The sequence below is a fragment of the Hesperophylax consimilis genome, chromosome 26, assembly GCF_061612785.1.
Source record: "Hesperophylax consimilis isolate HC1 chromosome 26, BYU_Hcon_1.0, whole genome shotgun sequence".
NCBI lineage: Eukaryota > Metazoa > Arthropoda > Insecta > Trichoptera > Limnephilidae > Hesperophylax > Hesperophylax consimilis.
This window is the reverse complement of record NC_142861.1, coordinates 8,344,203-8,416,291: the sequence shown is the minus strand read 5'-3', so window position 1 is coordinate 8,416,291 and position 72,089 is coordinate 8,344,203. Positions and strand designations below refer to the sequence as shown.

The 72,089-nt window shown below is 36.0% G+C and overlaps 2 pseudogenes; both read left to right on the top strand.

Annotated features, from left to right (window-relative positions):
• The first annotated feature begins 31,693 nt into the window (after nucleotides 1-31,693).
• On the top strand, nucleotides 31,694-48,741 carry LOC149411058 (uncharacterized; annotated as a pseudogene).
• Nucleotides 48,742-51,371: 2,630 nt separating this feature from the next.
• On the top strand, nucleotides 51,372-52,977 carry LOC149411057 (uncharacterized; annotated as a pseudogene).
• Nucleotides 52,978-72,089: the final 19,112 nt, after the last annotated feature.

Sequence of the window (72,089 nt, the reverse complement as noted above, 5' to 3'; positions counted from 1 at the left end):
TTTTCGAAAATTTTTTTTTCACAAATCAAGGACTTTGAAAATTTTTTCGGAAATTTTTTCAAAACACACAATCTCAGGGACTTTTTCACTAAAATCCCAGGGTAATCCATGGCCATTTTTTTCACAAATCAAGGACTTAGAAATTTTTTCGGAAATTTTTCAAAACACACAATCTCAGGGACTCTTTCACTAAAATCCCAGGGTAATCCCTGGCAATTTTTTTTCACAAATCAAGGACTTTGAAAATTTTTTCAAAACACACAATGTCAGGGACTCTTTCACTAAAATCCCAGGGTAATCCCTGGCCATTTTTTTCACAAATCAAGGACTTTAAAAATTTTTTCGGAAATTTTTAAAAACACAATCTCAGGGACTTTTTCACTAAAATCCCAGGGTAACCCCTCGCCGTTTTTTTCACAAACCAAGGACTCAGAAATTTTTCGGAATTTTTTTTTTCAAAAACACACATCTCAGGAGCTTTTCCATCAAAAACACAAGGAAACCGCTGGCCATTTTTTTTTTTCCATATTGGGACTTTGAAAAATTTCACAAAATTCTTCACCCATCATCACAAGCAAACCCCTGTTGTTTTTATTGAAAAATAACCAGCCACACACTCTGACAATTCCTTTTTCTTCTCACAAAGTCTAACTCGACTACCACAAAATGAATCCTCAAAACAACACCTTAGGCATAATAGCCAACATCTGCTCTCAAAGTACGCAAAGTTTAGAAAAGGAATTAAAAGACAGGAATATATCTCCTTTCAACAAAACCAAAAACGTCCTGATTAAGTACGCAGCATTTTACAACAGGAAATACATAAAAGGGCTGCAATTTCAACCCGGCAGTATAATTGCTGACACAAACAGACACAATTTACGGAGGAAACATGTTACCTTTAAGGAAAACGACACAGTTTGGAGACGCAACAACACACTCTCACAAGGTGCTTTGTACTTCTCTGCAAAACTAGCTCCTCGCTTTGTTAAAGCAAAAGTGCTGAGAAAAATCTCAGATGTAGTATACACCCTATCGGACGCCTCTGGTAAACACATCGGTAACTACCACGTGAAAGATATTGTCAAACTAGGAAGTGTGGACACAATGGACACCACCTTCACTAGGTCACCACACACATAGCTAACAAACTTTTGGCTCTACCTTTGTCCCACGAGATTTGGCCCTCGTGCAGACAAACGGCATGTCTTATCGCGAAAGTTTCATATAAAAACTCGCATTTCGACCTCTGCAAGGTAACCTTCTCATTTTTCTAAAAACACAGAAGTGTCAACTGTGGTCTTAAATCATTTCTCACCCATACATGTACAACTATGCTCTTTTGTATAAACCTTTTGTTATTTTTGTTTCTTTGTCACACCTCACCGTGTAATGTATATAAAGTGTACTCATATTTTGTACGTATTCTTCTCTGGAATTGATATCATTCCAGTCAAGAGACTTTTACGCCTCCCGAACGATTGATGCTCCCGGAGTCATGACCCTGGACATTAATTGTTAGTCGTCACCATTCTGACACTTACGACACTAAATACATAACTATTTTTTGTCATAACTACCACAAAAGTCACGTACAACATTGTATGTAAATATTTTTTTAATTCTCTCATGTTCTTTGTTCTTCACATTGTTTTTTCACATTGTTCTTTCACATTTGTTCGTCACATTTGTTCCAATGGGTTACATCGTACATAAAACAATGACCCTTTGCAACATACACCCAATTGAGGTGAATATTCTACCCCTGTAACTTGCAATCATAATGCGTGTGTAAATTCCAGTTTGGTATCGTCATTTGATTCAAGTTTACATAGGTGTAACAAATAAAAGTTACAATTACCTTTGTTTAAAGTTTTTTCAGTTTTGTCTAAAAAATTGAATGGCGCTCAACATTCCCATTTGCTCTAATTATTGTTTTTTCAGAATTTGATATTGACACGTCAATTCTGAAAAAGGTTGTTGTAAAGGAGAACAAACGCCGATTTGTCCTCCTCATCAATAACAATGTATCATACATAACACCTTTTGGTCACATTGAGTATGTAAAATCTTAAGATCTCAACTTCCTGACCCCAATTTGTTATATTATGTACTATATTTTAACTTAAATAGCATTAATTTGCCTTGTCAAATACACCAAGCCAGGTCACTCATATTAAGTCATCCTGTGTCTCTAGGTGCCTTTTGTATTAAATTTGTATCATAAAGTTCACAACACTCGTGTTCGTGGCAATTTTGGCAACACCAAGTGTGTTTCCCGTTTTTTGTTTGGTCATTTTAAGTAAGTAAAACCCTATCAGGTCTTAAATAAACCACTACAAACCTTTTTTGTAAGCAAAGAGTTAGTAAAACCAACAGGTCTCTTCTGCTATACTGTGTGTCTTGTAAGACATCCATAGGCATATGTCTTGTATTATTGCCAACTTAACGCATAAACCCAACCAAAGGTTATGCCATCGTTTTTTGATAATACCAATAGCCACTACTTCATTGTTTTTGACATTGTGTATGTATCTTTTTTCCGGTATTGAAATGGTACTTTTTTTATTATTGAACGTTGATATGTTATTTTCATGATACATGAGAATGTTACAATATCCGCCATGAGACGAGGGATCGTTATAAAATCTAACATTATACATGAGAATGTTATAATATCTACCATGATACGAGAAGTTCGTTATAATTACTTTTTTACTGGCTTACATACACTGTGGCCAAAGAGATAATTTGTTCCATAAATGGTTATAAATATCTATGTTGTACCGTCCTTTCAATACTAGGGTTCTTTCGTAATTCGTTCAATTTCTACATGAGACGTGGAGACGTTATAATACTTACCATGATTCGTGCGAACGATACAATACCTTGTTGTTGTTTTCTTTAAATAAGTTGACACTATGTACTTGTTCTACCAGACGTAGACCATTTTTCCCTGACTTGTCGCCCTTAATTGGGACCCTTTTGTATAACTCATGACACTGAGGGAAATGTCCTTCACTGTAGTGAGAATTTTTGTTCTATTCAAACAAACATGAAGCTGTGCATTCAGCAATTTTTTCGCTAACTGATACCTGTGGACTTCTTGTCAGCGGACCCAAGAACCATCCACTATCCATTGACCATGGACTAGCCATCAGCTTCACTGTTGGTTATGAGGTATCGTGTCGTGGGAGTTAATCGAGACAGTGACACAAAACCACCTAAATCGTTGTCTGGGAGACGAATAAGAAAAACTCTCAGGTTTGTGAAGCTTGAGCAAGGGTCTGTCATGTTCTCACAAACTGTAGAAGATTAAAAACGACCCCTAATCTTTCACCAAATACACGTGAAAGATTAGATTGTTATTACTGTGTATTCTCCTTCACCTTTTCATCAAATTCATGTATATGTGTAAAGAGTTAGGAAATTTGCTGGTTGATATATTTCGTCCTCACATGGAGATCGAATTGAGAATCAGCTCAGTCACTATCAATTTTCGCTACTCAACCCTCCATCCTTCACCCTTCCATCAAACTCATGTACATTTGTAAGAAGCTAGGAAACCTGCTGGTTGACCACATTTCGTTCTCTGAAAGAGATCGAACGGAGAATCAGCTCCATCACCAGCAGACCTTCTCGCTCAACGCCATTTTTTTTTCCTCATCCCTCATTATCTTTGAGGTTAATTTCATGAATCTGGAAGGTGTACCCTACGCACATAGCGTATCGTCTGTCTATAAGACAATCTTTATCCATGAAATTTGCTTCAAAAATCTCCTTTTTCACCCCATTCCTAGGTAATCAACACATTTCTTGTAATTTTGAAAGTCGTAAGTTGTTATCGCTCAAGCGCTAACACCGGCCATGGAAGGCCAACTTCTTTCAGAAACTTGGTGTTACTACTGTACAACCACCTACCTATACCTTGTATATTAAATAGGTAACCTCACGCCAGTCGTGATAGTTTTTGTCTCCCCAATCTCGGGATACTCTTGGTATAGTCAGCACATTAGATCTCTCTACTCTCTCCTCTCTAACCAACAACGTTTTTTTTTTCTTTTTGTCTTTTCTCTTGAACACAATTTGTTTCTCTCCAAACGTTTTTGCATCATTGGTCTACCAGGCAGGTAAACTTCAAGAATTTTGGCTCTAATAATAACCAGTCCCCGGATTAAAAAGAAGACTAGCAGCCCTCCTCATCACCTGTAAGCTGAGCTTCACTTCTTTGCCGCCTTCACTTCCATCACTCACTTCTCTCCAATCTCTGCGTACCAAAAACACCCGACCGCACCCAAATTAGGTGTGAGTCGTGCGTGCAGTAGCAAATCAAGTTGCCTCATCATTCAAACCACATTCAAAAGAACCAACCTCAGAGCATGCCAGCTCAAGGTTAGTTATGTTCCTGCAATCAACTATCTGCCGTTTGTACAATCAACCATTTGCCATTGTGCAATCAACTATTTGCCGTTTGTGCAATCAACCACTGGCCATTTGTACAAATCAACTACTTGCCGTCGTGCAATCAACCACTGGCCATTTGTACAAATCAACTATTTACCGTTTGTGCAATCAACCACTGGCCATTTGTACAAATCAACTACTTGCCGTCGTGCAATCAACCACTGGCCATTTGTACAAATCAACTATTTACCGTTTGTGCAATCAACCACTGGCCATTTGTACAAATCAACTACTTGCCGTCGTACAATCAACCACTTGCCATTGTGCAATCAACTACCTGCCGTTTGTGCAATCAACTACTTGCCATTGTACAATCAACCACTTGCCGTTGGGCAAACCAACTACTTGCCGATGCGCAAACTCAACATAATAGCCATTACACGCATCAATCATCAATCAACTCACTGGTATTACTCCATGTTATTACCAACTTCATTTCACCTTGACAACCACTGCTCCACCACATCAGCACAATGGAATTCACGCTGGTACAACAACAACAGAACCCGGATACTTCTGGCCCTCAGCATCACCATCTCTCAACCACAACCAAGAAGCACAGTTCAATTTCTATGACCCTAGTGATACTTGAGTGCAATCTCAAATGGGTCAAGTTACAGTGAAAGTGTAACTTTAATAACTTCATTGAAATTACGTCTACTTGGTACTCAACGAAACACTACGCTCTTCAAACTTAGCTTACAGACCAATGAAATTTTAGAGTCAGGTTGTTGTCTTTTCATCACTGCATAAACTTGTATGTTGTTCTTTTCATCATTACATAACCTTGTATGTTTGTCTTTTCATCATTACATAACCTTGTATGTTTGTCTTTTCATCACTGCATAACCTTGTATGTTTGTCTTTTCATCATTACATAACCTTGTATGTTTGTCTTTTCATAACTGCATAACCTTGTATGTTGTCTTTTCACCATTGCATAACCTTGTATTTTTTTTCTTTCTTCTTTGTTTTCTGTAAATCAACACCTTTTTTTCTCTCTCTACTTCCCTCGCGACAAGGTGAAGAGGATTTTTAGCGCCTAAAGCTTCATTACCACGTCGCCTTTTACTGGCGGAGGGGGAATGTGTTACGTAATACAGTCTCCCTATTAAATTAAAAGAATGGTTACCCCAGCTTACTCGCAGCTGGCCGGCGTGTTCGGCACACGCGACCAGATGGTCAAAGCACGTGATAGACCACACGCAGCGTCTTCAGCTAAACACTGCTCGCTACCGCCGCGCTCCGGGCAGTCTAGAACCGACTTTGGTCGTAGCTACTGTGTCGCTCGCGGAGGCAAACTACATGCCAACATGACTTGCATAATTACGCGATAGCAGACGCGATCTCGTTCCAGTTTTCTAACTAGATGCATTTCGCCACCAATTTCCAATCATGTTTATTATCTCAGCTAGAACTAAACTCAGTGGAGTCTCATTTCCGGGTAAATTCCGAGACCACCTCATCACCTCAACAGTACCGCCGCCCTTGGGGGCGCGGGCCATTACCAGCTCGATACGTCCTGCCGACACCCATCATCAAAACTTGGAAACCCGTAAGCTTTCTCGGCATACCCTTTCTTGTGTTCAATAGTTAACTTCATGTAAAATCCACGCTTCATCCTGTCGTCAACCTAGAGAGAGAGAGTGGAGATCTATGTCAACCCTGTAATTTCTCGAGATGATTAATATACCTTGTGCCTTTCTACCCATGTATTATTATTGTGTGTTGACCTTTCCAACCTCCTAACCGATGGACGAGCCGATGATCAAAGAAGCTGCTCACCCCTGATAGTACACGAGTCTCATCTGCTTACCTTTTTACTGAGCTAGTCAATACATAACCTGGTTCGATCCCTGGTTTTAACCAACACCTAGCAATCTTTACGAAAAAAACAAGGGAGACATTTACTTACAAAATCAGGAGCACCTGATATCCATTATGGCGAATTGTGATGGCGAATGGATATGGAACATGATGCATATGAATGTGCTAAGGCAGAATTCTTAAAGCTACTCGACATTTCAAAAAGTGAAAAGAAGGCAGTTGAAAGACGAACTGTCTTGCAGTCTGATAGCGGGGAGTGGCTGCAACGCAGAAGAAACATGTTAACAGCTTCTTTATTTGGTAATATCTGTAAACGAAGTCAAACCATCAGTTGTGCTAATTTAGTTAAAACAATATTATACGGCCGCTCTCTAGATAATATAAAATCTGTGCAATATGGTAGAGACCATGAGCAAGTTGCAAAAAGGCAACTTTGCATTCAAGAAAATATTGTGGTCGATGACTGTGGCTTATTTATTGATGAAATTTTCCCATTCTTAGGAGCCACTCCAGATGGTTTGGTAAATGATAGTACAATATTAGAAATTAAATGTCCGATTTCTGCTAGTGGGATGCTATTTGAAGAAGCAATAGCAAAAAAAAATTACGTTCTGGAAGGAAGATAAAAACAAAAAAAAAATTTTTACAAATTCAAATCACAACTGGTATTATCAAGTACAGGGTCAACTTCACATTTCCAATAAGTCTGTATGTATTTTTGCCGTCTGGTTGGGTGAAGCAATTCCATTAAAGATAGAAATAATAAAACGAGATGACAAATTTTGGGGAGAAAAGATGGAAAGCAGATTAAGTACTTTCTTTATGGATTGTTTATTACCAGAAATCATAGATCCTAGATTTAAAAGATCAATGCCCATTCGTGACCCACAGTATATTATATCCGCGTTGGAGAAAAAACGAAAAGCAGCGACACAAATTCGAACAGAAAAACTTAAAAAATGCAAGAAAAATCTGTTACGTGTTATTGAAACTAATGTAAATATTGTTCAAATTTTAGATTCTGATACGATTTTAGATAACTTCCTGAAGAGCTCATCTATCAGCGGGCACAGTGGAATTATTTCTAACTTAACCCTTCCTTGAAGTTCCTTTTATTTAATGTATTAAACATATACACGGGGTGTTGAGGGACGTACTTGAGTTACTTTAACCAGTAAATCCTGATATTATTTGCAGTAAAAACTGTAAATGAATTTACGGTCACTGGTGACATTTTCGATGTTCGATGTGACATTTCCGGTGAAATTTTGAAAGTCACAGGAGAACAAAATTTTATTTACATTTTTTCTCTAAATAATGTCAGGAATCACTGGTTAAAGTAAGTCAAGTACGTCCCTTAACATCCTGTGTATATTAAAATAAACCTTTGTTCCACCGCAGGGGAAGCTTATGGCGCAGACTACGCCAGTCGAAGAATACCATCATCACTGCCATGGTTGCCTGGATGGAGTCCCCCCTGATGGCCTTCAAACGAAACAGGAGCCTGTCAAATATCCCCCATGAACATTTATTATCATATACTATATTTTTTGTTTCTTTTCTGTTCCATTCTATGTATGAATGCATTGTTATTTTGTCAATATTTGTACTATTTTTGTACATTCTGGAATAAACTCTCATTATTATATTTGTTTTATCAAAATAAAGAGTGAGTGTCGCTGCAGTTTTGTCATGGTTTTCTGCGGCCTTGCACGACAGCTACTGCCATGGTTAAAAAATATTGTTGTTTAGTTGTACTAAATAACACAGAAAAATTAAAAAATTAAAAATATAAAAAAAAACTTTATTTTATTTCTCGAGGTCAATATATAAGAAGAATAATACAAGATTGCCATTACGGAGAATCAAGCAAAGCAACACTTTAACATTACAAATACAGTAACAATAAAATGTATAACATGATAACATTAAATAACATGTAAAATTTATTGATAATAATTTAATGGATTACTTGAACCATGAGATCCCAAACACCGTTTATAATGGAATAGCGCTCACTCCTACCTACCTACACTTCAGTCCCTAACGAAACGCGACCACGAAAGGAACCAAGCAACCGCTAACGGTGCAAAACGCCGCTTACGGTTGCTTTCCTCCTTTCACATAATATCGCGAACTTAAAAACCTATTGTCAGCTTTTCAAACCTAATATGATTTACAATAACAAGAAAATGATGAAACATTTGTAAAAAAGATCATACTAAATACTCTACCAAAATAGTAAGTTCCATAAACAAGCCACATTTTGTTATTGGTTTGTTTTTTTACTTGAATATCTATATGTCTCTTCATAACTTTAAATTTTTATTTTTATTTTGAATATCTATTTATGTGAGACTTCTTATCATTTTTACTAATGTATCTTATTTTATTATATGCTTTTGTTGTAACATTTAATATTTTTTCTTTTTTGTTGTATTATGTTTCCTTTATTGTTTTAATTTTGTAGAATCTATAATAACTGTGATACTCTACTATTAAACTTTGTGGTGTGTAAAAGCCCATTAGGGCGTGTAATAATAATAATAAATAAATAATAAATAAATAACTCACGTATAATGTTGAATATTGTACATCGGTGAAGGCACCCTTACTGCCACCTAGCGATGTAATAATAAACATATTTTGGTAGTTTCGGAAATCTGCCTTGCCTATTATATGCCTTTAAGGAACATTTAATAAAAATACATAGTGACAAAGAAGATAAGGATTTAATGTTTTTTTCAACAATCAAAGAAAAATATTTGAAAACACCGACATTGCAAGAAGTCATAGAGAGATGATGATGGACTGCATGCTTCTTATAAAAAAAATGTCAACTGAAAATCCGATATCACACGAAGAGAACTCACAATAATCTGTGGCTTTCGTCAGTATTTGTAATGGAGACCGATTGGCAGGCAAATGTTGAATTTCTTTGTAAAATACCATGTCCTAATTTGTCTGTGATTTAAATCAGGAATTGTAATGTAATGTTGTTTTGTTGTTACAGAAATTATTGTTGAAAAGATCGAGGATACAATGAATTCCACAACGGACGAATATACTGTTAATCAATCATTGTACACATGATTCAGTACGAAATAAGCATATGGAGTAAATAATAAGGAATGAGTCGAAGGACGCAAGAGGAGGTCAGCAATTTTAAAGAGGGCAGACCGGGTCATTCCTGGATCAGAAATTGATGAATTAATAATATGGGCCTATATACACGGTGTCCGGAAACTCGTAGTACAAGCGGGAAACTGGAGAATCTACACCACATGGGGAACCCAAAAAAACATAAAGTTTTTTGATTTGAGCATTTTCAAAAAAAAAAAAAAAAAACCAAAAAAAAATATTTTTCGGCTATTTTAGGGTTAAAGTTTTTTCTGGTGTTTAGGGTTGAATAACAGATGTTTTAACCCTGCAGAGCAGAAATATTTTATGATTACACCGGGTTAAATGAAGGGTGATTTCAAAATAATGCTTCAAATCCGAGTTTCTTCATTTGTTTTACTTTCAAATAGTTTTAATTAGTTGGGTACTTTGATCTTCAGTAATAATTTATAAGAATTTGATTAAAAAAAAAATAAAAAAAAATCAACTTCAAACTCGATTTACTCGATAACGAAAGCTCAAATAAAAAAAAAATACTACAAAATCGACTTCAAATGTGATGTAGATTCACCAGTTTCCCGCTTGTACTACGAGTTTCCGGACACCCTGTATACTGTGTATAAAACAAAAATTTGGCCATAGTTATTTTTGTTTTGTTTATAACTACTACATAAATATTATGTACCCACAAATTAAGACTACAAATCAAAAATATCTATTGAAAGGCGACACTCACACGGAGGCAATCACATACCACAATCCAGAAGAAAAGGAAATTGAATACTTCTGTCATATTAACACCACGGTACTGGCGGCAGTTAGTTCACCAATAGGAACTCCGATAAATACACGTAAATTTTAAGAGAGTAAATCTTTGTATATACGTGAGAAGCAGAGTTCATTTTCCCAATGAATTTTTACAGAAAGTCATACTTGAGGTTACCCTCAAAGTGATGATCCTGATGACAAATTTTTTAATTAAAAAATTGTAATAGATATCTGCTTTTTTTAAATCTTAAAAATTAGATTTTTATTCACGATAAGTGTAACTTGCATGTTGCTATTTCACAACCCTAAATTTCACATGCAATAAATGAAGTTGTAAATGCACTAAACCAGAAAAGAACAAAGTATGTTTTTATTAGGGGCAATAAATACAAACTGTTAATCGGCGAATATGAGACGCGCCAATTCTTGTAAAATGTAAAAGTTCCAATGTACCATAAACGCAACATTCGAAACAGTGCTGAAATCAATATAGCCACAATCGTTTTGGAAATACTACCCGGCACCAGTGCAGCTGAAGTGAAGAAAAAATCTAATATTTGCTGTCTGCTTACACAACAGAGAACGCAAAGAAAACCATGTCCACGTCAGACGTAAGTGAAAATATTCAATATTTTAATTTTGAGTGTAATATTCACTAATTATATTTGCACGATGAAATAGAATGCAAACAAAATGGTAAGGGTCAAAGAAGACATACCAATAAACATATATTCTGATGTTTGACTGTGTGAAACATATTATTATGTTGGAAGTATATTCTAAACACATATGGGAGACCCAGGCAAAGCGAATGTACCAGGTAAAGCGGATGAATTGAATATTTCCGAAAATTACCAGTAGAATGCACTAATAGTCTCACAATCGGTGTACCGCATCAAGACGCCATGACAGTGAATATTTGTCGTTTGGCAAGAACACACGCTCCTTTTGAAAAAAAATCGTTTTTTTAGAATTACGATATACGGAGGTAAGGTATTTGTGATTATTATTATTTGGTTATATTTCATGAAGATTAGTTTATTTCATCCAATAATTATGTATTTTAATAATAAAAATTTCTAATTCGTTAACAAAAAATGTACCTAATGAAATTCTTCCTGTATTTTATGCAAATAACAAACTTAAAAATTACATAGTAAATAATAAAGATAGAGATTCAAAAATGAAAAAATCTGGAATATATAAATTGAAGTGTAATGATTGCGGTTTCTTTTATATAGGTTAAACTTCGAGAAAATTTGAAATAAGGATTAAAGACCATATGAAATCTTTAAACAATAACAGTTTCTCGGAGTTTGCCAACCATTTGTTGGAAACTAGTCATACCTTTAACTTCAATAGTGGAATAGAATTAATACATTGTAATGTCAATGGCATTCTGTTGGATAAACTAGAAATTTTAGAGATTAGAAAGAGTGTGAATGCAAAATTGAATATTATTAACAATCAAAAATTATTTTTAAATGACCCAATATTAAACCTATTCCCTTTGTAAATTGTTCCATATTGCCTCTCTTTCCCCTATCCATTCTCATCTTTTCATTGTTGCCATTGTCTATGTCTATTATTTCTCTATTGACACCATTGTCTATGTCTATTATTTATAATTAGTATTATTAAAACCCTGAAGAAGTGAGCGTTGCTCATGAAACATGTTGGTATTTATAAACAATAAAAGTGGTAAAAACGGTATTTTATTAATTTCAATCAAAACGTTATTTGATTAAACATTTTTTTTATTTGCCTTGGGCAAATCGAATAGGGTAAAGCGGATGGACCATTCGCTTTACCCGAGTGAATGAATATTTATGTGCAATTGCGTATTACATATTTACAATGTTTATATTTTTATAGATGGTGTATACATATGTACGAAAAACAAACCAGGCAAGTTGAACTGAGTCAACGAGGGCGAAATCTATGAAAAATGTGAATTCTTCTTCGTCTTTCGTATGGTATTTTAAAAAAGAGAGGTTTCCTCAATATTCAGGTACAATATTTTTAATTGTTCCCCGATATTTATCGATTCCCCTTGGCCGGGAGACCTATCGGTCTTCGGCCCCTTAAATAGCGACATAGTTTGTTGGAGGCCCATTTAATTTGGTATCCGCTTCACTCACGCTACCTACACGCACGGTAACAATAACGTGCCGGTGGCATCGCGAACAGCACGGCGGACACAACCGTTGCATGCGGCAGTTGGCACACTACTTAAAAAGGAATCCATCACAGGCGTAGCTAAAAAAATATGAAATTCCTTATGCAACACTCTATCGCCACTTCAAATCTGGAGTCACAAAGAAGAAGTTGGGTCGTTTTTCTACATTTTTTTTCCTCTGAACAGGAAAACGAACTCTGCAATTACTTGCTGAAAATGGAGAGCGTTTTCTACGGGTTAATGCACTGTGATTTTCTTTCATTGGTGTATAATTATGCTAATGAAAACAAAATTCCACATCCCTTTAAAAATGGAAAAGCTGGAGAAGATGAGCTCTGGCCTTACAATCGAAATGCATTTAGTGACATTGATTATGCTCCTGCTACAGTGACAGATCGTCCTTTTGAACCAGAAAACTCTGAAGGCCGCACAACTTCAAAGAATTAACCACCGCATTCTGTGCCTGTTATCGATAAAGCTTCCTTGCCTCCTGCTGAAATCATCACAGAAATCATCAACGAAATTCAAAAAACACCGGTCAAATCTACGCACTCATTATCAACGAAGGTTAAGTCACTATTTGTGATATTATACCAATACCCATATTTTATTTAATATCTCCCTTAACACATCCGCTTTGCCTGGGTCTCCCCTACTTAATTTTCAGATATAACGGTATTGTGAACATAAATTAGGTTATGCTTGATTTTGATTGAAAGCACATCATTTTAAAACTGTTTCATAAATCTTTTGAATGTATATTTTAAGAGGCAGTGGTACCACAGTACTGTTATACTGCAAACATCTATAATAGTGAGCTATGCTATAGATATCTTAGTATTCAGTCATATTAAGTGTAATAAATGTACCTACCCTCATCCATTAACTGAAATGCGAAAATATTTTTTCTTTTTGTTAAGAATAATCGCTTTACGTACCATCCATTTGGTACTTCGAAAAGTTGGCATTTCTGAGGGACCACATTAAAGTTACGGCGACGATCTCCAATATAGAGATGGCAAATCAGGCAAATTCGCAGAGCCAGATGGATGGATTCCGTCAAAAACTAGAATCTGCGGCACAATTAGAAAATATCGTGGCTTACCGCCAACACTAAAAAATATACGCCTTAAAGTCCAAGAAACCACATATCTACGAAAAGGGGATGTACTTCTTCAAATGTGGAAAACCAACAAGAAGAGAGATGTAAGGATGATCTCTACGATACACAAGGCGGATATAGTGGATATGGGAAAAATTGATAGAACAACAGGGTTGCCCATCAAAAAACCAAAATGCATTGTAGATTACAATCATTTTATGAATGGTGTTGATCTTGTAGACCAACAATCCAATATACAGAAAATTTTTAAAGTGGACCAAAAAGGCCTTCTTATACCTTATTCATTGTAGAATTTTCAATGCTTTCCAAATTTTTAAAAAACTTAACGTACCTAATAAACTTTGCTTCCGCGACTTTTTGTTACAAGATAGACTGTCTGGCATTTTGAAATACCACAATTTGGTAAAAATAACGAGTGAGAAAACTAAAAACTTAGTAAGACGCAATTGTTTGTGCGAAGCTCAAAATACGGAAACCAAGTGCGTTCATGTGTAAACAATGCAAAATTCCGCTTCATGTTGGTAAATAAACGTGTATTGTTGGACCCTCTGGTTGCCGCAAAAGTAACCTTGTACAACCTTGTGCGTGACCCAAATGTGAAAGCTAGGTACCGGGGTTGTCGTGGAGGACAAAACAGGAAAAAATATCTATGCAAGAAGGAACAAGACTTTAAAACTAACAATAACTCTAATAATAACGCGTGATTTTTTTGAGGTTAGGATTTTCATGCATTAGTATTTGACAGATCACGTGGGATTTCAGACATGGTGTCAAAGAGAAAGATGCTCAGTATGCTTTGACATTTCATCATGAATAGACTTACTAACGAGCAACGCTTGCAAATCATTGAATTTTATTACCAAAATCAGTGTTCGGTTCGAAATGTGTTTCGCGCTTTACGTCCGATTTATGGTCTACATAATCGACCAAGTGAGCAAACAATTAATGCGATTGTGACCAAGTTTCGCACTCAGTTTACTTTATTGGACATTAAACCAACCACACGAATGCGTACAGTGCGTACAGAAGAGAATATTGCGTCTGTTTCTGAGAGTGTTGCTGAAGACCGTGAAATGTCGATTCGTCGCCGTTCGCAGCAATTGGGTTTGTGTTATTCGACCACATGGAAGATTTTACGCAAAGATCTTGGTGTAAAACCGTATAAAATACAGCTCGTGCAAGAACTGAAGCCGAACGATCTGCCACAACGTCGAATTTTCAGTGAATGGGCCCTAGAAAAGTTGGCAGAAAATCCGCTTTTTTATCGACAAATTTTGTTCAGCGATGAGGCTCATTTCTGGTTGAATGGCTACGTAAATAAGCAAAATTGCCGCATTTGGAGTGAAGAGCAACCAGAAGCCGTTCAAGAACTGCCCATGCATCCCGAAAAATGCACTGTTTGGTGTGGTTTGTACGCTGGTGGAATCATTGGACCGTATTTTTTCAAAGATGCTGTTGGACGCAACGTTACGGTGAATGGCGATCGCTATCGTTCGATGCTAACAAACTTTTTGTTGCCAAAAATGGAAGAACTGAACTTGGTTGACATGTGGTTTCAACAAAATGGCGCTACATGCCACACAGCTCGCGATTCTATGGCCATTTTGAGGGAAAACTTCGGAGAACAATTCATCTCAAGAAATGGACCGGTAAGTTGGCCACCAAGATCATGCGATTTGACGCCTTTAGACTATTTTTTGTGGGGCTACGTCAAGTCTAAAGTCTACAGAAATAAGCCAGCAACTATTCCAGCTTTGGAAGACAACATTTCCGAAGAAATTCGGGCTATTCCGGCCGAAATGCTCGAAAAAGTTGCCCAAAATTGGACTTTCCGAATGGACCACCTAAGACGCAGCCGCGGTCAACATTTAAATGAAATTATCTTCAAAAAGTAAATGTCATGGACCAATCTAACGTTTCAAATAAAGAACCGATGAGATTTTGCAAATTTTATGCGTTTTTTTTTTTAAAAAAGTTATCAAGCTCTTAAAAAATCACCCTTTATTAACTCTCTATTAGAACAGGGTATTCAAGTGGTCATACCAACTGACAAACGGAGCGTCCTAGCTTCTGAAGCCCTACGCGATTCTGATAAATGTGACAATCTGAACTTGAATAAAATTCGATCAGAACGACATGCGAATTTTAGAAGCAGACGGCTTGCGGTGGGTTCCTGGAATGCACGTTCTCTGAACAACAAGTTAGAGGAGGTGGATGATGTTTTTAAAGATCAAAAACTCCACATACTCACCATCACAGAAAGCTGGCATGAAAACAGTGAATCTTATTCAATCAAAAGACTTCAAGCTCTTGGGTATGTCGTTCTGGAGCAGGCTCGACCCAGAGCTACGGAACACTCTAATAGTATATCACACGTAAATCATGGGGGTGTCGTGATAATAGCCCGACAAGGACTGCGGCTTACCAGGGTCGAAAATGGCACATTCAGTACATTTGAGTACATTGGCTGCCGTGTTTCTTCTGCGGGATCGTCATTTATACTATTAACGCTGTACCGACCCGGTTCGAAAACGATCTGTGTAGAATTTTTTAAGGAGTTTTTGCGTTTTTTGGAATGGGCAGTGGGTCTTTCCGAAACTCTCATCATCACGGGTGATATAAATATTCACCTCGAGCGCGAGACATCACCCAACGCTATCAAATTCATTGACCTACTGGATAGTTTTGGACTCCGGCAATGGGTCAACGAACCAACTCATGATGCTGGTGGAATTATAGACATTTTTGTATCCATGTGTAGTAGCCCACCACTGACCGCTAAAGTCTGTGATATAGGCTTATCAGATCATCGACTTGTCCGCACCGAAATTCATTTCAACCCGCCAAAAGTGTCCTATAAAACAATAGAATCGAGGGAATGGCGTAAATTTAATTTCGAAAATTTCCTTGAAGATCTCAAAAATTCTTCTCTATGCATAGAAAGCAACTGGGAAATTAAGACGACGACAGATCTAATCGAGGAGTATAACACCACTCTTTCAAACTTATTAATAAAATATGCTCCAACCACCTCGAAAACGCGGAAAGTTCGAAAGTCTGACGGCTGGTTCGACGAAGAGTGCCGAAGCCAGAAAAGGCGAATGAGGAAACTAGAGAGGTCATATAGAAGAAACCCAGATGTTACTACACGAGATCAGTGGATAAATGCTCAAAATGAGTACAGAAGCAAAATAAGTGCCAAAAGATCCGATTATTGGATCAATAAAATTGACTCTGAGCGGAAAAATCCACGACGTCTCTGGAACTCGGTCAAAACTATCATCGCTGGTAATACTGTTCCAACTGCTACAGAAATTACACCGCAGGCCTTTTCTAAGTTTTTCTGTGAAAAAATAGAAACCATACGCGCCTCCACATCTTCTGCCCCTCCGCCAAGATTTACAGCCAATAAGGAAGTTGAGTCCATTTTTTTTATTTTTTTTTATCAATGTTCACATTCAAACTTAAATACTGGTATTTTTTTTTTTTTTTTTAAGTTTGTTTTCATAGTTAAATTAATTCTCAAAGTTTAAATTTTATTAAGCCCGCCAAAACGAGCGGAATCCGAGCGGTAACAGGCGGGGTGTAGTGTGACGTCATTAGAACTGTGAAAACCACGTCGCTTAAGCATTATGTATGGAAAAAATTTTAATTCTTCAACAAGGAATTCCAGTAATTTTTTTACCAATGTTAACCGTCTATTATAATTGATGTTATTAAAAAAAAAGAAAATTGATTAAGATTTCATAGTTAAATTAATATTTTAAGTTAGAATATTTGCTTTTCACGCCCGGTACGGTATTGCCGTCGCTACTTGTTGACGTTCCCCGCGCGAATTCAGGACCACCGCGCAGAAAAGTAGAGACCAAAAGTAAAATAACGGTTTACAGCCCAGTTCACTGTGAGACTTTTCTGAGCGGCCGGCGGCCTGAAGTGTATCACATGCTATGTGACATGTATAATAATAAAAACATCTAAGTTATGCAATAAACAACATATTATTATAAAGCACTATACGAATATGTATCTTTAGAAATCCATTTCATATAATAATAATAACAAATACGTACATATATTTGACAAACCCAAATAAACCTTTGGCCTATACACCTCTCTCATCTAAACCGACCATCTCTCATGTAATAGAAAGAGATGCACCATAGGTGTTCCGTTGTACGTACAAGTCACGACACATGTGACGACAGAATTCTTTCGACCAATCGTGGAGCGTATACAGTCTATTGCTATTGAATGCTTTTTCAAGAACGTTTAACTAATTCTAAGAATAATAATATAGAAATATATTTATATATTTAGAATCGATATTTTTTGATCTAAATGAACATATTTTTTATAAGTCAAAATATTTTTCACTCAACTTCCTTATTCCACAAGGATACTGTCATCTTTTGAACCTACAACGCTGGAAGAAGTAGGAAAGTTGATCCTTAGTTCGCCAAACAAACAATGTACTCTTGACCCTATCCCAACGTGGCTTCTCAAGAAATGTTGCAACGTGTTATCCCCTTTCCTGGTTCACGTGTTTAATAAGTCCCTAAGCACAGGTGACTTCCCGGAGCCACTTAAGTCTGCTGTAGTTACCCCAATTATTAAAAAACCACAGCTTGATGCCGACAACCTGGGTAATTATCGACCTGTATCAAATCTGCCTTTCGTAGCTAAACTACTAGAAAAAATTGTGGCTTCTCAAATAATCTCCCACTTAAATCTTAATAAATTAATCACAAATCATCAATCTGCATATAGGAGGTTCCACTCAACAGAAACCGGATTACTTCGTGTCCTGTCAGATATAACCCTTGCCATAGAGTCAGGTAAGTTAGCACTTATTTCACTTTTGGATATGAGCGCTGCATTTGATACCATTGACCACGACTTTCTCATTAAGAGACTAGAAGTAACGTTTGGCTTACATTCTAACATCAAATATTGGCTAGAATCCTATCTATCCAATCGCTCGCAAGCAGTAAAGGTTGGAAATAAACAGTCCAACTTCTCAAAACTCTCTTCAGGGGTACCCCAGGGATCCGTTTTGGGTCCACTTCTCTTCATTCTTTTTACAAATGACGTCGCAAAAATTATCGAGTCATTTGGCCTTTTATCTCACTGTTATGCTGACGATCAGCAAATATACTTTTACTGCTCACCAAATGAGATCGACGGCCTAAAAATTCGCACAGCTGAGTGTCTAGAAGCAATCAATCTCTGGATGTCCTCAAATAAACTTAAGCTAAATCCTTCAAAAACGGAGTTTCTCTGGGCAGCCACACATAGACGCCAACATTTAATAGAAAACTCACCAATCGCTATTTCCGGCAACGACGTAACTGCTAAAACAACCGTCAAACTTCTGGGAGTTTATCTGGATTCAGACCTTTCTTTAAAAAGTCAGGTAAATAAGACCGTTAGCACGGGGTTCTTCTACCTTAGACAACTTAAGTCAGTTCGTAGAAACCTTTCAACAGAGGCAACTAAATTACTTGTGAACTCATATATAGTATCATGTCTTGACTATTGCAACGGCATTTATGCAAATCTTCCTAAATGCGAAACTGATAAACTACAATCAGTGTTCAACGCCGCAGCAAGGCTTATCACCGGGGTACCCAAGTTTTCGCACATTTCGGAACACCTCCGAAATCTTCACTGGCTGAAGTGTCCTGAAAGGATCCAGTACAAGCTATGCTGGATGGTGTTTAAAGCTATCAACGAAATGGCGCCACCGTATATTACTGAGCTATGCATTCCGGAAAATACTGGTCTAAGGCAGTCAACTCTTAGATCAGCGACATCATCTGCAATTGGAAGGTTGAAAGAGCCTAAGCGAAATCCGAACACTAAGTTTGGTGATCGTGCATTCGGAGTATCCGGCCCCAAGGCTTGGAATAAACTTCCTATGGAATTGAGATGTATAACCAGCCCAACAGAATTTAGATCCAAACTAAAAACTCACTTTTTCAGACACTCATTTCCATAAATCCGTCATTCTATCCAAATATTTCTTTTTTTTCATTTTTTTATACCGTAATTGTTACATTATCTAGCGATTCCGTTCATTCAATTTTGCTATTGACTTGCCTACCAGTGGACAATGGACAATATCAGCGGGAACATAACAAGTTAATCGGTTTAATTGTTGGCAGATGAATCATCTAAATGCGTTTAAGATTGGCGATTGATTGATTTTATTCATTAATTTAATTCATTTAACATATAATATATCCAGCTAACAATAAATCCACCCTAATATAATAGAACTTCCTTCTTCTTCTGGCGTTAGTAAGATTAAATTGTTAATTTTAATTTTAGTTGTAAGTTGCCAAATATGTAAATACTCGTGTATTTGTCGTTAAGATAGTAGTTATAGGCCTTAGTCGTAAGTCACTAGATATAAGTCTTAGAGATAAGTCAGTAGTTCTAGTATTAAATATTTAAGAAATATATTTGTACAGCGCCCTTGAGGTGATTTCTCACGAAAACGGCGCTATATAAATTAGCCAAATATTATTATTATTATTATTATTATTAAATGTTTCCAAACATACCACACCAAGAAAAAATATGTTTAAATTTAATTAGTTTTAGAACATGTTCTATTTTTTCCTATCATATTTTATCCTATTATATTATTGTAATAAGTAAACTTATTATTACCCCCGAGTCATTATTAAATATTAAATATTTTTTTACTACTAATTTTTGTTTTATTGACATAAGCTCCACAGTTTGAAGTTTGCCGACATACATCCGGTAGTGGGATTGCGATCTAATTTCGCCTGCCGCAAGTGGCATTTTTTTAACAAACATCTCCGTAGCTAGTGTGTTAATAAGACAAAAATGAAAACATACATTTTTTGGGTGCGAGGACTTCTATTCACAGAACTACTAGGGTTAGGTTAGGTTACGTCAGGTTAACCAAACCATTTCCATTTACCGTGAATGTAACCCTGACTATCTACCGGTTTTAAAGAACCGATTAATTAATTAATAATCTGCCATTTGGAGTGTGTTCACCTTATCACTTTATTTGTTCTTAGTATTGGCGCTACGGCTTCCTGCTGACTGTACCCAACAGCCCAGGGTGGCCTGCACACAGCTGCTGGTGGGGTTGGAATCCTGGCTTAGCTATTCACTCTGCATGTAAACCAATACGAGGATACCAACCTTCGTCCCCTGGATCACTTTATTTGTTCTTAGTATTGGCGCTACGGCTTCCCGCTGACTGTATCCAACAGCCCCAGGGTGGCCTGCACACAGCTGTTGGTGGGGTTGGAATCCTGGCTTAGCTATTCACTCTGTACATACACCAATACGAGGATATCAACCTTCGTCCCCTGGATCACTTTATTTGTTCTTAGTATTGGCGCTACGGCTTCCTGCTGACTGTACCCAACAGCCCCAGGGTGTCCTGCACACAGCTGCTGGTGGGGTTGGAATCCTGGGTTAGCTATTCACTCTGCATGTTCACCAATACGAGGATATCAACCTTTGTCCCCTGGATAGGGGGTATCGTGTGGTCTGTAAGCGGTGTTGTTGTTTAGAACTGTGTTTGGACAGTCTACACTCAATTCTAAAACCTTTTCTTTCTAGCCAACAATACCGCATTAGGTAGATACTGCGTGGAAATGCTTCAGGAATATGTTTGAGTTTGGTGAACATAATATGCTGAGGTGTTCACATGTCTTAGTTATGTGAATTATTTTTTGATTATAAAATATTATGTAATATAATGCAATGTAAATGCGTTAGGTTTGTTTGGTGTTATATATATATTATGTAACATAATATATACAATAAGTTATATATATTATAGCATAATATGCTAAAGTGTTCACATATCTTACCTATACCGTTAGAGTCGCGGCCGCTCTTTATTATTACTTAAGGGTTTTTATTACTCTAAGGGTTTTGCTGGTTGCCTCGAATGTTTTGCTTCTTTAAATTTAGTTGTTTTCAATCGTTTACCAAGTGTTGACTTGTGTGCGAAGAGTGTATTTTGAGTGTACTTCTACAATAAAGTGTTTATTACTGCCGACACAATGAAGCGGAGCAAAAGAATTGAAAAAATAATGGAACTCGTTCAAAAAAGAAGTAAGTACCTGATGTGCAGTGACGTTACTGAAAGACCATCTTTGCAAAACCGCCAAAAAAGCAACTGTTAAATTATTTGAAATTGAATATGATGTTATGGCGTCTATAGATTTGTTGGAAACAATATATTGTCGAGTTCTGCTGTTAAACCGACGTCGTCCAGGAGAACTGGAACGTCTGCTCTTGGATACTTATATGAGTGCCGAAAGTTGTCAGAATAAATAGGAAGAGTTTGACAGAGTTACTTCTGTAACTAAGAAAATTCTGATCAAAACCTTCAAAGGCGTTGTGGTCCGTGGGAAAAGAGGAAGAGGAGTTCCTGTTTTATTTTCGTCTGATGTTCAAAATGACATTATTATTTTGAATGAACTAAGATATAAATATGATGAGGAAAATAATCTGTTTCTATTTGCCAAACCGAATTGTAATACTACGATTTGTGGTTACAAAGTAATAGAGAAACATGCCAAACTCTGTGGGGCTAAGAACCCAAAGGCAATTTCCTCAATCAGGCTGAGAAAACATCTGGCAACTTTAACGCAAATTTTCAATATGAGCGATAATGACATTGAACAGCTCGCTAACTTTATGGGCCATACTAGTGGAATCCACGGGAAGTCTTACCGATTGCCCGATGACATTTTTCAGACAGCTAAGATCTCAAAATTGCTCATCCTGATGGAAGATAGCAAGGCAGATGCCTACAAGGGTAAAAGTCTTGATGAAAACGATCTTAATTTAGATGACGAGGTTGTCGGCGAAAATGTAGATATTGAAGAAGTTATTGAATAGGAAGCTGATGGCGAACCAGAACCGACCATATCAAATGCATCACAACCACATAAAATTTTGTTAAATCCTAATCAGACAGTCGCGAGAAAACATATAAAAAAACGTAATTTAGTGCCGTGGACCCTTGAACAAAAGAAAATTGTTTTGCAATTTTTTAGAACACACATCCAATAACGTATACCACCAAAAAAAGACGAGTGTGAAACCTTGAAGGAGCAGTATCCAGACCTATTGTCTAATAAAGAATGGTTAAAGATAAAAGTGGAGAGTGCCGTGACTGGTTGTCCGCAGGAGTGCGTTTTTTTGCCAGGTAACCTAAAAAATATTATTTCGTAAATTTTGATTTCAAGATCACACTGTCAAATTGAAAAGTATTTCTAATAAATTTTGTTAAGCATTTATTAAGCCATCGTTTTATGGTACTTTCAAATAACCAAATCCAATAATTTTTTTTTATAAATAAAAATTTCAGTAATTTCGGTTTGGGGCTAGTTGTAGCAAAATTTAAGGGGAAAGTAGTAACCTGTTACAACTTGCCCCAAGCCTGCACATTAATGTTTTTTTCGCATTTGCTATTATTTTATTGGTTTATATGTTATTTATCACGTTTATTGTTGTAGGTATATCAGGATGCGGAATTATAAAAGGAAGTCAGAACGAGCGTCAAATTCTCAAGAGACCTATGAACAAGCTGCAAAGGAAGTATTAGACAATGGCAAAAAAATCGTTTAGATACATAAAAAATAAGAAGAACAATTTGACTCTTGCTGTTGGTTATACCAAACCAAGGCAAGTGTTCTCACCAGAGCAAGAAGAGAAAATTACCGCTTACCTCTTGAAATGTGCAGACATCTTCTTTGGATTACTTCCATCCGAAGTAAACAAATTAGCTCACCAGTATGCAGTTGTTTACGACGTTAAAAACATTCCTGCGTCATTGCACAAGCATAGAAGGGCTGGAGCTGATAGGTTTACCAAATTTATGGAAAGAAATCCAAGACTATCACTCAAAAAATCAGAAGCTACGTCACTTAGCAGAGCCACTTCCTTCAATCAGACTAACGTGAGTGACTTTTTCCAAAAATACGAGTCGATTCTCCAAAAGCATAATATGAATGCTTCTCGCATTTGGAATATAGATGAAACAGGAGTGACCACCGTTCAGAAGCCAAGGAAAATTGTAGCCGCACGAGGTCAAAAACAAGTTGGAGCCATGACGTCTGCTGAAAGAGGAACGCTTGTGACTCTTGTTTGCGCTGTGAACGCAGCAGGCAATAGTGTTCCTCCCATGTTCGTGTTCCCGCAGATTCGTTACACGGATTTGTTCATCCAGAGTGGCCCACTCGATTGTATTGGAGCTGGCAACAGTTCAGGCTGGATGACTGAAAATGAATTTGTAAAATTCATTGAACACTTCATTCAGCACGTAAAACCAAAAGAAAAGGAACCAGTTCTTCTTTTACTGGATAATCACATTTCCCATGTCAACATTGAAGTGATAAGAAAGGCCAAAGAACACCACATTATTATGCTGTCATTCCCGCCGCATTGCTCGCACAAATTGCAGCCTTTGGACGTGGGTGTGTACGGTCCGTTCAAAAACTATGTTAATAGAACACAAACTTCTTGGATGCCGAGCAACGCAGGGAAAACTATGACCATTTATGACATTCCCGCAATAGTCAGGGACAGTTTGCCACTGGCTCTAAATCCGGGCAACGTCATAAGCGGTTTTAGAGCAACTGGACTTTGGCCGTTGAATCCAAACGTCTTTCAAAAATCTGATTTTGGTGGTTCTTTTGTTACTGATCGTCCAAACCCTACTCAAGAAAGGGTAGCAGAACAGGCTAGCTTATTACCAAGTGATGTTGACTTGACATTAGGCCTCGAAGACGACGAACTTTTTGAATCTGTGCCGCAGTTGGATATAAGCGTTACTAAAGTGATTAACCAATTGACTGGTGAAATACCCGCTGAACCCATCCCAGGCCCTTCAGGTGTCCAAAATATGTCTACCGGTTTTTCACCTTCAAAGATCAGACCTCTACCTAAAGAACCACCAAGAAAAAAGGCAAACAGGGCTGTACGGAAGCGAAAGTCAGCTGTTTTGACTGACACTCCAGAGAAGGAAGCTCTGGAGAAAGAATTTGAAGAAAAAATGAAAAAAAAAACAGAAACAAGAAGCTAAAGCAAAAAATAAAGAAACGGGAAAGGGCAAAGGTAAAGCAAAGGCGAATAGACCTGAAAAGACCAAGATTGATAAAGTGAAGAAAAAAGTTTTCAATGAAGACTCAGATTCTGAAGAAGAAGAGTGGTTATGTTTGATTTGCGGAGAAGAATATAGCAAATCAGACAAAGAAGATTGGGTCGAGTGTATGATCTGTAAACTGTGGTCACACGTTAAATGTGTAAGAGGTGATCCTGTTTCGTACATTTGTATAAACTGTGAATCTGATGAAGACGAAGCATAAGCAGCGAAGGTTGAGGAAATTGGTTGTTTGAATTAATTTCTTTAAACTTTTGACCAAAACTAATGTAAGATTTGTTTGTTTTCATTTTTTAAAGCCCATGTAGCATGCCACATTGATTGTGATAGTTGAGTAAATACAAAAATTAAAGAATTCTTATAAAAAATTGTTTTACGTCGATTATAAGTGCAAATTATAAAAAATGTTTTCACCGATGATTGAGTTTATTAATAAGTTTAATTAACCTAAATATATGCTATACGAGTCCAAAGATGACTATTGTTGTTAAAGAAAACGATAAGTATTCACCTCATTGGTTCGTAAGAAATACAATTGTCTTATTATGTGTTCGTTGGTTTTATAATACAAGCCTTAAATAATGAAACCTGTTGTTTTAATAAGACGTTACTACTTGCCCCACACTAGTTACAACTTGCCCCAAAAACGGGGTAAGTTGTAACAAGCGACTCTTTCCACAAAAAGTGTTATAAATACAAATTTATTATAGATTCAGGAAAAAATATAGTGGGAATATATTTTCAAATATGATTACCCATTTAAAAGCTTTTTTCAATTAAAATACTCAATAGTTTAGTCACTCCATCGAAAGAAGGAAAAAATGTTACTGACAACTTTTCCAGAGTCGTGTACTGCAGAAGAATGCTGCATAATGTCATAATGGATGCAGACTTCATGAAAAACATATTGTTTACCGACGAAGCACAGTTCACTAAAACAGGAGTGCTAAATGTGCACAACTTGCACCATTGGGCTGAACAAAACCCCAAGCTTGTTCGGGAGTCATCGAGCCAGGACAGATTTTCCATCAACATGTGGGCAGGAATCCTGGGAAACCAAATACTCAGTCCAATCGAGTTGCCTCCCAGACTAAATGGACCGATGTATTTGGAGTTCTTACAAGTGCAACTGGGCGAGATTCTGGAAGATGTGAACCTCGAATCACTACGGAAAATGTGGTTCCAGCACGATGGAGCCCCACCACACTATTCGATTGCTGTGCGGAACTACTTGGAAGTCGAGTTTCCTGGTCGTTGGATAGGCCGTGGAAGTCCGACCATTGCTTGGCCACCAAGATCACCCGACCTGACCCCCCTGGATTACTACCTGTGGGGGGCTCTCAAGGAAAAAGTGTATGCTAAGCCAATAGCCTCAAGAAAGCAACTGCTCGAACGAGTGATGGAAGCCGCTGCAGAAATGAAAGCAAATCTTGCAAACTTAAATAATCAAAATATAACAAGACTACACGCTTGCATTGAAAATAATGGTAGTCACTTCGAACAAATGCTCCAATAAAAAATATAACATAAACTACATGTCCTACATTATTTATTGGTAAAATTCTCACAATGTCATTCATTTACACATCAATATTGATATTACCTACATATCAATATTTAATCAAATCTGTAGAAAGAATAAATCCTGGTGAGTATGCCCGTCGGCATTGTTTCTCGTGCTGAACAGCTGTTATTAGCAAGTGTGTCGAAAAGCGTCTTCGCTCTTTCCTACACACTAAATAATAATAGTTAAAAATGAGACAAATGGTGCCATACATTTCATTGTGATTGTAAAAGCGCGCCAATACGTAAGTATTATTATTCAACGAAACTCGAATAAGAATTGACAGGTGGGTTTTTTAATCGCTTTAATCTGACTTCAAACAATAATTAAACACGTAAAAATTTATTAAAATATTTCCATGTATTATTGAATATAATATTACAGTACAGTACTTTGAACCTTCGCAATAAATTTATTTGATTTTAAGTTTAGTTTGTAGAACTCCATTTCAATTTAGAGAATTTATTTTTATTTTTAACAGTCTTATTATTAAATTTATAAAAACAGTGTGTTTATAAACAAGTTCTGCTAGTTGTAATTATTATTACGCGTGACAGCTGTTTCACCTTCTGACAGCATTATCAAACTGTGGTGAACACATTGTGGTATAGACATTTATAATGTTGATGAAACTGGTGTGACTACCGTCCAAAAACCTGACAAGGTAGTTGCCAAAAGAGGAGTGCGGCAAGTAGGAGCCTTAACATCAGGCGAACGTGGAAAACTAGTCACCGTAACTATAGCAGTAAACGCAATAGGAAATTCTATCCCTGCCATGTTTATTTTTCCTCGTATTAAATACCACAATGCTTTTGTAAGAGATGGTCCAATTGGGTGTATTGGTACAGCGAACGCATCTGGATGGATGCAAGAAGATGACTTTCTCATGTTTTTAAAACACTTCCAGAACCATACCCAATCATCTCTTCAACGCAAAGTATTGCTTCTGTTGGACAACCATTCATCGCACATTTCAATTCGGGCATTGGATTTTTGTAAGGAAAATGGAATCATAGTGTTATCATTCCCACCCCACTGTTCACATAAGCTACAACCACTTGACCGATCAGTATTTGGACCGCTTAAAAAAGCTGTGATTCTGCCTGCGATGCTTATGAGAAGTAATCTAGGGAATACAATGACCATATATCACATCCAGGGAATTGTAGCTACCGCTGTACCGTTATCACTGACCCAAATAAATATCCAGTCTAGGTTCAGATGTACAGGAATCTACCCCTTTAATAGGTGTATTTTTACTGAGTTGGACTACGCACCCTCCTATGTCACCGACAGGCCTATGCCAACACCAGTCACAGAATTCAAATGAACATAACCAGCAACAAATAATCATTGCATTTCCCAGTGTAAATACTTCCTCGGAAGAGATTGAAATTGAAAGCCTACAAATGCATGAGCCCTGGGCTGAGACAGAGACCTTTAACATAAATTCATCGCACATAGATCCGTTGACGACACCGATTCTCGAAAATCCGTTAACTGATATTATAAATATTTCAGATTGTTTAAGCCTTAACGATTCCATAAATCCATTGACCGAGGTCAACGTCTGCCGCCCCGCAGATGTGCTTTTCCAAAAATAAACCAAAAAATCAACCAGCAAGAAAGCAGCAAAATCAAAATGAAGAATATTTATGTCTGGTGTGCTTAGAATCATTCAGTGCAAGCAAACCTAAACTCGTATAAAATAAATGTCAAAAGCTGGGTAAAAAAGTATCTGGAAGTGAGAGAATTTTTTCTATAAGTTATACGAATATGACACCTATAAATGATAATATGTTACCATCTAAATTAAAAAAAAAAAAGTTTAACTTCTTTTCAACTGTTTTTTTATTAAAATAACCAATGTACTATAAGATTTATTTTTTATTCTTTATTCATATCTCTTTTTTCATTTAAACCATAGATAATATAACCACCACTATTTTGATTTTCACCTTATAATGCCCACGCACAGGCTTCGCCTTTGTGGGATTTTTTTGTTACTCTATATATATACCTGTATGTATAAAAAAAATTGACAATAAATAAAAAAAAAAAAAAAAGCAAACCCGGTGAAGAATGGGTTCAATGTATTCAGTGCAAATCCTGGTCCCACGAAGATTGCACACAGCGAGAACCTGGATACATTTGTCATATATGTCAATCTAAGTAATAATTTTTACAATTTGGTTTCTTTTGATTTTTGATAATTTTCTGCTTTATTTATAATGACCATTTTCCATAATATGGTAAGAGGTTGTTTATTATTAAAATGTTTATTGTTTCTTGATTAAGACTATATTATAGTTTCTATAAGTTATTAGGCGACCGATCACTCACCAAGCCAAGCATATTTGCTATTTTTGTTTGGTCGTTTTTAGTTTGTTTATTATGTTGTATTTTCAAAACTAAGTTTATTTTCCATATGTATATTGAATGGTTACAAGTTTACATTTTCGTATACATATATATTTTTTGTAATTTGTTCCTACAAAAAATCAATATGTAACATTTTTAGCCAATATTTGTTCGTAGTACAATTTTTACTTCCCATAATATGGTAAGAGGTTATTTGTTATTTCTTTTTTTGTGGTTACATAGTTCCTATAAGCTATAAGGTGACCGATCAAGCCAGCATTTTTGTTATTTTTTGTTTGTAATAAATGTTATATTTTCAACAATAAGTCGTATTTGAATATGTGTATTTTATGGTTACAAGTTTATATTATAATTATTTTAATTTATATAAGACTTTAACAAAACGTTAACGTTTGAGCCAAAGAAGTTATTTGTTCATTTTATATTGTCATAGAAAAATATTAAATATTTTTATCGCAAAATGTATATATATACATATGTATATATACATATTGTATATATATACATTTTGTACCATACACTTACAATTATACAATTGTACCACAATGTTTTCATACAAAATTTTAATTATTTTTTTCCCTTTTTCTTGAGTTTAAAACATGCTATGGTGTTAATATATCAAGCCATAATCGGCAGAACAGCGTAAGCGACGTTTTTTTGTCAAATTACGATTTTTAACGAAAGTCGTTCAATGTTACCTAATACTTATGCTTTCAGCGCCTTTGAGGTGATTTCTCACGAAAACGGCGCTATATAAATAAGCCAAATATTATGCGACAAAAATATAACAGTTCTATCTTATACGCCTGACGCTTTTTTGGTACCTGTGTCTTTTAGCGTATGAACTTCCTTACAAATCTTGTAGGCGAGCAAAACAGCGCAACCGACGTCATTTGATAGCGTAAGCGACAATATGGTCGGTTACGTTCTTACGCCGAACGGTAGAGAATGTTCCAGTTTTGTCAGTTAGCGTCCATCAGATGACCAGTGCGAACGTGTCAGCTGGTGGCGGCGTCGCTTTCGATTGCAACGGAAATTCTACACGGTAAATCTGTTTAATTTAACGTTATGTATTTAAATATTAGCATAATTAGTTATATAATATTAGTATAATTACTGTTACCTACTACGCACTGTGCGTTTAAGGGGTAAAATGTCATTGTGTTATGAAGTAAACTAATACAAAATACTTTTCTTGTGCAGATGGCTCCACAAACTCAAACGCGTAAGATAGTAGAAATAGCATTACAGTCTATAGCCAATACCTCTTCAGGTTACCGAAACCTTTGACTACTGTCCGTCTAGTAGATTACACTGATAGCGAAAGTGATTCGATGGACATTCTGGAACCCCCCGATAATAATTTAAGAACAATTTTATGTATTGACGAGGAGCCCCATAATCAGAAAATAGATGTTTGTGATGGGAACACTTCAGCAACAGCACATTTAAGTCCAATTGTTCAATTCTCCGATACTGAATTATGTTTAGATTTCGAACCATCTGAAGAGTCTTGGAAGCCTGATTTAGATGATACAGATGCAGAAATGAGCGATGAAAGCTTACTTATTGGCAGTGTTAGTGATCCACATTTATCTGTTGGATATGCTGGGTTAGGGAAATCAAAATTAGTCCCAAAGAGAGTGCGAAGGAGAGGAGAAAAATGTACTGGACAGCACAAAAGTGTTAAACCAAATCCGTGTCTAAATAAAAAATGTGGCAACAATTGTGCCATTCAATTCAGTGAAGAAGATCGCCTTAACATACATGCATTTTATTGGGGCATGGCCAGCAACCAGCGGCAGAGGGACTGGCTTCTTTTGTGTATAAACAAACAGCCAATCAAAAGAAAAAGGGCTAAAAATGATAGCAGAAGAAACACATCATATAAATATTTCATAAATTGGAACAGGAAAAGAGTTCAAGTCTGTCAGCAATTTATTTTGAAAACTCTTGACATCGGGCAAATGACTATCGGGCATGCATGCAATAATATTTTAGAAAATAATTTTTCTAAAGCCGATATGAGAGGAAAGCACGAACCATCCAATAAAACGGACCAAGAAAAAAAGGACATGGTAATAAAGTTTATTACACAATTGCCCGCTGTTCCATCTCACTACTGTCGAAATAAATCTTCGAAAAGATATCTTCCTGCCGATTTGCGTAATGTGAAAACTGTGTATAAAATATACATTGAAAATGTTAATTCATTAGATGAATCTGGGCATAGTAACATTGTGAGTCTGAATATTTTTAGAAAAATATTTAATACGAATTTCATCTTGGGTTTTCATTTACCTAAAAAGGACAAGTGTTCTTTATGTGAGAAAGTGAAAAATTTGTCCGGTGACGAGAAGCTTCAGCAAACTGAAATGGATATTTACAAAAGTCACCTCAGCGAAAGGGAAAAATGCAAAGAGATTTTCATTAATGATCAGGCTAAAAGCAAAAATGATAATGATATTTTGTGCGCAAGTTTTGACCTCGAGAAGGTGCTAACCACTCCCCATGGAGAAAGCGTAAATTTGTATTATAGTCGAAAATACACATACTATAATGAGTGTATCTACGAAAGTGGAACGAAGAATGGATATTGCTTTCTATGGGGTGAAACTGATGGCAAGCGTGGCTGTAATGAAATCTGCACAATAATGTACAAATATTTGGAAATGATTGAAAAAGCGAGGAAGAAATCCAAGATTTTATTGTACTGTGATAGCTGCGCTGGTCAAAATAAAAACCGAGCAATGTTAGCTATGCTCTCTTATTTCATGAAAAATGCAACGTTTCATTGAATCTTTAGAAATACATTTTCTGTTACCAGGTCACACCATGATGCCGGTCGATTCCATTCATGCGACAATTGAAACTTTCATCAGGCGCAGGGTGATTTGGGCTCCATCAGAATGGCCCACCATAATTTCCAATGCTACGACACAGCCTAAAAATTATCAAATCATTGTTGTGTCACATGCAGAATTCCGGGACTGGAACCGGGACTTTGCTGCTGCTTACATTCCTTCAAAATTTAAAATTAAATTTGGAGAGTTACGACAGGACTCATTTAAAAACAACTCGTCAAATATTGAAGTAATGTACGGCTTTTTCAATGAGAGTAAGATTGAGCTCTTAGACCTGGACAATGCAATCAGATCCCGATCAAGTGCCGCGATACTTCAATCGCTGCCACCAAAACTGTACAGTGCTAAATTGCCAATATCGGAGATCAAGTATAGGGATCTTAAAGGTCTCTGCGAGAAAGGTATTATTCCTGAGAGGATGAAGCATGAATTTTTGGAACTGCCACATGGATCCACAGTGGAAGATACCTTACCTGAATCCGACCAGGAAGACATGTGAATAGTTTTGAAAAATGTGGCTCAAACCAACAAAGTTTTGAAAAATTGCCGATATAAGTGCTATTATTAAAAAAATATATACGTTGTATCTGTTATGTTTATTATTTGTTAAAATATTTTTGTTTTATTTTTATTGTTTTGGAAATAACATTTTTATTTTTTTTAGAAAATAACATTTTTTCTTAATTTTCCCTGTAAAGTACAATGAAGATAATTAAAAAAATATTACTTTAAAAATATATATGTTTTTTATTAGTAGTTACTTATGGCCTATTGCATGATAAATTTTTTTAAAAAATCTACTCCAAATAGCGTAAGCGACATTTCAGAGGGAAAAAAATCTGTTAGGGTTACAGGCAAAACAGCGTTACCGCCACTATCTCGACAACTGGAGGCATTCAAATAAAAAGTATTTTCATTTCATACAGGCAGTAACCAAAGATTATTAATCTTCATTAACCTAAATCCTTTCTGGAATCAATTAAGAAAGTTAATTAAAAAAAACCTTCTCCTATACAGGAGATATTTTGTTTATATTTATTTTATATTGTTTAAATTTAAATTATACAATTTACAAATTGTCGCTTACGCTGTTCTGCCGATTATGGCTCGATATATTTGTAATGTCATTTTAAAATATTCCAATAGTTAAGGTTCTTGGTAACACTTCAACTGACGAATTCTATAAGAGTTTTCTTGTGGTCAGATAAATTGTATATTACGTTCAATGTAATTGAAATTTTGAAAAGTAATTTTATAAACCAACAAAAAAACTGTTTTTCCTCACCGAAATTATTAAAATTAAACAACTTTATCCATAAATTCTGTGTTTAAATTTAAATTCCGCTACTGGTACAACTAACCCCGGGGTAGGGGTCAGTTGTAGCATTTCCCCAGATCTGTTCATGCGCTTATAGCGTAATTTCTATAAGATTTAGAAAAATAATAGAATAAAAAAATGGTAGACAACTAAATTATCTGCCGTTGAGTATGAGTATTTTTTTCATAAAACTTATACCTAAGACGTAGAAATGCTGAAAGTCAAATTGGTACAATTGTCCCCGGTCTCCCCTACGTATAATTTTAACAGAGAACTTTTCATTTCGATAGATATTCGCAATGAGAAAATACAAAAGAAAAACCGATAAGGGGAAAACTGCCAAAGATGTCATGGAACGTGCCATTTCTGCAGTTATCATTGAAAAAAAATCACCAGAGGAGTATGTAAAGACTTCCAAATTCCATACAAAACTCTGCAACAATATGTTCAGAAGCAGAAGAACCAACAGATTCCTCAGCAACGAGTAAAAGAACCTATAACGATAACTAAGATGGGATATTTTAATGCAAGACAGGTAATTTTTTGTGATTCTATTTTTTTTTAATTCCTTAGATTCTTAGATTTATGAATACCTATGTATGTAATATTATTATGTACAGCGATAGTTTTTAATTATTTTTTTAGTTAGTTTTTTTAGGTATTCACTAATTTAAAATGTTTGTTATAGGTATTCACTGGCGAGCAAGAGACCGCTTTGGCTGACAACATCAAGAAGGCATCCGATATTTATTATGGTCTTACACCCAGGGAAGTGAGGAAATTTGCTTCGGAATATGCGAAAGCACTAAAACTACATTTTCCCAAAACTACATTAATTCTTGGATTGAAAAAAGTATGGCTGGACCTGACTGGCTCTGGCATTTTATGCAAAGAAATCCTAGCCTATCAATTAGGTCACCTCAGGCAACAAGCCTATCAAGAGCCACCGCTTTTAATAAAAGCAATGTCTCTGACTTTTTTAAAAATTTAAAAGCTGTATATGACCGTTATAAATTTGAACCCTGCGACGTGTGGAACATCGATGAAACAGGAATTACAACTGTCCAGGTTCCAGATCGAGTAATAGCACGCCGGGGATGTAAACAAATTGGAAAAGTAACTTCTGCTGAACGAGGTACGCTGGTGACGCTTGCTGTGGCTGTATCTGCTAGTGCAGTGGTCGGCAAAGTGCGGCTCCGGAGCCGCATGCGGCTCTTTGGCTTCTTGAGTGCGGCTCTGGCACAAATATGCACGGGCAGCAGGTATCAGCAGGTTTCAGGAGTTTAAAAACAGCAGAGCGACCTTAACATTCGTCAAAAATCCCCTTAATGCTACGATAACTGAGTTGAAATTTTCTCCTTTTGGCATTGACATTGGTAACTTTGAAATACAATTGCAGGATTTAAAAACGGAGGAAACATGGAGCTCTAAATTTCAACGTCTTTGTATTGATTTGGAAATATTGAAGAAGAACAAATGTGATCTTAGTTCACAACACAAGTGGTCTGCTTTGAAAGACCTGGAGAAGGAAGACATGATCATTTTCAACGTCTGGAATAGTATTCCTGACTCTTACGATCAGCTGAAAAAACTCGCGTTTGCTGTTCTTTCCCTTTTTGGTTACATATTAATGTGAACAATCTTTTTCAAGCATGAACTATATAAAGAGTAAACTGAGAAGTCGTCTTATTGATGAGAACCTGGAATCATGCCTAAAATTAAAAACAACAACAGACAAACCTGACTTACTGAAACTTTCCAAGGAGATGCAAGGACATTGTTCGCATTAAGTGTTTGTCAGTCATTGTCATGATTTAAATTTATGGATACCTTACTTTCATATTACTGTTTATCAACGAATAAACCTTTATTAACTGTGAAATCAAGTTTTATTCAGTGTACCCGTAATTTAATGAAAGGTTTACTTAATTAAAAAACAGATTTGGCTCTCAGATTTTTTTAATCGTTGTAATGTAGGGTAGACTGGGTACGATTGAAACAAGTTATGATTGAAACATCTCAATTTACTCGAAAACTATAATACCTAAGAGTGTGACGCAACAATCGAATCTCCGTCAGATCTGTAGGTACCTATCACCACTGGTGATAGGTACCTACGAATTCTGGACAGAAGTCAAATTTTACGAAGATGCTGCCAATGTGAATCCCTTCAAGCACTTATGTGATTTTGTATTTACAATGTTAATTTTACCACAGTCAAATGCAGATGTGGAAAGAGTTTTCAGTATGATGAACATTGTAAAAAATAAATCCAGAAACAAAATGAAAACTGATTCGGTAAATGCAATTTTGAATGTTCGTTCGGGATTACAGCGATTAAATAAAACCTGCGATACATATACATTACCCCCAGAGGTATTAAATATGGTAGGAACTAATAAGAAACGTGACCTAGCCCAACCATCTACGTCTTCATTACAATTTGAAGACCAACAGGGTCAACATGCGGTGGCGGCGGAAAGTGAAGATGATGATATACTGTTTTAACTTTATTTTACTAAAATACTAATTTCTAAGTGAACATTAATTTAATAATCTGTAATAAAACGTTTGTATTGTGTTTAATGAAACTGTTTTAGTTCATCAATAAAAACTGTGTAATGTTCGTGATTTTAGTGCTCAAATTAAGCGGAATATCTGGCGGAATCCAACTAAGTTTTTGAAGGAATTTGGCGGATTTTTTTGTAAATTCTAGCGGAAATGTAGAATCCTTGTTGGCAACACTGATCACCAGTAGCCCTCCAGCCGGCGAGTGATACAGTCGTGCACAGGAGACATTATTGGATTTCGCGCTAAAAAGTAAGTAGTTACGAAATTTTTGTTTACGTTATAACTCATTTTACTCTCGCAGCTCGACGAAACTTTTTATTCCATTCTCTTCTTTATCTATTTTAGAGTATTTGTAATGCATTTGCGCGGCGTTTATGTCTATTTAAAGGGCTTATTTTAGACCTTAAAGTAGAAAATGCAGCGTGGGGATGTTTGAAACAACTCGTGTGGGGATGATTGCAACGTTTCAATCATGACCATGTTTCAACCGTCCACACGGAGAGAAAATTAAATAGTTATAATGAAAATTGATCAGAAATTGAAATCATTCTGTCTTCGGTAATCGGATGATGAAGTCGATCTCATTCGACCGTAGACAACCTCACTTAACCATATAATAATTATATATAAAGTTCATGTTCAGCGTTAATAGTATACATTGTCAATATTAGGACAAAAAGTTGACAACAGAGAAAAAAAATACATACGAACAGTAGGTAATATTTAAAGATTAGAGATTTATAATTATAAATCGAGTTTTCACACAGCCCGCCTCAATAGGCTAGCCTGTGTTGAGGCAATCATTTTATAAGTTAATTTGAAATACATACGAACATACCTACACTTGTAAGGTTTATTCACTTAATACGATGGTTTCATTAATAATGTCGTATTTTGTCGGTAAAGGCCCTATCATTACTTTTATTCCAATTTTTTACGATATCCAACCTCATCGTGATGGGTAGGTACCTACTCTTGCAATTGTTTTCATTCAGTATTTCTGACGAGGATTTTTTTTAAATTTTTCAGATGCCTAGAAAACGAATAAACGTCACAGACCGAAATACTAGAGACATGTTTTCATATCAGCAAGCATATGAAGAAACATTATCTGGAAGATCGTTGAGAAAGGCTGCAGCGATGTTTAATTTGGACCACGTCTCATTGGGAAGGTACAAAAAAAAGAGAGAAAGTGCACCAATAGATACATCTGTTGATTCCATAACCATGGGATACAATTCGGCGAAGAAAGTATTTTCCCCATCTCAAGAAACTGAGATTGCAAATTATGCAATAAAAACGGCAGACATTTATTTTGGACTGTCTAGAAAGGATTTAAGAAAACTGGCATTTGATTTGACCACACGGTACAACCTGACAAGGCCAAATTCATGGGACACAAATAGCATGGCCGGAATAGAATGGCTACGAGGATTTTTAGACCGCAATCCACAATTATCTGTAAGGTGTGCCCAAGCCACGAGTTTGGCACCAGCGACAAGTTTTAATCGACATAATGTTGATGAATTCTTCAAAAATTTAGCGAACGTTTTGGATAGATATAAATTTGAAGCAAAGGACATCTACAACGTAGATGAGACCGGTGTCACAACTGTTCAAAAACCAAATCGGATTGTAGCCAGAAGAGGAACTCGGCAAGTAGGTGCGGTAACGTCGGCCGAACGAGGAACTCTCGTAACTGTTACTGTAGCAGCAAACGCAATTGGCAACTCAATTCCGCCGATGTTTACATTCCCACGTATCAAATATCAAAGCCATTTCTTAAAAGATGGTCCGATTGGTAGTATCGGTACCGCGAACAAATCTGGATGGATGCAAGAAGAAGATTTTACCATATTTCTAAATCATTTTCAAAGGCACACCAATTCGTCTTTAGATCATAAAGTTCTTTTATTACTTGATAATCATTCATCGCATGTTTCTATAAATTGTATTGATTACTGTTATGCCAATGGTATAATCATGCTCTCCTTTCCCCCGCATTGCAGTCACAAATTACAGCCATTGGATCGATCAGTGTTCGGACCATTTAAAAAAGCGGTGAATACAGCTTGTGATGGGTGGATGAGAACAAATCCAGGAAAACCAATGACTATTTATGATATCCCAAGCATAGTGGCGACTGCTTTACCCCGGGCAATAACCCAAACTAACATTCAATCTGGGTTTAGATGTTCTGGAATTCATCCGTATAACAGAGACATATTCAGTGATTTAGATTTTGAACCCTCGTACGTCACGGACAGACCAAATCTAAATGTTTTAAGTAGTGCCGAAAGTGACCCAGTGGTAGTTCAAAACTCAGAGATTTCACGGCCACTTGAAGCAGCTGTTCCACCTACTTTAATCTCAGTGATTTCGCAGCCAATTTCTGTAGGAATTGAAACAGTTGTTCCGTCCACTCAGAGAGGCTCGGTGACTCCAGAACCAAATGTTAGTACTGAATCAATAACATTTGTTACGTGTTCATTGAGAGGTTTGGTCAGTTTAACAAATAATACGCTGCCTTTACCTACAGCTTCTGATCCTCTTGAGATTAACACGACCGAGTCTCTGATATCATCGTCACAAAATTATGTACATGAATTACCAGTCGATTTTATTTCCGAAAGCAATTATTGCAACTTGTCCGTGCCTTCAACAAGTAAAATGTTTATACCAGAAACCGTGCGACCATTCCCAAAAGCGCTACCCAGGAAAACAACTACCAGAGGTTTGAAGAAGAGGAAATCCACTATTTACACAAACACTCCGGAAAAAGAATATAAAAGAATATATACGAACAGAAACCAAAGAAAAGGAAAGAAAAAAAGGTGCTAACATGATAAAAAAGAACATGAAGAATACAGAGAGGAAGAAAAAGAAGACTGAAACAACAGAAATATATCGAAATAACGCTTCGAGATCAGATAAACATACTTTTTGTTTAGTATGTGGTGAAGACTATAATTCTAGCAAGTCCGGTGAAATTTGGGTCCAGTGTATGATTTGTGAACTTTGGGCTCATGAAAAGTGCACCAAACAAGAATTACAGTACACTTGTCATAATTGTGAATCTGACTAATTATTGATGGTGTGCCTTGTAATATGGACGGATAATTTTATAAATATATTTAATTGCGTAAGAGCAAGGAGTTTACCTAATATTTGATTACTCATCGTTTCATTAATGTTAATTTTTATAATGTACCTTAAGAAGTAGGTAGGTACCCCTTTGTTTTAGTGCCATTCTTTACACATAGGTGTTTTATTCGTATCATTCAAGTGTTCACTGAATTTTTTTGTAGGTAATAAGTCACAAGTAATTATAATGATACAGTACCAGATACTTACCTACTGATTGTTTACTTGTAATAGATACTATTTACTTATTTATGACCATTTTCATTTTTTTGTTTTGTTGGCTAAGCCCTTTGTTTTAGTATCGTTCTTTACAGAAAGACGTTTTATTCGTATCATTTAAGTGTTTACTTACCTTTTTGTAATTGATAAGGGGTTTAAAAAAAGGGGTTTAATGTTACTTCCAGTGTTAAGTACCTACCTACAATTTTTTTTCTTCTTTAAATAGATACCTAATATATACTTATTTATTAGATATTTATGGCCCCTTAACCGATTATTTAGAGTTTTGTTAGTTCTAGAATATTGCGATACTTTGTAATAATATGATCTCACATCACAAACCACAGATACAATTATTTTCTATTTTTGATTTCTTAATTGTTGAATTTTACATGGAGAAAATTCTGTCGAGTCAGAGGTAAAATCAACATTGTTATGATTGAAACAGTGTGATGATTGAAACAAGCACTTTTGTATGAAAGCAAAAAACTTATTTTTAATACCGTTCTATTCTGTTCCAGGAAAATATCGCTGGAAAACTATGTTGATTATGCCAAATACTCATAGTTAGTATAACTAAGAGCACTTAAACACAAATAATAAATAATATATTTAAAGTTGTTTTATTTCAAGACATTTATGTTTATAGTTTTTAAAATACTTGTGATATGTTTAATCACTATTCATGATCTCATTGAGTACTGTTTTTATAGTGAAAATGTTTAATATTTATTAAAATTACTCCAATTATTCCAAAGATATTTAGAGTGTTTCAATTATCCCCACATACTGTTTCAATCGTCCACACTATGGGGATAATTGAAACAGATTTCCCCATCGTCTTTAAGTGGTTATTGTAGCTTACCTGTACGAGTTGTGGCCATCCAATAAATTTAATTTGATAACTAGATAGATCATAGATCATCTAGTATAAACATCTTATCCATAAATACAAAAGAAATATTACTACACCTAGTTAAGGTAAAAGTGTTTCAACCATACCCGGTTTACCCTACGTATTTCGCTCTTTGGCCAATAATTTTGCCGACCACTGTGCTAGTGGAAACATAATTCCACCATTTTTTATATTTCCAAGAGTTAATTATCGTGAGCATTTTGTTCGAGATGGCCCTGTAGGAAGTGCTGGGGCTGCCAATCCGTCCGGGTGGATGAAAGAAGAAAATTTTGTAATTTTTGGAAAACACTTTGTTCATTTCGCGAGAACTTCTATAGACAGACCCGTGCTATTACTTTTGGATAACCACGATTCTCATTTGTCGATTGAAGCCCTTGATTATTTAAAAAGTAACAGGGTAACTGTGCCGTCATTCCCACCACACTGTAGTCATAAACTACAACCATTGGACAGGTCAGTTTATGGGCCATTGAAAAAGTATGCGAACAGTGCTTGTAACAACTGGATCTCTAACCATCCTGGTAAAACTCTCACAATCTACCATATACCTGGGATAGTCAATACAGGCTTACCCATTGCAGTAACATAAAATAATGTAATGGCAGGTTTTAAAGTATCTGGAATATCCCCATTTAATGACAACATTTTCACCGATTCGGATTTCATGTCATCCTACGTAACCGATAGACCCAATCCAGAGAATCCAACAATACAGTCGGATAGAAATGCGATTGCAAGTACCTCTGCTATTGCGATTGCAAGTACCTCTGCTAATGCGATTGCAAGTACCTCTGATATTGCGATTGCAAGTCCTACCTCTGCTAATACGATTGTAAGTACCTCTGCTAATGCGATTGAAAGTACCTCTGGTAATGCGATTGCCAGTACCTCTGCTACTGAGATTGCTAGTACCTCTGGTAATACGATTGCAAGTACCTCTGCTATTGCGACACTTTTATCTCCAGAGGTAGTCAAACCATTACCCAAGGCAGGTTGTTATGAAGCGATTTTAAAGTAGTTAGGTACTATTTCAATGTATTAGTCGTATATGTTGGCGGTACTGGTTAATTTTTTTGGGCGCGAGCGTGGCCGGCCTGTTTTGGGGTTCCGTTTCCTCACTCTGGTTTTGACAGCGGATTTGTGCGGCCCGCTGTTAAAACGACAGTCACAGAATTTAAAATTGCAAATGTGCTAATAAGAAGTTCGAAATTGACGACATTCGGGCGAATAAAATGTCAAGTTATTAATTAAAAATTATATCTGTATTCATCCGCGTAATAAGCGAGATTTTTGGACTGGGATTTAAAACACGAGATCAGTGCCGGCCCGGCTCGTATGTTTAAAATAATGTTTCGGATTAATCAAAAGAATCGTTCTACTTAAGTAGGCGTTACGCCCGCGAGTTTAGATAACTGCAGCAATAGATTTCCCGTCGGGAATATATTTAAAACGGATGCGCCGCCAACACGATACGGGGCTCTCAATCATAACGGCTGGAAGTCTGGATGATCATCACGCACACAGAAGGTCTAAGGGTCCCTTCCCACCAGCTGGTCGTCACGGAGGACGCATTATCTTGATGCCGCGGAGGACAAGGCGTCAAAATCACCACGAGGAGGCGAGATGGGCCTCTTCCACTGCAGAATTACCGCCGTGGATGATTCATAGTTAGTTTAGAGTAGGGAAAGTGTACTAATGGTCCCGGGTGAGTCCTACCTTATTAATTTGTATAAATACTTATCAGCACAATAGAATTTTCAAAATTATCTACCTACCTCTGGTTTTTATTTGAAGAGAGACCCTGATCAAAACCTTTACAGGAATGTCATGTTAATCAATTGCCCATGCTCTGAGACTGGGTATTCGTGCTCTCCGCATTTTAACATACTCTGATTTACTCAGAGTTTGGCGTCCAAGACTTACCTGGACGGGAGTCAAAGTTGATTTTCGGGGTCCACAACCTGTCACAAAGTGACGTATTATTTAGCTAACAATTTGGCGCTCCAAACGCGGTATGGTTTCGAGTTATGGCATTCCTGTAGACGTTTTCTTCGCCCTGATATGTAGTGTGTGTAAAAAAATATTATTTATCTGTTCGGTAGGGGTGTTAATTTCGTTTGTTGATAATAAACGGTCGCTGTCATAACCTATAAGTGCAGTCACGGTGATTTGAAATGTCAACAAATCACTTTACTCCAAGTCACCGGTCTTGTTGCCGGCGTGACGTTAGTTAGGTATTATGCGCAATAATATTGTGGGTTATTAATATCTGCTACCTGTCAATTTGTGTTGATGTTTTTCATACGTCAATCTGACATTTCTAGTACCTATTTCGGGTACATCGTACGCTAAATAAGACTGACGTGTATGCATGTTGTTTATCTCGCACATTAATAAATGCATGCACTTTTATTATGGATTGTGACAGCCTCAAGTTGTGATTATTTATTTAAACTAATTACGTACGTCGGGATCTTACGATCTTGAATTTTACTAGCACTATAAATACATGTACTCGCAAGAATTGTTTTTCATCTTTATTTGTATGGTTTTGAAGTACCGTTTCATATAGATGACGTAAGGCTGGACTCTAGAATAACGATAAAATCTTGCAATTTTAATGAAAATTTTTGGAATTATTGCAATTAAATTTATTTCTTATTTCAGGGTTGTCAAATATTTTTAAAATAAAAATATATTTTTTTATTATTCCAGGGTTGTCAAATATTTTAAATAAAAATATATATTTTTTTTATTATTATTTCAGGGTTGTCAAATAAAATATTTTTTTTAAATAAATTATTATTTAATTTTAAAAACAGGGTTGTCAAGTATAAAATATTTCCCAATTTAAAAAAAAAAAATTTTTTTTACTAAATTAATTTTTGTGTCAAACATACTTCAAATCCTCCATTCTTCCACAATTCCGAACGTTAATGTTTCTTCCAAGGAGGAGCTGGTTAAAGAATTGACTGCTCGTTCTATTGAACCGGAAAGCACCGCTCAGGCATTACGTACGCAAGCGCGCGCCTACAATAAAAGAAACATTATCCGCGGTTACGGAGGATAGTGATTCGGATATGGAATCGGAAAATGAAACAAAGGAGAAGGTTACATTAATCAAGAAAACCAAAATCATTTATAAAGAAATATCGTCGCGGGGACTCACAAATTGGGATATAAAATTCGATGGAAAAAGTTGCGTTAGGGATTTTTTGTTATTAGTCAACGAGCGTTGCAGAACACGTAACATCTCGCACAAAGATTTAGTTAATTCTTTTGGCGAAATTCTAGATGGTTTGGCTTTACTCTGGTATAGGTCAATTTACAGCCCAGACTTGGAGTGGGAGAACCTTTCCAGTCTATTAATAAAGCAATTTGAAGGACAGGATAAACAGCTAGATATTGAAAATGAAATTTTCAACTATAAGCAACCTAGGGGTATGTCGGTTTTCGAATTTACGTTGAGATTAAAAGCTCTCAAAAATAAATTAGACTGCAAAATTCAGGAAAATAAGTTATTGCGAGTTGCCATGAAAGGACTAACGCCTATGTATGCAAATTTATTATCATCTAGGGATTTTAATTCTTTTGAAGAACTAACGAGGTGCGCTGCTAAACTCGAATCATTCACGGAGGCTTCATCGTCTTCGGCAACGTCGAAGGTTGTAGAACCACAAAAAAAGACAAGTGACTTTAAGAAGTTTACTTCGTTCGCCAACCAACATTATAAACCTTTTCATAATCAAAACAGTTACGGGTCACCAAGTAAGAATGATAATCCTACTAGGTATTCTAGACCTACAAATAATAATAATAATTATACTCCTGTTGCATCAGGTTCTTCAAAACAACAACTTAATACAAGTTTTTGTACCTTTTGTAAGTCCAGGGGTCATTTAATCGCGAATTGCTGGAAAAAATGGCGATAATAAGAAATCACATGTTGGGAGTATTAATAATGAGAAGCATAATAAGAATCCAAAAAACTAGTACAGAGTCAATCTTACCGCGCCCCTTCTTGTGCACAAAGAAAAAGTGAGTGGAAGCGTTGGCTCCGCCTAGTTCAACAATTCCTTTCTAACCCGTCTTCTCCGACAGTGGACGCACTGCCGCAGGAGAGGGTTAATTTTGAGGATGAGCGTCCTTATGCAAATATTTATGTCTTAAATAATAATTATAAAGCACTGCTGGACAGTGGTGCTTCCATGTCTTGTTTAGGGGGTGATAGTTATAAGATATTTTTAGATTTAGGGGTAGATTTAGTTAAGGTAGATTTTAAGGTTACTAAAGCAGACGGTACCTGTCAACCTGTTTTAGGTTTCTTAACTTTGCCGGTGACGTACAATTCAATCACGAAAGAGATTATTTTTTACGTCATCCCATCGTTGACTCCTAATTTCATTTTAGGCGTTAACTTTTCGAGACAGTTTCGGATCGCGCCGGAACTATTCTCAGAGGTTCGTAGACCCCAACAAAAAGGACAAGTCAATGAGGTACGAGCAATTCGGCCTGCCTCATCTCTCACAGCATCGGAAAATAAAGCTCTTACAGACGTTATTAAAAAATTTGAATCAATCTCTTATGAAAACAAAGGGCTAGGGTTGACTCATCTAGTCCAACATACGATTCATACTACAGGCCCGCCTATTAAACAACGGTACTACCCACTGTCTCCGGCAAGACAACGTCAACTTGATGCCGAGGTAGACGAGATGCTTAAGTTAGGGGTAATACGCCCGTCTCGTTATCCATGGTCGAGTCCGGTATTGATAGTTACAAAAAAGGACGGTTCAGGTCGTCTTTGTTTAGACTCTCGCAAAATTAATAACGTCACGATTCGCGACGCGTACCCTCTGCCATATATATCGCGGATCCTAGACAAGCTAGGTGGAGCCAGGTACGTCTCTTCTATAGACCTCTCAAAGGCCTTTTGGCAGATTGCCTTAGACAAGGAATCTTGCGAGAAAACAGCTTTCGTCGTCCCGGCTGACTAGCGTCAGAGTTCACCCCAGAAAGAGATCATCAGCGATACTCACAGATACACCTGTAAAAAAGTTAATAGAAGCTGCGAAACTTGCGATACAAATAAAAAAGAGAAGCAATCTGGAAAAACTAACAAAAAAAAGAAATCCAACACTACTAAATTAACAATGGCTACCAAAACTTGGTTTACTGATGACGACGAGGATTCTGAAGATGAAACTTCATGCCTGATTTGCGATGAGCCCTACACATGTAATGTTCCTGGAGAAGAATGGGTGAAGTGTATGATCTGCCAATTATGGGCTCACAAAAAATGTGTATCTGGCAACGCTACCTACTACCAATGCATCAACTGTAATTCAGATGACGATATGTAACGTTTATAATGTGTAATAAATTTTCATGGGTAAATTTTGACTGTATTCTTTTTCAATTCGATATTGACTCATTTGAGTCAACTAACCCACTACTATGAGTCAAATAGCCCCACACCCGGGGTTTGTTGACTCAGTGGGAGGGTTTTTTTTGTAAACATAATTGCTGGCCTGTAGGTGGATGTTTTAACTTGTTTTATCAACTGATCACATAGTCAAATGTGTATGTTACATTATTGGATTAACAGTCCATGGTGACAAGCCTTCATTTTTTTTTTTAAATCACGAAGTGAAAAGTGGGTCAACTAGCCCCGGTCTCCCCTATGGCATACCCTTACAACGATACCCTTCGAGGATTTTCAGGATTAGCATAACTGATGCCTTAGAAAGTCACAGGACTTGTTGAAATTACAACTAGCTTATGGCAGGATTATTCGTTTATTATATCGTAACATATCACGTGACATTAATATTTTTTCAAAGACAGACCATTTATTTCATCTTATGTTGTTTTTTTAAATGTCACACAATAAAGTCTTTTACAAATTTAGATACGTTATTATAGGTAAGTTGTGCAAAGTAGTATGACAAGTGTAAAGTACATAATATAATAATAACTGTGTAAAAGAAGTACATAAAAGATAAAATATGATACGTAAAAGATAGATATAATAGTACAATATTGTTTAAGTGGCAAGTTGACATCTGGGTAGCCGGTAGAGTCTACGAAGATTCATGTTATTTATGATGATAGAGAAATTATTATAAGCATTCCAGCTATTCTTTGAACACGTATCCTCAGTGATTTTTATATATTATTATAAAAAAGTGTTATTACACATAATAAATAAATAAAACAATTTGTTGAGCACGAGACCACAAAAAAATTAAAGAAAAGCTAATAATCATGCGACAGATATAAATATATTGGGAAGATGGCCAACATAACAGATGGATAACTTTTTTTCAAAATAAATGCAAAAGATATTATTATTTGTCAGCATAATTCACATCGAATGACGTTATATGATAATAACAGGATATTATTGTAGTATATACTTTTTATTATGTAATCATTACATTTATCTTAATAATCTATGGCTTGTCATTGAAGTAAAATCATGTATTATTTCATAGAGCTTTCACACAAACAAAAGTATTGAAATCCGTAAGTCTAAACTTAAACTTAAGGTTAGTTTACACCCGCGCTGTGCAAGCGGGTTCCTTTCAGAGCATCGGACCATCATAATATGATTATTTGCCGGAAATTAAAACAAAAATTATGTACTAAAAAAAAAAAAAAAAACATTTGATTATCGACAGTAGATGTAATATGGACGATGGTCCATTTACTTAATCAATTGTTTATGAAATTTCCCTTAAACTAACTCAACTCTTTTTCTTGTTAGAATGGTAGAATAGAGTCATAAAATAGGTACCGTCAACAATGGCATCTTTACCTACTTCGGTTAACTTTACCTACGTCTACCAAGTGCTTGAAAAACTTAAATTCCTTGAAAGCAGAAAACGGTAGGTACTTTAATGACTGGTAGATAGTTTTTTGATGGACCTGGCAACTCTAAAAAAACTTTTCACTGGCAACACTGCCTTAGTTGTCAAAACATTGAAGATTCGAAGTGCGTGGTGTCATTTGCTGCTGGAGGTTCCTGTGCAAAATTTCATCATTTTTGTCGTAACTGCTGAGCAGAGGTGAGTAGAATTGATATATTTTAAGTAACATCCTCTTCTGAAGACGTAAAAGTGATTTTCAAGCGTTTCTTTTAAATGGTTATGAAGAAATTCGTCTGGGTAATGTTAGTTGACGTTAGGTAAAGTTACCATTTTATGTTGAGTGGCAACTTGACCTATAAATAGGGTTGTCCAAATCATGAGAAATATTTATAATAATTTTTTACACTTTTTTTCTTTATTTAACAATCTGATTTTATTTCCAGTGCTTAAATACTCGGGTATCAATTATATAAAGCCGTTATTATGAAGAGTTCAAAATATTTATTTATTTATGTAGTTTTAAAAAAACATTATCACATTGACAGATTTACTGTATTTTTAGGGCGATTAACTTTGTAGCAATTTTTGTTATATACATTTATTTTTATTGTTTTAGGTTAATTCGGGATGCCACCTATACGGAGTAGAAGGCAACTAGGGGCTAGACCTTAGAAAAATTACTCCGAAGAGATGCCTATTGCCATTGATTTGGTTAAAAAAAAAACAATTAATTCTTATGACGCAGAGAGGCAATTTGGTATCCCCCGTAGGACCATTGAAAAAAGGATAAAAAATTTACACACCGATAAACCTGGACCTAGGTTCAGATTCACGGAGGAAGAAGAATGTAAATTTGTTAAAGTGTTAATAGCCGCATCAGAATTCGGTATGCCTTTGGCGCATTTGGAATTTCGTATGGTTGTTTATGAATACCTAACGAAAAATAACAGAGAGTATATACTTATTTGATAATAAGCCTCCAGGCAACTGGTGGGTAAAAAGTTTTATAAAAAGACACGACAATGAATTAACTGAGAGGTCTACACAAAATATAAAAAAGCGCGAGCGGAAAAAACAATCGAAGAGTTCAAAATTTACTTAGAAAATTTAAAAGCATCCATTGAAGGGTTGGCAACAAGTCATGTATTAAATTATGACAAAACAAATGTCAGCGATGACCCAGGCGCTGCCAAATGTATATTTCGCCGTGGGGTGAAGTATCCAGAGAGAATAGTAAACTCTTCGAAGGGTTGCATATCAATTATGTTTGCTGGAGGAGCCAACTGGCTCCTTTTACCGCCGTATGTTGTCTACAAATCGGAGTGCATGTGGAGTCACTGGAGGCCCCGAAGGAGCTCGATACAACCGAACAAAAAGCGGTTGGTTTGATTCAACCACATTTCTGGATTGGTTTACAACAATAGTAATTCCGGCGGCTTCAAGGGCCAAAACTAGTCATTGGTGACAACCTTTCAAGTCATATCAATATCGAAGTTGTAGAACTAGGTGAGCTGCACAACATAAGGTTTGCCTTTCTTCCTCCATGCTCTACCGACCTTACACAGCCTCTTGATGTGGCCTTTTTCAGGCCACTTAAGAAATCGTGGAGAAAATTTTTATTGAAATATAAAATCGAAAATCCCGAGCAGGCCTGTATGAACAAAATTTATTTTCCGTTGTTGTTGAAACAATTAATTGAAGATACAAACATAAACCAGAAAAACAACATCATTAGTGGGTTCCGCGCAACGGGCATACATCCATACAATCCACAGCAAGTTTATAAAAAAATGCCTGAAAACAGTGAAAACATCAGCTATAATGTGAATCAAGCCTTACTTGACTACCTCAAAGAAAACAGAAAATTAAATCTTATCAAGAGAAACACAAAAAAGAAAATGAATGTTTTACCTGGAAAATCAGTTATGAGCAATGACCTATTAATTGATAATCTAAATAAAAACGCAACTAGAAAGAGAAATATTCAAAATATCAATGAAGAGGCAGTGACACAAAGAATCCCTAAAAAAAGCAATGATCGAGCAGGATCATCTGACTTAGCTCTAAGAAAGAAACCTGAAATAAGAATCCTGTCGAAGATTTTAATAAAAAGAGGAGAAGAAGAACCAAATGATACTAAAATGGAAGGGGGTGTTGAGCCGCAGATCGTGGATGAGCAGAAAATGGGGAGGGAAGAAATTATGGAAAAAAAAAGTGGAGCTACAGGCAGATATGCATGAAAAGGAAGGAGATAAAATACAAATTGGGCAATACATTTTAGTTGGCTTTGCGGGCACCAAAAACATAAAAAAATATTACTGTGGTCAAATTGTAGACATAAGCGACCGTGACATTTCAGCAAAGTTTTTAAGATGCAGAAAAAGTGGATTTTACTGGCCTACGATCGACGATGTCAGCATTATATTTGCTGTGGACATTGTAAAATTTTTACCGGAACCTGACAAAACTCGACGTGGTATTGCCACTAAGGAAGTCTACCAAGGCAGCTGTCGTGTGCGACTGAATGCGGGAGGGAGTGTGTACCGCGGAGAGGGTGGGTCGCCCCAGGCCGTGCAACATGATGCAGCCTTTCAGGTCCTGGACCTGAGGATGATGTGAGGAGATGTCACATCTTCGGATCTACCGGATCTGCTCTGATGATGGACACTCCAACGCTGTCCGAAACGTCGGCTAAAGAAGGAGTTAGCGCAACACGGCATAACACCCCAAAAACAAACAATAAAAATCAAAACTCACATTAATAGGCGTATGAAATACTCTGAACTTGTTTGAAATTATACCAAATTTCCATTCTATGTATCGTCTACTGCGGCTCAGTCTATAGTTAAATACTTTTTTCTTGTGGGTTATATTGGATCGTGCATATGGTTTCAGAATTTTATTTGATATTCCAAATGCACCATCACCCACAATTACATGTGCAACTGGAGTATTTGTTCCAGGCAGTGGCTTCGGTCCTGGAATATTTAAAGTATTTTGTTCGAGGCTCCTGTATAGTGCACTGTTTTGGAATATAGTCAAGTCCGAGTTTTTCCCATATGTTCCAATGTTAACATATGTAAAACAATAATCTGCATCGCACATAGCTAGGAGAACTATGGAGTAAAAAATTTTATAGTTGTAGAATATTGATCCACCACCAGTTGGATTTACGATTCGGATGTGCTTGCCATCAATAGCTCCGATGCAATTTGGAAAGTTGGTCTTTTGCAGAAAACCGTTAGCAATATTTTGCCACATATCAGGTGTAATTGTTGGTATGCATTCATCGTGTAGTGTTTCCCATATTAATTTACACATTTCGTTCACGATCTTACTGATTGTTGCGATTCCCATCCTAAATGAGTACTGCATATCTGTATATGTTCGACCCGTAGCAAGAAATCTGAAAATAAAAAGTTTTTATTATTTCAGGAAAACTGGTCCAACAAAGGTGGAAAACAGCCCGGGATGCGTATTTTCGAACCAAAAACGCAATAAAAAACCGCCTTCTGGAAGTGCTGCACGAAAATTCAAAAAGTACATATATTATGACGAACTAAACTTCCTAGCTCCAACAATTGACAATGAAGTTGATGAATCACTAAATGAAAGCATGCCCTCTCGTCCCCTTCCCTCACCCTCAGTAAATATAGATAATACGGCATCATCTTCAGAAAATACTCAAGATTCTGATATGTTAATGCAGCAAGTTTTTTCAAACACGCAACAGGGTGAGCAGAATGACCGTGATGTTGATTCAGCATCAACACAAAGACCTTGGCTGGAAAAGAGAAAAAGAAGGGCCCCGAAAACAAATCCAGAAAATTCTCCATTTGAAAGAGAGTTATTAACTTTACTAAGTAATCAATAGACACCGGATTATATGCATTTGCATATGCAAATGCATATAACTCTCTAATTACGACGTTAATGCATATTTCAGCCGTTTTTTCCCAAATCGTGCATATTTCGTTGAATAGCGGGAGGTATCATCTACGTATAGGGAGCTAGGTGACTCGGACGCTAGGGGCACGAGCGCGGTGACTGACTGACTGAAACGTAGAAGTGTGTCGTTCCGGCCGGAGCGAATCAAATGAGTCCGAGTCCGAAGGCGTTTGAATCGATCCGAGTCCGCAAAATAAAATGGATCGAGTCCGGACTCACTCTCACTTCTCGCTCGAAACTCGCACCTCGAACCGAACTGTGTTTGGATTGTTGATCTGCACTGGTTGACTAAAATATTTTTCAAAAATAAAGTTTAGTAAGTCTTAGTCAAAAGATAGCAACAAGCATTGCTTTTTCCTTTTGTTGGTCTGCATAGGGCAAATTTGCGTTCCAGTAAACTCGCGCCAACGTTACTTAGGTCTTATCTAGTCTAATTATTTAGCTTTGTGAAGATCATTTTTCAAACACAAAATTAAAGCAGTTATTAGTATTTTAGCTGGGGGTCACCGCTGACTTTATTATTAACAATTTAATCAGCTGTATGAATACCTCAAAAAATATATACGCCGGACGCCCCCGATAGATTGGAAGCAGCGTATTTATAGCGTCAAATTTGTTTGTCAAATTTACGTGTTTGTCAAATTATTTGAACGTCTGCGGCCTTGTTTGATGTGCTTGTCAAACAAACTACGTGTTTGACGTGTTTGTCAGAAATTCTGATTGACGGAAAGTTTGAACGATATTTGACAACATGTTTGAACGTTTGCGGGGGTGTTTATCAAACAAACGTCAGTTTCGTGTTGCCATAACTATGGAGAGTGCTGCGTCATCGAATGTTATAAGTGAAAGAGACTTTTTATTACATTTTATATCCATATATCGCGATCTACCGCAACTGTGGAAAGTAAAATGCAGGGACTATATGGACAAGAATAAAAGAAACATAGGAATAAAAACAATAACGGATTTATTAAAAGTATTTCGCGCCAATATTACGGAAGAAGACGTGAAAAAAAAATCAACATTTTACGAACGACATACAGACGTGAGTCGAACAAAATAAAAAAATCGAAGCTTTCTGGCTCTGGAATCGATGATGTATATGCACCCACACTGTGGTACTATAAGGAGCTGCAATTTTAGGAGGATCAGATGTAAGAGGACCTAAGTATTTGCAGCATAGAGCAACAGGTAGCAGTAGAAGCACAATTTTATCGTAGTCACGTAGTATAAATCACTGTAAGCATTTGTTTTGCCATGTAACAGCGCCCACGGTATTAAAATATTCACAAAAGTCATCTCTAACTTGTTTTGCTTGTAAAGCAGCGTTCCTTGCTCGAGTTTGTTCAATTTCTAACATTTGATTTTGTTCATTTCTCCAAGAACCAGGTATAATAGTCTCCGTGACAGCATCTTCGACATCTATTTCTCCGGGTCGAATATAATTTTTTTGTTTCATAAGTAAATTGTGTAAATGACAACACGCCATGACTATGATTTTCGCTTTATCAGGAGATAGTTTTATAGATTTTTGAAAAATCTTGAAACGATTTGTAAGAATACCAAACACATTTTCAATAATTCGTCGAGCACGAGACAAACGATAATTGAAAATCCTTCATTAAGACGTTATCATTTAAGACGTTTTTGTTGTAAGGTTTCATAAAATTTGGATGCAACTGGAAAGCTTCGTCGCCCACAAATACATAGGGCATTCTTTTTTCTGTATTTGGTAATGCTTCAGGACCTGGAATATGTAACTGTTTATTTTCAAAGTGATTCCTAAACTTTGTATTTTTTATCACTCCTCCATCCGATATTCTACCATTAGTGCCAACATCAACCATGATGAATTCATAGTCTGCATTGCCTATGGCCATAAGCACTATGCTAAATGATCCCTTGTAATTATAATAATGGGAACCGGAATTCTCAGGTTTTAATAGTGTAACATGTTTTCCGTCTACAGCCCCAATGCAGTTAGAAAATTGCCATCGGTTTTCAAATTGTCTCGCCAGCGTCCTCCAATTTTCTTCTGTTGTTGGTAACTGAAAGAAAATAAATGGGCATTATTATATTTATAATTTGTTGTTCATTGTTTACAGGAACCACCGACACTTGATTCATCTCAATCATCGATAAGTTCAGAGCCGGCAAAAAAGAAGAAAAAACATGATAATTTGCAACAGGACTTAATGTTATTGGCAAAAGAGCATTTTAAGAAACCGGAAAGTGAAGTTGCAGTAATGGCGAGGAATTGGGCCTTTAAGTTGGAAAGAATGTCTGTTGACCAAAGAAGGCTTGCAGAAAAATTTATCAATGACATATTATTTGAAGGAGAAGTTGGAAGCCTTCATAGATATTCTGTCATAATTAGCCCACCTCCTGAAACCCAAACATGGTCCCATAGACAATACACTTCCTCACCTACTCCACACTCTCCATCTCCTACACCAATCTACTACTACTACCATCACATACTCCATCACCATCACATACTCCGCCACCATCACATACTCCAGCAATAGAATATGGGACTTTGCAGTCAGGACAGCAGTCTGTGATTTACATTCGTTCACCGTCAAATCGGACAGTTATTAGTTCTACCGATGAAGAAGAAGTTGAAACAGCAGCTAATTATTTAAAATCTTTTGATGTACTGTATGATTAAAATTAATAAAACTTACCTGAATATTGAGTAATTTTTCATTTATCGCTTCACATGTTTCTAAAATAATGTCGCTGAGTGTACGAGGCGCAATGCAGGATTGGAATTTTAAATCTTCAAAATCAGCTCCACTTGCCAAATATCGCAGAGTTATCGATAGCCTTTGAGATGCGGGAATAGACATTCTCATAACTGTATCCTTTTTTTCAATGCGAGGACGAAGTAATTCTAACAAGTAATTAAAGGTTGGGTTATCCATTCGCAGAAAGTTACCATAATCTTCTGGTTCTGTACGTAATATATCCCTAAGCAAATTTTCATGGGTATATTTAGCTCTTAATTTTAGCCATTCTCTAGACCAACACCTTCTTTTTTTCTTTTTAAGACACAGAGCTAATGTCAACGCAAGAAATGCTTTGTCCGCATCCGTCATTTTTAACAACACAAAATATTTCGCTATTCACCCCACTTCAGACCGGATACAATAAACGTCAAAAGACAATTCCCGGCGAAAGCTGTAAATAAATTAACTAATATTTGACAAACTTCATTTGAACGTTTGCGGCCTTGCTCATCAAACACGTGACGAGCAAACGTAAAATTTGACAAACAAATTTGATCGTTTACAGGCACCTTTAAGAAAACTAACATTTGATAAAAAGCATTAAATTTCTTGTGGCGCGTCATCTCAAGTCTTCTATTGGCTGTTAAATAATCAAGTTACAACATTGCGTTTGAGTGAAAGGTTTGTGATCATATGTTTATTTTGGAGGGGAATCTAACCATCTGTACTGTATAAAGGAAGGACGAGGCTTTTGAATATACGTCATGAATATTAGTCATAAACGAAAATCAACCCTATTCAATAGTGTATATAATCTATTATTCATACTATCCATGTTGTAATTGTCAGTATGGTTTCCCTATGCCTGTGTCTGATAAGCCAGCACAGGTACCTTGTACTTTAGTTAACAGAAGAATATTATTGTTGCCAACTTACTTAATAATGCTTCTTTTCTTTTCTTTTATTTTGTTGACTTTTTTGTTTTTTATTTTGTTTTTTGTTTTTATTTTTTTCATACATTTGTTACTAAAATTTTGTTTATTTTTGTCTACCGGTCTCGAAACGTCCGTGTCATAAACTTTTCTTTTTTTGTTTAAATTTAATTTAATGTTGTTATTATTTTAAATTTACATATATGTATTTTTTTAAATGATATTATTGTAAAGCTGCACATCTTGATACAGGAATGCCCTAGTGAGATGTGCAGAGTATGCTTTTTATGTAAAAACTGTTTTTTGAATTAAATAAATAAATAAATAAATAAAAGTGTAATATGTGGGATTTTTCTTTAAAACATCAGCTTCATCCCAGAGCACCTGCAAGAAGTTTCGGAACAAGGTCTCCGTTCAGGGCGTTAAGTAAGGCACCTCACAAATTTGCAAACTCAATAGGTCATTATTGTTTTTATTATTATAACAATAAATAACAAAGGTGATACTTTTTTATTGTTGTGCATTAATTACTCATTGTATTAGTATTAGAGATAATTTTTTTTAAAGTAAAGTAAAAGTAGCAGTTTTCGTACTCGTAGTCGGGTGAAGGCGAACGTACGCAAAAACTTAAAGCAATTTGTTCCGTAATGTCTGCAATAAATAAGAGAAGTGAAATCTGGAAGCATTTTTCGGTGTTACCTACAAATACAAAGAATGCGAAATGTGAATATTGTTCTGATATTATTAATTTTAGTGGGTCAACAAGTAATTTATCACGTCACATGAAACGCAAACATTCAACAGTGCCCGTTGTAAAAAATATAATGTATTCCAGTAGGTCCGGGGCAAACAGATTAATTGTGCCAGCTTGTAAAGCTACAATGTATAATAGTGCTAGTGCTAGTGCCAGTACCAGTGTCATTACTTCCTCATCGGTATCGCCACCAGGACAGCCACCAGCAATACCCGAAAGCGAGCCTTCCACTTCATCAAAACCAGCTACGAGAAATGTTCGTATTATCAGTGGTGCGCAAACTTGTATCGCGGACTACGTCACCGTAAAAAAACCTATTTCTGTGCATAAATCAAGAGAGATTGATAACCAATTACTGTTGATGATAGTCAAGGAATATCATCCTTTTAGCCTCGTAGAAGATCCTGAGTTTAAAAAATTAATAGCCTTATTATGTCCAAGCTACAGCCTTCCATCTAGAAAAACCATCAGCAAAAGCCTATTGCCTAAAATGTACAATTTAACTAAAGAAAAGTTAATAATGGTTTTGAAAGACGCAGAAGCCGTTTCCTTGACGACGGATGGGTGGACCTCTCGCACCAATCAAAGCTATTATGCTCTGACATGCCATTTTATAAACAATCAAACGCAACTGACTTCTGTTCTGCTGGGGGGTGTATTTCGTTTGACGAAAGGCATACCGCAGAAAATATTTCAATATTTTTTAAATCCCTTGTGAAGGAATGGAGTTTGAATGTAAAAATATCAGCCGTTATATCAGACAACGCAGCTAATGTTGTAAGTGGAGTTCGTCTGTGCGGTTGGCCCCATTTTGGGTGCTTTGCCCACACCATAAATTTAATTGTTCAGTCTGGGCTGGAAAAAATTAAACCAACTTTAATTAAAGTCAAAGCAATGGTAGAATATTTCAAACGCAGCTCCCATGCTTTGGCTAAATTAACAGCAAGACAAAACGAGTTAAACTTGCCGCCCTTAAAATTGATACAAGACGTCGTCACGAGATGGAATTCAACATACAATATGCTGTCGAGGATTTGGCTGCTGAGGGATGCTGTTGTTTCAACGTTGGCCGTGGAACAACCATTATTGCTCTCCATGACTCAAAACGAATGGATTATCATAGAACACTCCATTTTAATTTTAAAAATATTTCTCGACGTCACCAATGACGTCAGCAGTGAAAATAATGTATCATTTTCCAAAGTGATCATTTATAATCAGGCAATGCATGACCACTTGAATTCATACTGTGCGAATGGAAGTAATTTTCCAGTTGAAGTATGTGAAATGGCGTACTTCTTAAATGAAGAAATTATAAGGAGGTTTTAGAAGGTCCATAAAGACAAAATAATCAACGAAATTATCTTTTTGGACCCAAGATTCAAGCAATACGGAGGGATGACTGAAAACCAGTTTAAAATTACAAGAAATGAAATTGAAATGAGGGCATCGTATATGACATCAATTACATGTAATGTCGAAGAAGAACTAACGGCGACGACGAGTACAAGCGATTCTTCTCCATCATCGGTACTGCCGTGGTAAGTAAATACTTACACTATTTTATTTTATTTTAAATAATCAATAATATTTTTATTCAATTTTTAAAAGCAGTTTATTTATCGACAAGATCTGATGTGTAATTATTATTATGCATGAAAGCTGTTTCGCCTTCTGAAGGCATGATCAAACTATTTTGACGGCTTCCTTGATCGAGCGGTTAAAATCCTGGTGAGCGCAAGTAAGTTTAATCGATAGAATTGTGTCATTTCCCAATTCAATCATATAAAAATAATATAAGGTATATTTATATTTGCGGCTCGTTCCAGAGTAGAAGATACTTTAGTATCGCTCTGGTGTAGGACCACCTTTCAGAATTGAAACTTTGCTTGAAGTGGCTTTAGCCGTGTTTGGTGATTAAGTCTGAAAAGTCAGGTACTTTCCCACATTCCTCTTCCCCATCTCCTTTCCCTCCCCACTACCTTCAGCCTCACAACATACCCCAATTGGCGATACCATGGTCTCACTGGCTCCAGGCTCCTATATTATCCATAAAAAGTTTGTAAAGTATAATAATATGTAACTAAGTGATGTTATTCTAATTATTATAATGATATCTATTGAAAATATGAGATTTCCTGTTTTTACTTATTAATGGCGTTTTCGTTTTCTAAGTGTTCGAGTATAGGTGTAGTGCCTGTAAGTAAGTAAAAAAGCAATAGAATGTGAAAAATAGTCCTAAGTCCCAACTACTATGGCATCCTGGTTGGGGTATGTTGTGGGGCGAAAGAAATGGGGAAGGGAAGTAGATGAAGTAGTAGATACATTTTGGAAGTACCTGGCTCTTCAGATCTAGTCACCAAACACGGATAACATCATTTCAAGCAACGTTTCAATCTCGAAAATTGAATATACTAACGTGCCACAAATACACTATTACTTATTTTATTGTTGTGGTGGTTGTTGTGATGATTGTTGTGGTGGTGGTCACATTTGCTAATTTTGGTAATTACTATGTTTTTAGTTACGACAGCAGCACAGCTGAATTTTCTTTATGGAAAACATACGACAAAACAGTGACTGTGATGGCTCCGACTGTTTCTAACTTCAAAGCAGCTGCATTGCTCGAAGTAAAAAAATACATTGAGGAGCCCATCATGAACAGAAAGGAAGATCCTTTGAAGTGGTGGGAAGAGAGAAGGCGGGTATATCCCCGTCTTTATAAAATTATGAAGACCAGACTATGTATACTACCGACTTCAGTCCCATGTGAGAGGTTGTTCTCCAAAACCGGAATGATAATTAGTGACAGAAGAAGCAGGCTGAATCCTGAAAAGGTATCTCAGATGATGTTCATAAGCAGTAATATGAATTTTGTGTAGGTTAGGTTTTTTGTTGGGTAAATGGACCTTTTGTATCATCATAAAAAAATTAAAGGACGTAATAAAAAGTTTCAATGGTGGTGGTTCCACTTCCAACGTACGATGTTTTAATATTCCTTAATTAAATTTGTAGATTATATACATTGGAATTGTCCGAGTAAGCTGCAGGTTGCGGTGTTAGTGATAAAACTGTTTTAATCCACTTGAAGCAAATTGGGAATGTGAAAAAGCTTGTAAGGTGGGTAGGTACCTCACGAATTGAGTGAAGCAAATAAACAAATTATTAAATAAACCTACTTATTGGATTTTTAAAAATTGGTAATTTTTTTAAACTTTTGAAAATTAGATTTTTTTTGAAAATTTGCCTTTTTTGGGTAATTCGAATTTTTTAGAAAATTAGATTTTTTTTTTGAAAATTTTGACTTTTTCGAAAAATTTTTTTTTTTGAAAATTTTAACTTTTTTTGAAAATTTTGTTTTTTTTAAATAGATTTTTTTTTTAAATTTGACTTTTTTTTAATCTTGAAAATTTTGTATTTTTAAGTATCCTTCCTGTAGTTAATAATAATATGTGTAACTAATCCTTTACCTTTCGAAAATCTTGAGTTGCGAAGTAGGTATAAGGCTAGCTTTAGACTTATAAGTTTTTTCGTAAATTTACGACTTCTAGCCAATGGGCATATTATTGCATTTTGAAAATCCAATATGCCCATTGGCTAGAAGTCGTAAATTTACGAAAAAACTTACAAGTCTAAAGCTAGCCTTACAGATAACAGGATACACAAAATTATTATTTCGTGACACTCATTGTGACGTTCCACCGGGTTCTGCGAATCCAGCTGATTCAAATTCAAGTCCACAGGACTCGAACCTCAATCGAATCAAGATGAGTCCGGCGGAACGGTTTCTAGTTTGAGTCCGCCGGACTCATTTCAAAGGTTCCGACTCAAACCGTTCCGCCGGACTCGCTTGATTCGTTTTGTAGTATGAGTCCGGCGGAGCGGTTTGATCGCCTTGATTCGAAGGAGTCGGAGCGAATCCAATGAATCGAGTCCTTTAGAATGAGTCCAGACTCTGATTCGAGTCCGAAAAATGAACGGAACGACACACTTCTACTGAAACGCGGTAGGGATTGTTATGCATAAATCACCTTACAAAAGCTATACCGATTCAGTCGCCTACGCGCTTCGTTACTCTATCTGTTTCTGTGAGGGTGTGGCCGTAATTCCCTGGCCCGACTGAATCGCGGTAGGGATTGGAAATACGCGCTCGGGTCAATAGCTCCCTAGAATAATTCAATCTGTTCTCAGTTCAATCAGCCACCGCACTCGTGCCCTACGCGTTAGTGTCACCTAGCTCCCTAGAATAATTCAATCTGTTCTCAGTTCAATCAGCCACCGCACTCGTGCCCTACGCGTTAGTGTCACCTAGCTCCCTAGAATAATTCAATCTGTTCTCAGTTCAATCAGCCACCGCACTCGTGCCCTACGCGTAAGTGTCACCTAGCTACCTAGAATAATTCAATCAGTTCTCAGTTCAATCAGCCACCGCACTCGTGCCCTACGCGTAAGTGTCACCTAGCTCCCTAGAATAATTCAATCAGTTCTCAGTTCAATCAGCCACCGCACTCGTGCCCTACGCGTAAGTGTCACCTAGCTCCCTAGAATAATTCAATCAGTTCTTAGTTCAATCAGCCACCGCACTCGTGCCCTACGCGTAAGTGTCACCTAGCTCCCTAGAATAATTCAATCACCGGCTTAAAACACAAGTGCTTGGTTACGAAAGTTTTAACAATGCCACCAGTAAAAAAGAATAATCTAACTTTAATGGAATCTTGGATTAAGGGTTACCCCGGTCAGTTCACGATTGATGACAATGTGATTTTCTGCAAGACTTGTGACAAACGTATACCTTGTTCGAAAAAATATCAGATCGACCAACACGTAAATACTACAACCCACATAGCAGCAAGAAATAAACCATCAACAAGTCGCCAGCAACTGCTGACACAAGTTATGCCTTCAACTTCGGACTGTGCAAAGAAGACGGCGTTTAATACAGATCTATGTGAGTTTTTTGTTGATTGCAATATTCCATTTCATTAACTGAATAACCAAGTATGCCAAAAATTCCTCAAGAAATATTGCACGGATAAGATAAATAATGCGGATTTTGTGTTGTTTAGATATACAGAGAGATTATCTTGCCTTTATCGCGAGACTAATTTTAAAAGGGTTCCCAGATTTTAAAATAAAATTTTGAAACATATTTATATTAGATTAGACGGGCTTTACACACAATTTTTAGAATTCGGATGTAGGTGGTAATTTTTATTTTATTCTTATCGTCAAGTATGCAAAATTTCATCAACATCGGAATAAAACTGTAGATTTGTATAAAAAGCCAAACCAAACATCTTTATACATTATGCATGTAGATAGATATATAGCTGATAACCCGGCGTTGCCCGGCTTTATGCAATTATTTCGAAAAGTGTCCCAATGTTTTTGATTTTGTCGGATGTTTTGAAAACATTTTGTCGTTGGAGACCTGACTTGAGATAACCGCCGCTAACTATGAAATTTGGCAAAATTTCGTTGTTGTTTCTAAGCATAGAAAAATAATTAATTTTCTACCAACCTTACGGTTTTACTGTCAGTGAATTCAATTCATTTGGCTAATACCATTTGTTCCCACCCAGTCAAGGCCTGGCTGGTTTCGTCGGCTGGCTAAGTCCTCCATCACTGGATTTACAGCCAACATCTGCCGCTTATAATGACGGTAGTAGGAGATTTTTAACCTCTAAGGGAGTGAGTTTCTGAGAGCAAAAAGTGTTCAGTAGAGTGAGTTTTTTTTACCTTCAAAATTTGATTTTTTTATAAATTATATTCATAGCATGTGTTATAAAAATCAAACTTTGCTAAAGAAATACATATAGAAATATCAAAATAACCGAATTAATCCGATAACAAAAAATATGTGATTCATGTTTTGTCAACCATCGGTTCACGTAAAATGTACAACCTAGAACATAAATTTACTTACCAATTTTTATTTCAGTTTTATTTTGTACTTCCATATTTCCTCATCCGAATGTTGTTTTCACTATAGAACTTGTTTTATTTACACTAAAAAAAAAGTTTTATTTACACAATTTTTTTTTTCAATTTTTTTTAAATTTTTATGGGATAAACTTTTTACACCTTACTTTTTTACACAAAAGAAACTAAAAAATGTCATCTAAAACTATTTTTCACATTTTCATTTTACACTGAAGAACTACAATCTAATACTGTTTTTTTGTGTGATATATCTCAAAACAGGGAAATAAGCACAAAGCCACATTACATTGAATACACATGTATCTTGTTTCTGTTCTTTTCCTTGGCTGAACGGCTGTGTGACTACAAACATGGCACTTCCTTCGTGTTTTCCTTCCCTGAGTCTCTGTTTGTGGAAGCGGGTTGATAAAATGTCGTTCAGTTAGACGAGTAGGACAATCTGTTACTCGTCTTCCTCCAGATGCTGGTGGCCTTTCGGTGTGATATTTTTCTACCAACTGACCTACAAGATTCTCACGAAATTCACTAAAACTTAGTTTTTTGTTTGTTCTCTGACGATGTAGAAAGAAGGCGTTTAGGGCATTTATGTCTAAAAGGCGAAAGAAAATTTTCTTATACCACTTGAAAGACTTGCGAGAACTGTCAACAAAACCAAGAATTCGATCAACCTTATCTACAGCCCCCATGTTTTTCGAATAATCTACCACAGCTTCTGGTTTTATTTTGTTTTCCCTGGTAGAATAGTCAATTTTATCGGTGATCGTCATTTTATTTTCATGTATGTTTGTCAACATAATAATTTCTCGTTTATCACGCCACTTTACTGCCAAGAGATCATTTGAATGAAATGCTTTTACATCTCCTCTTTGCATTTTAGCATTTCCGAACTTAGGCATTTCCTTTCGGTTTGCTCTTGCAGTTCCACAAGCGTTTGTTTTGTTTTCAAATAAAACATCAAACAATTTTGGGCTTGTATACCAATTGTCTACAAAGAGTCTGTGGCCTTTTCCAAGATAGTCCTTCATCATAGTTGTTACAACTGACCCAGACACTCCAATATTTGGATCCATGATGATGTCTGAATCTGATCCAGTGTAAACTATGATATCTAAGACGTAACCTGTTTCTACATCACAACAGACAAATAATTTTATTCCAAAACGGTGTCGTTTGGACGGTATATATATTTTGAAGGAAAGTCTTCCCTTCCACAATAAGAGGCTTTCATCTATACATATGTTCTGAAATGGGTAAAAGGTCTGTTTGTAGATTTTCTTCAAAGGATCCAAAAGATTCCTTATTTTATATAATCTATCATTTGTCCGAACATTGTTATCGGCAAAATGCAGAGCCCGCAGTAAAAGTAGAAATCTATCCTGTGAAAATAACACTCTGAAGAATGGCGTTTCTATTATTGGGTTATTTGACCAATATTTCTTCAATGAGTTTTTACCAACAAGACCCATAAGCAAAAGTGTCGCCAAGAATATCTTTATTTCGGACACAGTAGTGTCAACCCATTTATTCATTTTTGATTTTAGACTTACGTTGAGAGCCAGTGTTGAAGCGTATTTATTTGTTTCCGTTACAATTGACTGAACTATGGTATTAGTAAAGAACAATTCAAAGAAGTCGAGTTCGCTTGCGTTCTCATCCAAATTTATATCGCCTCTTATACCTGAATGCCTGCTGTCAAAATCATGCAAGGTTGGTACAAAATCAGATTGAACCCATTTTCGACTATCCAATTTTTGCTTTTTCGAAGATGGTGGTTCATCTTCTTCATCATCAGAAATATTTGAGTCATCGGAAGAGCTATCAGAATGAACTGGTAAATCTTGGATATCATTGAAAAAGTCTTCATCATCACTTTCGGCTAATACGGCCGTAATTTCGTCTTCATCCAAAGGTGTTGACATATTCAATGTGAAAAGTTTGAAAAGTATATAAACACACAAAATTATCCAACACTAAAAAAGTCTGTTATAGAATATCACACGAAAAAAAATGTGTCGTCAATGCACGAAAATAGGACCCACAAAACACACAACCTTTCAATGTGAAAAGTATAATATATAAAAACACTCAAAATTATCCAAAACTAAAACAGAATGTTAGAGAATATCTCACGGAAAAGAAACTTGTCGTCAATACACGAAAATAGGACCCACAATACACAAAACCAACTAAAAAATCCACAATTCACAGTAATGTCACAAACGCACAAAATTATTTGTTAATTTCGCGATATAATACGCATATTTAACACGTAATAACAACACAGAAACATTCAAGTGTTTGTGTCACGAAAACAATGCAAATACCTCTAACAAAATCGGTAAAAATGTCGTTTACGCTCGCGAACTGTCAATAAAATGTTTACAACCAACGCAACTGACGCGCCATTACCACGTGTATTTTCAAAACGCTGTAGATCCGTTAAAAATAGACGGAATCTACATATTTCTTCGGCATATTTATGGAATTCGTCAAGAGATGTCACTAGCATGTCCTTTTTATGAATAAATTCGATAGAATGATTTCTACAAGCACCGACACACCATGGGCGTCCATACTCCTTTGAGCAGATTTTATTTCGGACGCCAACGGTGAGGCCATACTCTCTTAGAGGTTAAATAGTGATAGGTTTTTCGAAATCCGAGAATGATTTTCTTTCTTTTAAGAAATAAACCTTTTCGCAATTGTCGTCCATCGTAGAAAGGCAGCTACTAATAGTCCAAGCGATGACCGTAAAAATCCCATCCCATAGGCCACATGAACCAAATTAGTACTGGGCTTTAACCCCAAATAAGATTAGTTAAAAAAACGCATTCATCCAGATTTCGGCCCGGGAGGAGTCCTGGAAAGCGACGACTTCCGGTGTCATTTTTGGGATGAAAATATCCGACGTGCCACATTACCAAAACTAACAACAAAAGTTGATTGCAAATTTGTTATGAAAAAAAAAATCGTTCGGCCAACTTTTGTGTGGGGAGAAGTACCTAACAAATGACATTGTAGGTATCCTCCAGATGCGGCAAAATATCTCATCGGCCACACGAATGAAATCGATGTCAGAATTTAGATAAAAATTCCCTGTTTACGAATATGTCGTTCGGCCGTAAATGTAATGTAATGTACTGTGATATTCGTAAGATATATGCCAAAAGGGCAGCAATATGAGAGGGTGTCCAAAAGACTCTAAAATGCATGTAAGTTGCAAAAATATGAATACTCTTAAAACACGATTTCTGGCAAATTCTGTTACGATCACTTTATTCTATAAGGGTGGGTTTTTTCATTCACCGAGAATGCTAAATGCAATGCTAATTGTAAAAGTTTATGGTAAAAGTCATAGAAATGAGTTTTTTCATTTGACACTTGACGTTTACTTTTTCCTAAAATCTTGCAGCTAGGCAACCGTGCTGTACACGCTAATTGTAAAGTAAAAAATGGCTGCCATTGCCGAAGTGACAGTTCAAGAGTTTAGAGGTTATTTTTTGTTGTAGCTATTTGGCGGTATTTGCTATTATATATTACCAATATTACTTAACAAAATGTTTGCAACAAGTGACAGTTCTTCAAGTTCTTATGATGAAGTTGTAATGAATATGACGCGACGTGTTAAGCGACATAATATACGTCGGAACATGTATCTAATGGAAGATCATGATTTTATTTGCCGATTTCGTGTCAATAAGGAAACTGCTCGACTTTAAACTACATTAATCGCAGATATGATATGTACTCCCACCGATATGTAAGTAATGGTTAATAAAATGAAATTACAAACATTTTTACAACAATTTATTCAAATTACATCACGTAAATAGAATGATAGTGACTTTCTTTCTCTCCTTAGGAATAATGCTGTCAAACCATCTGAACAGTTGTTACTGGCTTTGCGGTTTTATGCAACTGGTTCAATGCAAAGAGTACTTGGGGACATTGCAAATGTACACAAAAGTACAGTATGTAAAATCATTTTCAATGTGTCAAAGGCGATAGCGTCACTCAATAACAACTTCATATCAATGCCCAGAAGTGACGCTGAAATGTTAAAGAATAACAGAAAGTTTCATAGATTGGCCAAATTCCCAAATGTTATAGGAGCCATCGATTGTACCCATGTACCAATAACATCTCCAGGTAAGCATAAGCTTTTCGTGTTTTTATTTAACTGTAATAAGTAAGATTAAGAAAGGGCCCTAAGATGGTTTGGGCATGCAGAGCGAATGAATGAAGAAAGAAGGAAAAGAAAAGAAAGGAGAACATATGACGCAAATGTGAATGGTGAAAGAAGTCTGGAATGCCCGAGGAAGACGTGGCACGATCAAGTGAATCAGATACTTAAGTCGGGCCATGTCAGGAGTCAGAAAAATAGATGAGTATGTATGAATGTAAATGAGACAAAACAGTAATATTTGGTTTTCGCATATATTTATGCAATTGGAATATACTACAATATTTTATAATTTCAGGTGGAAATACTGCGGAGTTATACAGAAACCGTAAAGGTTATTTCTCATACAATGTCCAAACAATTTGTAATGCTGATCAACTAATTTTGGATATTGTATGTAGATGGCCAGGAGCTAGCCATGACAGCACCATTTTTAATGCTAGCAACATTAAAGGCAGGTTGGAGAATGGAGATTTTGGAAGCAACGTAATTTTGGGAGATGGGGGTTATGGCGTGCAGCGCTACCTTTTAACACCTCTTAGAAATCCAATTACACCAGGGCAGGAACTATACAATAGATGCCATATTCGCACCAGAAATCCAGTAGAGCGTTCGTATGGTGTCTGGAAGAGACGTTTTCCCTGCATTGCGACCAAATTGAGATTGAATCAAAACAGAATCGAAAGTGTCATACTTGCCACCGCAGTTTTACACAATATTTGTTTAAAAAACAACATTCCTGAGGTAGATCCGGAAATGTATGTTGATCTCGACAGATTCCGAATGGATAACAATCAAGGCGGTGGCAGCGGTGCGCCGACCACCTCTGGAAGCAATGCTAGGGAAGCACTCATTCATTCCTATTTTCTAAGTATTTATTCCTTGTATCCTTAATATTTATGAACATAGATGACCACTTTCTTACAGTACTCCATTAATTGACCCTTTTTGCAGGTTTTCATTGACATAAATTCATTAGAAATTAGAAGGGTCCAACTCAATACATAGATGTATGAATGTGGCGGAAGCAGAGGAGGTTTTTATACATATTTTAAATATATTTTTTTTGGGAGGAATGCAGATCACGCCAAACTCTGGGAATTGAATAAAAATGCACTTTCTAGATGAGAAAAGTGTGTAGAAACTCATTAAAAAAGAATTAAGGCGCGGAAGAATAAATTGAGGGAGATACAGCCGATCAAAGTTTAATAAATTGCACTTCGCGATCTGATATTATGACCATATTCGGACAGTCCGCCGCCATATTTGTCACTGTTGTGTTGGTAGACCTAATACTAGCATCAGCTACATGCGATTGTAGCCGACTTCGTGGGGTAAATTCATATGGCGCGTAATTATGAAAAACAGAATTAATAATATAATGTAATCAGGCACTGGAATGGAGAAAATCAAAATACTACCTTAAAATCGCTCACTCGTAATCGTCCTCTGAATCAGATGTCCCATCCTCAAGCGACGGCAGAGTGTTGGGTGGACGTTCCACAGTGGCGTCATAAATACGGCCAGCCATGCACAAAAATTCGTCCATGCGATCGACGTTCCGTTCCCGACAACGTTTTTGAAACATGTATTTGGCGAGATTGCCCGCGATACTTGTTTTTTTCCTGCCGGCACCTGACGATACAGCCTTAGCAGCACGCCACGTAGATTCGATGGAATTCGTGTGCGCCCCACTGTCTGGATCCTTGAAGGTGATGCTGTGATTGACCTTTAAATGCTGGAATCCTTCATTTTGTAAGCAGAAGTAAGCGCGCCAACAGTCATTAATTATCGTGGTGCCGGGAGAAATCCACTGTTTGATTATAGGGACCAGCGTGTCACTTGAACGTTCTTGAACTGGTACCAAAAACACTCGACCTGTTCCGCGTTCGTATCCACCGAACACCCACTGGCCGTCGACGAACTTTCCTCGATTATATTTACGTTTCCCGAACTTCGACTCGTCTATTTCCACAATTTTCCCCTCGCCGCCCAGCTGCTCCGCATTGTCCATTAAGCTGCACAAAACAACCTCGCGACAAAATGAAGCCCAATCAACAAGCGTGTGCTGACCACTAATCAAAAGTTCGTCGCCTATGAACGCTAATGGAAGGTTTAATACCCACATGTGGACAAATCCCAATATTTGGAAAATGCTGAGATTCGACTGGGCAAAAAATGTTCCACTTCGAAGTGACACTTGATTTCGGCAAATTTTCCTTTTTTGTTTACGTTCACTAACATAATTTAGGCAGTGCCACTGCCAGCCGTCAATCGCCCGATCCCTTTTTCCCAACTTTAATGTTCCACCGCATTTCTTGCATAAATAATCAGGCTCACTCGGTATAATTTTCCATTCACGCAATTTACACAACAACATCTCCGTGCGTTTATTTTTTGGCTGAATCAGCAAAACACTGAAAGTGAGTAATATTGTTATTGTTTAAGTTATATTTGGATGAACAAACTCCCACTTAGCATCAAACAAAATAAAACTATAAAGAACTACGTTAAGGAAATCAAATTAAAGTAATATCGGAAGAAGACCTCTCTAGCATATTTTTATGCTGAATCAGCAAAACACTGAAAGTGATTAATATTGCTATTGTTTAACCGTTTGGGGGCCAATCGTCGATTTTCGTCGATTCGTGTTTTAACGAAGATTGCCGATCGTCGATTTCCGTCGATTGCGTCAGTCGTGTTATGATTCGCGCGTACGTCTGTACGTAAAATTCTCATTTTTTCGAAACGCCTGGACTTCGGGATCCTCCTCCGCGTGATTCTAAACCAATATTCTTTAATAAAACACCGAAAAAATCATCGAAATCCTTGAAAATTCAAAGAATTTATGGGGTTTTTAAAAAATATATAGTCTCATAAAAAATAATGTTTTTTTGGTGGCATTTTACAAGCAACTGTATGAATTTTTTGGCACTCAAACGGTTAAGTTATGTTTGGATGAACAAACTCCCACTTAGCATCAAACAAAATAAAACTATAACAATATTATTTTTATGCTGAATCAGCAAAACACTGAAAGTGAGTAATATTGTTATTGTTTAAGTTATGTTTGGATGAACAAACTCCCACTTAGCATCAAACAAAATAAAACTATAAAGAACTACGTTAAGGAAATCAAATCAAAGTAACAGTGTCGCCCAAACCTCCAACGGTGTTGGACGCGAGTGAGCGCCGTAAGCGGTAAATAAATAAAATAACACCTTCAATCCAAGACAAATTATATAAATACATAAATTTACGGAAAATATATTTTTAACCTGGAAAAATGGAGGAAGCGGTTGATCCGCATGCCTTCATAACAAAGGCGAAACAAAACATAAGTGACCTACATACAATCATAGAAGAAAATAAACTTACCAAAGAAACCAAATCAAAAATGATGAAAGAAATAAATAACATCATGGAAATGATATCGCACATGGCAATAGAATTAGCTAAATTACAAGAAAAGTGTGATATTCAAGAAAAAAACCAAGCACAAAAATACCCATTTTCATACTCTTCTGCAGTAAAAAACTTAATACCACAAACGCAAGAAAAACGATTTCCTATAATAATTAAAAGCTTAAAAGAAGAAGACACTGAAAAAATAAAAGAGAAAATACAAAAGATTAAAATTTCACAGTTGGGAATTCGAGTATGCGAAATTAAAAAAACAAAAAAAAAACCTTATAATAACATGCCCAGAAAAAGAAGACGCAAAAAAATTAAAAGATAAGATAAATGAAGTCGACAAAACCATAATAGCGGAGGTACTTCTGAAAACGGATCCATGCGTAATATTCAAAGGTCTTGACAAAGACTATACCGAAAAAGAATTCTTAGAAGACATCATTGAACAAAACAACGACATCAAAATGATATGTGAAAAATACCAAGACAAAGAAATATTACAAGTTAAGGCCATCATTACAAACAAAAAAACTAACAGCAAAAACTTAATACTACAAACAAATCCCGAAATGAGACTACATCTTATTAATAAATAAAAAATTCATCTAGGATTCATGAGAATCTATGTAGAAGACTGCAGTCCTCTTACCCAATGTTTCCACTGTCAAAGATTTGGACACACAGCACAAAAATGCTACAATAGAATGAATAAACCAACATGCAAGCACTGTTCAGAAGATCATCCCATCTCCGAGTGTAAATCCCTGGAACTGCCACCCAAATGCGCTAACTGCAACTCAGCTAACAAGAAGAAAGAAATAAACTCCTTGAACAGTAAAATGAATGAAGTAGACCACCGAACAAACAGCGAAACATGTAAGTTCCGATCTTACATGCTTAAATTAGCCAAAGAAAGAATTAACTACGACATTGAATAAAAATCTTATAAATAATTTTGTAAAATACAACCGAAAATGCATTAAATGGATGATTTCTCAAATAACGAATTAGAGTTAAATATTAAAATTCAAGAATATGAATGTATAAGTACCGATTCGTGTAACAAAATTATTTCTAAAAACATCAATGATATAATTATTATGCACATAAACATCCGTAGCGCTCAAAAAAATTTAGATGAATTAATTCTAAAAATAAATAATTTAATTAAAAAACCGGACTTTATAGTGTTATCCGAAACATTTACAAACGATGAGTCACCGTCTTATCACTTACCTGAGTACAACTATATTTCTACCAAATTAGACATCAATAAAAATTCGGGAATAATAATATTTGCAAGCAATAAATTTAGTATTGTTAACATAATAGAACATCCAATACACTTAGTAAACTGCATCGAAGTACATTTCAAACTCGGCAAATCAATATACCATCTAATAGCTATCTATAGAACGCATGGCTCGAATATTATTACATTTATTAATGACCTCAAATACATATTATTAAAATTAAAAAATAAACTTTGCTTCGTCGTAGGAGATTTTAACGTTAATATTAATGAAAAAATAGAAAATAATAACAAAAATGAATACATCAATTGTATGACTGAACAAAATTTTATATCTTGCATAAATAAAAATACTAGGGAAATAAAAGAACATACTCCATCTTGTTTAGACCACATTTGGACAAATGTAAACATTAAAGATCTTCACAAAATAAAATCAATTGTTTGGAAAACTAACATAACTGATCATCACTCATGCTTACTTCTGTATAATAATAATATTAAACATAAAAAACATAATTTAATAACCAAAAAATCAACAATAGATATGACTATTCTCTCTGAAAAATTAAAAAAGGAGGGTTGGAATAATGTTTTAAACAGTGATGATACTGAAATTTGTTCGACTAACTTCGAAAATATTATGTCACAACACATTAAAAATTCGACAACTGAGATAACAACACACATAAAATCAAAATTAAGACGTTTAAAGCCTTGGATTACCAAAGGGCTTATTATATCTATCAGAAATAAAGAAAAACTTTACAAAATAACTTTAAAAAATCCCCAAGATGAAAAAGCATATATTTTCTATAAATAATATAAAAATAAATTAACATCTTATATTAAAAAAAGTAAGGAAGAGTATTTTAAAAATAAAATATTATCTTCAGAAAATAACCATAAACAAATGTGGAAAACTGTTAATTTCGCCATAGAAAATACAAAAAAAACACAAAACATTAAGTACATTGAACATGATAAAAAAATTATAGATGCCAATATACAGCCTAAACAATGTGCAAACATACTTAATTCCTTCTTTGCAAATGTTGGGAAAAATCTTGCGAAAAATATCCATAAGCCTTCAAACCAAGAAAACCATAAAAATAAAAATATACAGAAACATAATATACTTTCAATGTTTGAAACAACAACAGAATGTGAAATCTCGAAAATAATAGAAAATATGAAAGGAGGTTCGTCTCCCGGTTTTGATTCTATTACGACACACATGTTAAAAACTATGAAACCTCACATAATAAAACCTATCACTCATTTAATAAACTTAAGTTTAACAAATGGAATTTTTCCAATGAACTACAAAACCACAATAATCTCACCTATTTACAAATCTGGAGATCCACATCAAGCAACGAACTATCGCCCAATATGTCTAATTTCTAATATAGGAAAGATCTTTGAAAAAATAGTAAAAAAACAATTGGTAAATTTTCTAGATAATAATAAAATATTACACAAAAACCAGTTTGGCTTTATAAAATCACTCAGCACACAAGATGCTATTGCTAACGTAACTTCATACATTCACGAATCATTAGATAAAGGTAAAAAATGTGCGGGTATATTTATTGACCTTAGAAAGGCATTCGATAGCATATCCCATGAGATGCTATTAAAAAAATTGAATAATATCGGCATAAAAGGCAACGTGGTTAAATGGATCACCGACTACTTAAAAAACCGTCCTCAAGTGGTAAAAATCAATCGTGTTAAAAGTGATAAAGAGATTACAAGCTTTGGAATCCCCCAAGGTACAGTGCTTGGACCAATTCTATTTACTATATATGTAAACGATATTTTTGTTCAACCTTTACATGGTCAAATCACGTCATACGCCGATGATACAGTATTAATAATAAGTGATAAGACTTGGGAAAAAGTAGAATTAAAGGCCACAGAAGACATCAACACGCTCAAGAATTTTTTCGACACCAATTTACTGTCACTTAATAATGAAAAGACATTTGTAATTCCATTTGCAATCCATACAAATGATACTCCTAAAAATTTTAACATTGTCATACATAATAATACTAAAATTCACAGCCAAAACTATTGCAAATCAAACTGTACAGTACTAAAAACAACAAATGAAATTAAATATCTAGGAGTAATTATTGATAAAAATCTGAAATGGAAGGAACAAATATGTCAAGTAGTAAAAAAAATTAGAAAATTAATATATATATTTTTAAGAATTAGAAACTTTCTGTCGATAAAAAATCTATATTTAATTTACTATGCCTTAGTTCAATCCACTTTACAATACGCTATTATTAGTTGGGGATCCGCGTATAAATGTAACCTTCTTCCAATTGAAATTATACAAAGAACAATTATTAAAATTATATTAAAAAAATCCTTTGACTACCCAACAGAACGCCTGTTTGAAGAATTTCAAGT